This window comes from Triplophysa rosa, linkage group LG4 (assembly GCF_024868665.1).
Source record: "Triplophysa rosa linkage group LG4, Trosa_1v2, whole genome shotgun sequence".
NCBI lineage: Eukaryota > Metazoa > Chordata > Actinopteri > Cypriniformes > Nemacheilidae > Triplophysa > Triplophysa rosa.
In genome coordinates, this window is record NC_079893.1 from 17,476,564 (window position 1) to 17,548,652 (window position 72,089).

At 42.7% G+C, this 72,089-nt stretch overlaps 1 protein-coding gene across 1 annotated transcript; it reads left to right on the top strand.

The window, feature by feature from the left end:
* Positions 1 to 10,370: 10,370 nt before the first annotated feature.
* pudp (pseudouridine 5'-phosphatase) lies at positions 10,371 to 53,108 on the top strand. Its single transcript, XM_057332428.1, has 4 exons — positions 10,371 to 10,473; positions 10,707 to 10,925; positions 11,041 to 11,270; positions 51,687 to 53,108. The coding sequence occupies exons 1-4, from the start codon at positions 10,419 to 10,421 to the stop codon at positions 51,861 to 51,863; spliced, it is 681 nt and encodes a 226-aa protein (XP_057188411.1). The 5' UTR covers positions 10,371 to 10,418; the 3' UTR covers positions 51,864 to 53,108.
* The last annotated feature ends 18,981 nt before the right edge of the window (positions 53,109 to 72,089 follow it).

Below are 72,089 nucleotides of genomic sequence, written 5' to 3' on the forward strand. Positions count from 1 at the left end.
TTTGGAGACAGCCCTCCTGCTGACCTCCGAAACAGACAAAGAGCTGCTCAGAGCTTCTGGGCTCTGCGTGCGGTCCAAGTAGAGGCGCCGTGCGCGTACTGGACACGACACGGATAGGTTGGGTCTTCCTCCCCGGTGGGGAGCGCCTGCAGGTTCACCACCTGGTCTCTCGGGAGAGTGGTGGGAACCTTGGGCACGTAGCCGGGGCGGGGTCTCAAGATAACGTGAGAATCCCGGCCCCGAGTTCTAGGCAATCTGTGGACACGGAGGGTGCTTGTAGATCCCCTACCCTCTTGGAGGTGAGCGCCATGCGGAAAGCCGTCTTTATCAAGACTGAGAAAGAGCGGCAACCCGGAGAGGCTCGAAGGGGGCGGGGCCTCTTGAGGCCCGCCACCTAGGTCGCAAGAGGGTACGGAGCGCGGGTAAGGTGGTCACCCTCTCGCGCCCCTTAGGAACCTAATGACCAGGTCGTGCTGTCCCAGAGGCTACCCAGCACTTGGGTCATGATGAGCGGCCGTAGCGGCTACATACATTCCCAGTGTGGAGGGGGAGAGGTTACTCCCCCGTCTCTCTTGAGGACGGGACAGCTCGTACCCGACCGAGCAACTCCGCGGGTCTTCTCGCCGAGAAGAGCACCAGGACGAGAAGAGGCGCCACCTATGGGCGTATAGCCGCCCAGTGGCCGAAGCCCTAGCCTGAGTGACGTCCCAACCGGACCGGGGGTGGGTCACTCAGGATCTCCTCGTCCCGTCCAGACATGGAGACCAGGTTTTGCCTGGGATGCCGTAACGTGCCCCTTCCCCTGGGGAAGCTGTCCGCCAGGGGGAGCGGCCAGGGGGGAGTTGTTGTCAGAGCCTCAGCTCCGAGAACCAAGTCCTGGTTAGGCCGAAGGGGCGTAACTAGTACCACTTGATGCTCCTCTTCCCTGGCCTTGCACAGGCCCTGTGCAATGAGGCTCACTGGGGGGAAGCGTACTTCCGCTTGTCCCGCGGCCAGCTGTGCGCAAGGGCATCCGTGCCGAGGGTACCTCGGACAGGGAGTACCCAAGCGGACAATGGGAGGAGTCCGGGGAGGCAACAGGACCACCTGTGCCTGGCCAAACTGCCCCCAAATGAGCCGGCTGCGCGGGGAGGGAGTCGCCACTCTCCGCAAGGCGTCAACTGACGAGAGAGCACATCGGCTGTCTGGTTCAGGACGCCTGGGATGTGTGTGGCTCGCAGGGAGCTGATCACCTGCTGACTCCAGAGGAGGAGGCGTCGGGCGAGTCATGTTAGCTGCTGTGAGTGAAGAATACGCCACAGCAGCTGTGCTGTCCGACCGGACCAGCACGTGCTTCCCTGCACGAGAGGAAGTCCCTCAATGCAAGTAGCACAACCCACAACTCTAGGCAGTTGAATGCCAACGCAGGCGGGGGCCCGTCCACCGCCCCGACACTGCTTGCCCGTTGCACACGGCACCCCTTAGGGTGTGTCGGCAGAAAAGCGTGTGACCAACGCCTGCTGCCGGTGTGCCACGCTCTCCAAGGAACTTGACTCTGCCGCCAGTGTTGGAGCGGTCGTATATGCATCGACCCGAGGGGGGGCCACCCCCGCCGAGGATGCCATGAATCCCAGGAGCCTCCTGTTACAGGGGGACCGCTGACTGTCTGATCTCAGGCAGTTCAACACTGACCGGGCGCGCTAGTCCTCGCGCCCCCCCCTGGGGGTGAGCGGGGCCGCTCGTGAGGACAGAGTCGAGTTCCATACCGAGAAAGAGGATGCTCTGCACCGGGGAGAGCTTGCTCTTATCTCAGTTGACCTGTGGCCCCACCGATCTAGGTGCCGGAGCACCAGGTCCCTGTGTGTACACCACAGATCTCGAGAGTGTGCCCAAACTTGAGCCAGTCGTCGAGATAGTTAGTACCCGTACACCTCCTTCCCAACGGGGAAGGAGGGCGGCTTCCACGACCTTCGTAAAGACTCGTGGAGACAGGGACAGACCGAAGGGGAGGACCCTGTACTGATATGCCCGTCCCTCGAACGCGAACCGTCGGAACGGCCGAAGTCGAGGGAGGATCGAGACATGAAAGTACGCGTCCTTCAGGTCGATTGCCATGAACCAGTCCTGACGCCTGACGGACGCCAGGATGCGCTTCTGCGTGACCATCCTGAAAGGCAGCTAGTGTAGGTGCCTGTTCAGAACACACAGACCCAAGATAGGGCGCAACCCTCCGCCTTTCTTAGGGACAATGAAGTACGGGCTGTAAAACCCGCTGAACACCTCGGCCGGTGGGACGGGCTCGATCGCTCCCTTCACCAGAAGGGAGGCGACCTCCGCCCGAAGTACGGGGGCATCCCTGCCTCTGCCTGAGGTAAAAGGACGTCCCGGAACTTGGGCGGACGTGTAGCGACTGAATCGCGTAGCCGAGACGGATCGTCTTCCTCAGCCCGCCTGACAGTCTGGGGGCTCCCAGAACTGTGACAGGGGACTAGAGGTTGATCTGCTTCATCGCCCCCGCGGAGGGTGGTTCGATGGCTAGCAGTACGGATTCCTTGCCGGGGGAGGCCCCCCGGGGAGGAGATCGGCTCTGCCATATTTCCTGCCTGGCGACTGCGCAGCTCAACGCACTGTCTGACTGAGAGTGCTGAGGGCTGGTGTTTATACTCGACATTGCGCTTTGCCATGACGCAACGTCGAGTTTGCCGTTCACCGTCGTGCAGAGGGTGAGAGCGGCTGAGGTAACCCAGAGAGAGAGGAAACTCTCCTTTTTGAGAGTAAGTGGGCGCCAGCCCCCCAGAGGGGGCCAGCAGATGGAGGGACGGGGCAGGAACCGTCCCTATCCGACCTACCAGCGCTGTGGCTGGGGTCGGGCCCAATGGAAGCCTCGATCCCCCTGAGGTGATCCCATGACAGCCGCTGCCCGCGGCTGCTGATGGGGCGATGGTCTCCTCTTCGCTGTCTCCTCCAGGTCACTGGAGGGCGTTGAAGAGGACCAGGGCTGCTGGGAAGCAGACAGTGCACGGGACTCGACGGCCGAGGCGGCCGAGTTGCGGCACGGAGGACTGCTTTTTACTGTCGAGAACCCTCCACAGTAACACCAACCAGCCCCCCCTTGCGAGACGGGTACGTCGAGAAAGCGGACCTTCTCAGCGTTACTCATCTGCGCAAGTATCGGCCAGAGGAGTTCCTCATGGACCACAAGTGTGGACATCGTCCGACCCAGGGCCCCCGTGGTCACCTTGGTCGCCCGTAGAGCGAGGTCGGTGACGGCGCGGAGTTCCTGCATAAGCGCTGGGTCGGTCTTACCCTCGTGGAGCTCTCTCAACGCCCTGGCCTGGCAGGAGCCATAGCGTGGAGAGAGGAGGCAGCCTGGTCCGCCGCAATGTAAGCTCTCGACACCAGAGATGCCGAGACACCACATGCTTTGGACGGGAGTCTAGGTCGAGCCCCCCCAGGTGGCCGCCACCTACGGGCACGAGTGCACCGCGGCGGCAACTCCACCTGGGGACACCGACGCATCCTCCAGCTGTCTCAACCTCGAGGGAAGAGAGGGTGACAGAACTTTGTTTGACGTGAAACGTGCCGGAAAGGGGGCTTCCAGGTCTTACTAAGTTCCTCATGCACTTCCGGTAAACACGGCACTGGGGGCGGGCGCGGCTTGGAGCCGCGCTCAAACCCGAGGCGCCATGTAGCCAGCCGCGAGTGCCGGGAGAGGCAGTGCGGGCACTGCAACCCAACACTCACGGCGGCCCGGGAAAGCATGGCCGACATCTCGACATCCGCTTTTTCCTGGGCTCGACCCCCCGAGGGAGGGAGCCCGAAGAATCGTCGGAGTCGGATGGCAGTACGTCACCCCCCGATGCTGCAAGAGACATCTCATCATCACGCATCGTGTCCGAATACGTGATTGAGGAATAAGACGGCGGACCGTCTTTTTGGGGAACGGTCAGACGAGCGAAACGAGGTGTGAACGGTCCGTGAGCCGTGGCTGGCGGATTATCGCTCACAGTAATCCTCATATCACCCTCGCTGCTTGCCATAGCGGACGGCAGGGCCGTAGTCCTGCCGCCACGGAACGGGGAGCAAACGAGGTGGTGGCTGAGTCCCGTGGGAACACAGCCACCTGTGACGCAACGTCTGAATCGTCACCGCCCGCAGTGCGGGCAGGACGTATCCACAACGTCTGCCCCAGCGTACTGGAAGCAGGCATTGTGTCCGTCCCCCTCCTCGATGAGTGTGTTGCACCCATGAGAACAGCGGGACAAGCCACGCTGGAGAAATTTGCTCTTTTAGAAAAGGAAATTTGCTCGAACACCTCCGGAACTGCCGAGACGCCCAGGGGAGAGTCACTGCAGGAAGGGACCGTCCGCTGTCCACGTCGTAGATTCCAGCAGAAAGAAAGATCATCCAGATCGTAGAGAAGCTCACCAGATGCGTAGGCTCTGAAGAACAAAAGGTGAATGAATGAGCACGCCGGCTTCCCTCTTATACCCGGACATCCGGGGAGGAGCCCGGCATGCAAATTTCATTCGCCAATTTTCATTGGCCTTTTCTAAATACTCAGAAGATGATAGGTTCTCAAGACAACCCCATTCTGTCGGTTCGACACAACGTCGAGAGACCGACAGAAAGGGAACTTTAGGACCTAGCACTTCCGTTGAGTTTTTAGGCATTAATTTAGATTCACTAAACTTCTAAGCTTCCTTACCTAAGGAAAAAATCGATAGGACGATTTTGATCGCTTCCTCCCTGATAGACAACCCTCGCTGTTTTAAACGCGACTTGTTGTCCATTCTCGGCCACCTAAATTTCGCGATGCGCATCATTCCGCAAGGCCGCCCTTTCGTGTTGCACCTCCTCTCCCTTGCATCTTCAGTTGCAATACACCTAACACAATACACCTAACCAGCTCATGCCGCGACGAGCTGAGCCTATGGATCTGATTCCTTAAGCAATGGAACGGAATATCCTTTTTCTACAACGACATGATCTCCCACCCCGACGATATCCGCCTTTTTACAGACACCGCCCCCTCCGTCGGTTTCGGCGGCTTTTACCAAGGCCGCTGGTTCGCCTCCACCTGGCCTGCCCAGCTCACAGTATTACCACAGTCTCTCGCATCCTCTGCATTATTCGAGCTTTACCCAATAGTCGTAGCGGCTTACCTGTGGGGCAAAGAATGGTCTGCCTCCAGTATCATAATTCATTGTGACAATGAAGCAATGGTGCACTGCATCAATAAAGGTTGCTCTCATTCACCCTCCTTAATGCCTCTCCTCAGATGCCTCACATGGATATCGGCTTGCGATCAGTTAATTTTGACAGCCAAACACATACCCGGGTCAAAAAAATCAGATAGCAGACGCTCTCTCTCGATTTTCCTTGCAAAAGTTTAGGCTGTTGGCGCCGGAGGCGGACCCCATGCCAATGCCGGTCCCTCAATATTCGGAGCTGATCTTCGAGTAAATCGGCCTCTTAAAAACACTGCTAGAGGCCTCCCTTATCCTTATCACCCAAAACATTCAGCACCAATATTTCACCAGCCCACGCTCTGACACAGTAGTCACTTCCAAGCTCATGCTTTGCCGCAGCAGACACTTTCCCAAAGCCCATGCTCTGCGACAGCAGACACCAGCCCACGGTCTGCCACTGCAGACACAAGCCCACGCTCTGCCGCTGCTGACACGCCCTGTCCCAAGCCCAGGCACGTGCAGAGGGGGGTGCTTTGGGGCTTGAGCCCAGGCCCATTTTCTTCCTCGAGAGAAAGTGTATGTGTTTCTGTTTGCGCACGGCTTTCCTTGTCAAACAATTCGAAAATGTCAGGTCAGGTCGGGAAATGTTGAGAGTTCCAATGCCTTTCTCACGCAAGCGCGCAGCCGCACATAGTGGGCACGCACAGCACAGCTGTTTGTGTAGCATGTTTGGCACGTCATGCAGAGAGTCACAGAAGTGAAGACCTCCCTCCTTTCCAGTAGCGTTTTTCTTCTTGATGTGGAGGTGAGTGGTGATGAACAGACTAGCTACGTGTGCTTTCGAATTCACACCTAATTATCCAAAAGACAAACTGCAAATATTGTTTTGCTAACATCCATCACTTATGAGCTAATGAGTAAGCTAATAGCTAAAGTTTCGCTAAGGCTGAGGCAGTACATCATTGGCATACATGCTAACTTGATGGAGAAACGACAGCTGAACACAGTCAAATTAATAACATCATCAGAATCGCCTCATTGATATGTAAACCAGGCATTTAATATTAGTAATTAAAAGTAATTAATATGTGCTAACTTGCATAAATTTGTCAGGCAATTAAGATGAATAGGATAAACAAAATAACTAAAGCATACCACCAGTTATTAGTTAATAATAGATAATAGATCAACATCTCAAACTTGAACAGTACATTAAGTGTCCCACCTTAAACAATAACTTGATAAGTTTGATGTCAGACTCCTCATCTAAAAACTATCCATTTTATATGTTGTGTATGCGCTGATAGATCTAAACAGCCCTCCCTCAAATGTGAAACAAAATTCTTGTCACCATCAGTGTGTGTGTGCGTGGTACAGTAAGTGTAATTATAGCAACAATAATAATATTAATAATAATTAGTTAAGCTACTGTATTTTTGTATTTTGTCAATCATTTGCAGTGTGTTTTAATTAATTTTGCAGGTTTTTGTCCTGTAAAATAACAAATTAGCACCTACTGCCTTTTTCAGTTTTGTGTGAAGTTCATTGTTGGTGTCCCAATAACAGCAAAATAATTAAAGGGGTCATATGGCGGAAGTACGTGTTTTTCTGTGTTTTTGGTGTGTTATAAGTTGCCCATGCATGTATTAGACACGTAAAATTGCACAAATGAAAGTGTGGGAACAAAAGATGCATTCTATCTAAAAGCGAATGCTCAACCAGACTTGCCTGAAACGCCTCGTGTAACTACACCCCGGCGAATCTACGTAACTTCGTAACATGATTTGACTAAGACTGCCCAAATCTACACGTAGTTAAGGTGGGCGTAATTGTAAATCTCATTGTATCGTCTGTCAGTACAATTGCTTTGGAACCTGATGTTCCGAATATGGTAAGAGATGTTACATTTCCGTGAAATGCTTGCAGTATTTGACCAATCACTACGCACTGGTGAACTGGCCAATCATAGCACACCTCGCTTTTCAGAGCCACGAGCTTTGTAAAAAATCAGCGCATTTCAGAGAGGCGGGGCAAAGAGGAGATACAAACATGCACAGTATGTGGAAAATACAACGTTTTTTAAACTTTAAATGGTGTATACACATTGTGTTACATATAAAACAAACTATAATATTCCTTTTAACCAGTTTATTGGCTTGTGCAAAATTTTCCGAGTTGAATGAGGGGCAGTCGTGGCCTAATGGTTAGAGAGTCGGACTCGTGACCAGAAGGTTGTCGGTTCGATTCCCAGGGCTGGCGGGTAACAACTGAGGTGCCCTTGAGCAAGGCACCTTACCCCTACTTGCTCCCCAGGTGCTGCCGTGATAGCTGCCCACTGCTCCGGGTGTACGTGTGTTCACTACTCTCTGGATGGGTTAAATGCAGAGGTCACATTTCGGGTATGGGTCACCATATCTGACTAATAGGTCACTTTCACTTTTAATTTCCTTTGTTGTTGCCTGTTCTTATTATAAAATTTGTGAATTCTACAGAAGACCATTGTCGGAACATGAAACAATTGGGTGAGTGTTAGGGATTTATATAAATATTTATTTTAATATATTTAACATTTTGTTTGAAAAAAAATTAAAACAATTATGAGAAGTGCCCTTTTTTCCAATTGAGCCCATGCCCCTCAAAATGTCTGTGCACGTCCCTGCCCAAGCCCTGTCCAAAGCCCATGCCCGCACTCTGTCCCATGCCTGCACTCTGTCCCATGCCCGCACTCTGTCCCAAGCCCCGCACTCTGTCCCAAGCCCACACTCTGTCCTAAGCCCGCACTCTGTCCCAAACCCGCACTCTGTCCCAAACCCACACTCTGTCCCAAGCCTATGCCACAACCTACACCCACTCCCGTTCCCAAGCCATATGCCACATCGGCAGCCTCAAGCCCTGTGCCATTTGGGGGGAATGCGTTACCCGGCTGCTGTCCGGCATCATGCGCCTTTGGGGGGTACACAGGGTTCGGGCCGGTTCCGAGCTCGGCGTACTCCCCTCATCGAGGGGGAGTGATCCGGGTTCAGCATGCCAAACAAGCATACCCTCGCTACTCGTGCTACCATCAATATTATCTGCATAGGCGAACTAGTGAACCACTCAATGTTACCATCAGTCTCACTTCTGGTTATCACCCTCAATCCAACAGCCAGGCTGAAAGGAAAATTCAAGACCATGGGAGATACCTGAGGACATACTGCCATGATCATCAACACACCTGGCACCGCTACCTACCCTGGGCCGAAAGTCATCCCCTGGACTAACCCCCTTTCAATGCATACTCGGCTACCAAACCCCAATGTTCCCCTGTTCGGGAGATCCCTCTGCGGTGCCAGCAGTGAACCACTGGTTTCGGGAGAGTGATAGAGTATGGGACTCCGCTCATCATCTACAACAAGCAGTTCGTAGCCAAAAGGCAAACGCTGAGCACCTGCCCCGCATTATCAACCAGGCCAGAAGGTGTGGTTATCCACCCGAGATCTCCGACTGCGACAGCCCTACAAAAAACTTAGCCCCAAATACATCGGCCCCATTGTAGTTCTTCACCAGATCAATCCAGTAACATTCCGACTTGAATTACCCCCGCACTACAGAATCTCACCCTCCTTCCATGTGTCACTTCTCAAACCTTACCATGAACCTGTTTCTGTTCCCTCCACAGAGCCTGGTGCGGGGCCCGAGCTGCCTCCTCCACCACCCATCGATGAGTTCCAACAAATCTTCCAAGTGGAAGCCATTCTGGACTCCAGGAGGCGGGGTGGCTGCTTAGAATATATCATAGACTGGGAGGGGTAGAACAGTCATGGGTGGCCCGAGAAGACATCCTAGATCCTGAACTGCTCAGACAATTCCACATCTCTCACCCTGACCGACTGGCACCCCGTCCTCATGGCCGTCCAGAAAGGCCCCTGTGAGGGGCTACTGTAACATCTGCTCTGTCTTCGTCGACCACACCGCCCGAACCAGAGCCACACCCCGCTACAGTAGATCACAATCACTGCACTTTTAACCCCAGGACTACATTTGCCATCATGCACTGCATCATTGATCACCCCGCACCTGTTGCTCAATACAGTCCACCTGAACCCCATCCCATGGACTCTATTTTAACCCAGTGTTTAGTCATGTCCAGTGTCCCGTCTTGTTGTATGTTACTCTCTAAACTACTTGTGGACTCTTTTGGTTTCTATACTCCGTGGATGTAGTTTGGATTATTTTCCTTGGATGTTCCAATTTTACTTGAGCACTTGTCAGCCTCTTCTGGACTCAGTAATAAAACTACTTGCTCAATCCTTATTCCAGTGTGGTATCGTTCTTCTTCTCTTACGAGGGTGTTACATATATATTTAGTTTTATGCAAGTTGTAGACATTAATGACTGCCTTTGTGATATGCCTTTGTCCACTGTTCAGAAAAATACAGCCACATTATTATGTTGAAAATGTCATGTAATCAAATGGGTGAAAATTATGTACACTGTGGCAGAAGCAATTAAACAACAGATTTTTAATTCATTAAAAAGGCCTTTTTGTTCTTGGATAACAGCAATAAGTCAATGTAACCCCTGTCCAGCTGACCACTCTCTTCTTCTTTAGTCTGTTGATTGGGGGGATCGTCCTCTCAGCCAATATGGTGCCATAGGATTACTTGTACTGTTCACAATATGCATTCCCTCTTGGCAATTGGTCGTAACATTGCCTCAATAATACTCAGTCATTGGTTCTTTGATGTAAAGTGCACACTGAATATTTTTCATTAGAAAATTAACAAATTAGAAAAATACATAAAAACAACTTTTAGATATATTATTTCCTAACCACTATAGGCCTATATCATTTATATTTACACTTTATATACAATTTATGTATTTGTTCATTAATCTTTCCCCTCTGTCATGACCTTTTTCCAGTACTGACTGCGAGTTATGCATTAGAGCAGTCTATGAAAAACTTCATATCCCACAAGTCTTTGCAACAAAATGGCGAGTTATAAGTTGCCCCGAGTTTCCCAAAAAGGCTGTCTCTGAATTAGCAATATGATAGTTTATTGTATATTTACAACAATAAATATATTTATTTTAACTTACAGTTAGCAACTGGGAATAAAAACAATCGATATTATTTTAAAATGGGTTATTATTATAATTCTGTTTGAACTTCGTTTGTCCAGCAGGATCCGCGTCTGTCTGTTTTCTTTTTCAACGAGTCAATGAGGTTCTGACAAGAAGTCCAACACACGCGTCGCTTCAAACATGTCTTGTAAACAAGTAACACATGTACTTTTTGATATGGACGGCTTGTTATTGGGTGGGTGAAAACATTTTTAAAAGTACGCTTGTAAATCAGCTCCCATAAATAAAATTATTCATTTGCTTACTTTTCTTTCTGTAACTCATAATTCATGGAATCAGAAAGGCTGAGACCTTATTTCACTAGTCTGTTTTGATAGTCGTGAACCGAAAAAGCATAACGCTTAAAACGTTTTTGTTCCGTTAATTTACATTGCAGTATCATGTTTTTCATTTAAATATCTGTTGCAGATACAGAGAGACTGTACACAGTCTCGTTTCAGGAAGTTTGTGACCGGTTCAATAAGAAGTACACATGGGAAGTGAAGTCCTCTGTGATGGGCAAGAAGGCTCTGGATGCTGCCAGAATTATCAGAGACAAACTAGAACTCCCGATGACACCCGAGGAGCTCCTGGAGGAGAGCAGGGAAATTCAGGAGAGATTATTCCCCACTGCCTCTCTGATTCCAGGTAATGACCCTGTAGGATTTAAAGTGGAAGATGTGTTTGAAGCAGAATGTAACAGAGGGATAGACATGAAATCTGATGATTATCTTTGCAATTTAAATAGACTGAATTATTTTAGGTATAGAGAAGCTTGTCAATCATCTCCACAAGCATGGCATTCCTATTGCTGTGGCCACAAGTTCAGCAGGCTTGACTTTTGAAATGAAGACCAGCCGTCATAAAGAGTTCTTCAGGCTCTTTTCTCACATTGTACTTGGAGATGATCCAGAAGTCATGAATGGCAAGCCACAACCGGACATCTTTTTGGTGTGTGCCAAGAGATTCAGTCCCTCAGCAAACCCAGAACAGGTAGTTATGAATTCTATTCTATTCCAGTCCATTCCATTCCATTCTATTGTATTGCATGCCATTCCATTCCATTTCATTTCATTTCATTTCATTCTATTCTACACACTTAACCCTTTAGCAGTGTGGAGATTCCAGTGGTCAGGGAGTTAGCATGCTGGCTGATACTTTTTTATGACAGTATAATCAAATTTACAAACAATAGCGGATTTTGAAAATGTGTTTTCTCAGCAAGAGTAGAATTGTCAATTAAGATTAAGTATTACTGCAAACTGAAGTAATGTTACTGCTGATGATAATTGAAGGGTCAGTTAAACAGCCCTTTAAGGCGGATATTTGAATAGACATTTCACTGCTTCTAGAAATATTGTGGAATATATCACTATACTGCCAGCCAAAAATAATGAAATGAAATGTTGTCACACTCACTCACACCTTTGCTATTACTGTATTTATTTGAATCCTTTGGTTATATTATTCCACTCTTTTTTTCTTCCTTCCAGTTGTTGTGATTTTGAAACTCGGTCAGATATGACTGTTATTTAAGTAGTCATATTCTGTGGGCTTTGTTTGACATCTCCCTAAGCTGTTTAAACATACAGTTGGCTTATTGCTAACAAAAGGGTGATTGCTGCATTGTGTTTACAATTCCAGTTGTCTAATTTCAGTGGATGAAGCTGTTCCTCTAATCTTTTGTAAGTCAGCTACTAATTGCATATAAGACTTTAAACCCGGCTGTGAGATGAGAGAATTAGCAAATCATTGCACCCCTCATTTTTTTCTCAAGCCTACAGCATGAGCACTATGAAAATGAATGATTTCCTGTCTTGCATGCCTCTTAGTTGGCAGTATTAAAATGCAAATGATATTGCCATTATTTCGTTCTGAAATGTTTAACTGTTTAAAGCTGCTTGTCTCTTCGCTAAGTGGCAAGCTGCTCAATTTCTTCTTTAATTGCCTTATATGACGGTCGCTAACAAAGTCTAGCAGGAAATAATGAAAGGCAAATGGGGATCAACTTGATGCATGTTTCGTTTTATACCGCCATAAAACCAGTTTGAGCTTTGAAAGGAGGAAATAAAAGAGATACAGGACTATGAATTGACTTGTTTCTTTTATCCTTGAGGGATTGATATCTGTCCCTTCACTCTGTAAGGAGGTATTTCTTTTGTTCTGTTTTTGGATCAGCTTCCTCCACCACAGTAATACAAGGCAGCAAATGAGGACTAAATTGGAAATATAGAGGGCATGCTTAAATAATAGTTATAACTTACATCTTACATATTCTTGTATATATATTATGTATAGCAAAAGTATTCAGTAATTTGTTCTTTGTGATATTTGAGTTTTACAGCTTTGCAGCACTAAAGCAACTATTATGACAGTGATTTATGTTGGAAATTATATTCTTAGAAAAAATGAGTTTTACATTTACTTTTTGTAGAGCCAACTTTTGCAGCGATTCAGACAGCTTTAAAATGCTTCTCACACCAAGCACCAGGGCCGGATTATCCAATGGGCATTATGGGCACAGGCTCAGGGACCCATGCGCGCTTGGGGCCCAGGCTAGGGAAAACATTTTCACATAACAGCGTTTACGCCATATTCATTCTGCCGTGCGCTTCTCTCTCCCGCGCACATGGAGGTGCACACACAAAACAGTGTTTCTAAATTAGGAAGTCTGTCTTTTGATTTAATCACTTTTACGAGCCCTCCAGCGGCTTTTGTTTAGAAGAAGCGCATAGCGACAAATCTAGCGACTTTTTGGATAAACCTTAGCTTTCATTCAGTGGGAAAATGTCGCAAGTGCTGCCCCGCGAGCGCGAGGTCTCTCTTTCCCGGCAGGAAGCAGCAGCACCGTACGACAGGTAACTTGTGAATAAAATGAGTACAAAACAGCGTTTCCAACAACCTGTCACTAGCCGGGTTTCCATCCAAAGTTGCCAATTTAGCTTATGCGCAAAATTGGAATATCGCATAAAACATTTGCGAATAAGCACCGTTTCCATCCAACTAGTCAACCGTCACTTCCTAATAAACTGGCACTAAATATCAGTAAGAAAAGTAAGAGAAGCCACTGAATATAATAGTTTTCAAATATAATAATACTTGCACAAACAGACGATTAGAAAACTCAATAAATGCGGTGCTTTTGTGGATGCCTGCTGTTCGGGAAACATAGTCGTGACAGTTCTAAGAGGCAATTACAGAAATACTTGACGACTTTGCTCAGGCGTTTAAGAATGACCATCACAACATTTCTGATGCTGTGTCACAAGATCATTACACTGGTTAGTCAGGTTACACCGGCCGTCTCATAGTGCAGTTAGGTGAGTTTTTGGAGGAATTTATTCGGCAAATGCGTTTCCATCTCCCATTATTCGCATAAACCTTTTTCGCAAAAATGAAAAACCACCTCAAGCGAGCATAAAAACTTTTTTTGCGAATTAAGCGTTTTTAATTCGAAATTTGGCGTTTCCATCACTTTTGTGAATTATTTTATATTGATATATTGTTGATCGGTAACTGCCTTAAGTTACCAATATTTAGCCTTCATTATTAGATAATCCACAGTGCTTTTACATACATTGCAAAATGTTTAAAAAATATATATGATGATGTCATAATATATATGCTAAAGAAGTATACTTATAATACTTGTTAATGTCGTTTACTGTAACACATTACACGCTTACATAATAATGCGAGTCGCGAGGTGCTTGTTACACAAATAAAGTTTAACAATTGGACAAATTACTCTTGTAGTATAATCATTGACAAAGACTGCCCTGCCCGTTTAGTCTTTGAAAAAATGAGGATGGAAATACAGTATTTTAGAATTGCATTTAAGAATATTTTTAAGAAGTTTCTGTAATTTATTTGAAGAAAGTTCTTATATTTTCTCTTAAGAACAGTTTTGTGAATCTGGCATGTTTGTGTTGAATTATGGAAGAATCTGATAGAACTGAATTAAAAGGTTGAGGTGTGGTAGTGTGTGCTTGAATATGCCAGTGAGTTACAGTATTCAGGGAAAGGTCTTAATATTGTTGTTGCTGGTCCAGGAAGGCCTTGTTGCAATCATGTGGTGTATATCCTGTATGATGGAGGATGTGTACAGGTGTTGATATTGTCCTTCAGGTTGTGATCATAGTTTGTAACTTGTCAATGTAATCCTGTAATCCTGAAACATAGAGGTGTTTCATACACATAGTACCCTAGGCTAATTTAAAACTTTATTGTGCGCATGTGTGTGTATGGGGGGTCCATAAGACACTTGTGCCCAGGGGCCTCTGAGTTCTTAATCCGGGCCTGCCAAGCACCCCTTTCATCACTCTGCCCCAGCTCATCAACATTCATAAAATAAGTGTCAATAATAACCATGTCAACAATGCTATGTTCTTTTGTGGGTTGCATGCATGTTTTCATTGAATTTGGCTATTTGAACTTGGCTCCAAATGTCCAGGATGGCAGTTTTTCTAACCCCGATTTAGATTTGGCTCCTTATGTACTCCACAGAAGTGTAAACATATTTTTTCTTCCCGATGAATTTCAAAATAATTCATTCAGATGGTGGTCAATATTAAATTTAAATGATTGGTTACAGCAGCTTACAATAATATTAAAAGAAGCGACCTTCCTATATGAAGTCCAGGACAAAAAATATTTTTTTGCAAAAGGAACCAGGAACTCAAAAGTCAGTTGTGGTTTGCAGGTTTTGCTATTGTCTGTACTTTGGTAAATATGACAATAACATTAGCAACAAATTTCCCTATAGCAACCATTTCCAGTATGTTAGGGGTATCCTACCTATTTTTCACTGGCTTCAAGTATTGTCTAAGACCGGTGCAATCAGAAACAATATTTATGAAATCATATAAAAATATTAAACATAACCATAAACTATGGTCATTATTCTAAAATACCATGAATAATTTTATAAGGGTACAGCTACACAGGGTTTTTCCTGGCTCAAAATGAGGCGGAGGTGGTGCCATCCTAATCTTGTACACACACGTAGGCCTACCGTACCTTTAAGTGGCTTAACCAAAGTGACTTTGAGATATTAAAAGTTCTAATAAAATTAGATGAAAATTACAATTATTAAGTTATATAAAACATTAATTTTATTCAACCAAACAGACAAAAAAAATTACTTTTCAGCCCACAATAGCCAACTGAATTAACCAGTGTTACTAAATGAGCAAAACTCATTCACATCTTGCATTATCTGTGGTTCACTTTAAATGATTCAATGATCTCTTATATTCACTAGTAACTGAAAAGTTCAATAGTTTAAATTCAAATGAGTTCAAATGAGTGAAACGGTTCAAATGAGTCTGTAGCGAGGAAGGCGGGCTTACTCGCCCCACGGCTCTCGCCCCGCCTTCCTCGCTACAGAGTCATTCGTGTGCGAGTTGTTCTGAACGCAATGTGCGTTCATACTGGCGAACTCGCTGTGTACAGTATTCGCTGATTCAACGATCCAACTGCAGAGCTAAAGACATTACAATGATGTACGTCATGTTAATTTAAGAAATTTCAAGAAATTAAACGTACTTGGATGCAAAACAAACAGCCGTGAAACACAGCTAGCTCTTGTTCTGCAACATTTTTAGCGCCTCAGTGTGCTGATAACGCCACCATTATTATACTGCAACTATTGTGTTGTTTGAAAAAGAACAACCAGCCGTGACTGTGATCGCGATCGCGTCTTTCCAGGCTAAATTACTAAAACATATGCAGCTGTGCAGATTTGACACGACCATGACAGAAGAAATGAAGTCTATGTTGAAAGTGGACCTCTTATCAGGACATAAACCCACAGTATTCTGCATAAAGGTAAGTTGTACATGTAGCCCCTCCATTCATAAAGTTTAATTTAATATAGGCATATAATATGTTTTCATAAGGCATATTTTGTAAAAACTACTTTAAATTCCCAATTTAAGGCCTATGGCTTATTCTAATCCCTGTCCAGGAAACTGCCTCACAGTGTGGTAGTACTTCATGTTTCTGGCTGGTAAAATACATTGTAATATGTTAGTCCTAAATTGTATTGTAAATATAAATTAAACTGATCAGCATCATGATATACTGTAATAGATTTACTGTAGCACAGTGTTGGAATGCCTTAGTTGAAATTTATCACAGCAAAGATGCTCAGTAATGATGAGTAAAAAATAAATATCACATAAAGCTGTAGTGCCCAAAACATAAAAATAAACATCTCGGTTACGGATGTAACCTCGGTTCCCTGATGGAGGGAACGAGACGTTGTGTCGAACCGACAGATGGGGTTCGTCCCTGAGAACCAATCGCTTCCGACTTCTTAGAAAAGGCCAATGAAAATTGGCGAATGAAATTTGCATGCCAGACTCCTCCCCCGGATATCCGGGTATAAAAGGGAGACGGCGTGCCTCATTCATTCACCTTAGTTCTGAGGAGCCTGAGACCTCTCACGACTGCTGCAGTGGTCAGCACTTGTTTTGGCAAGGAGGACACAATGTCTCGTTCCCTCCATCAGGGAACTGAGGTTACATTCGTAACCGAGACGTTTCCTTTCTGTCGGTCTCTCGACGTTGTGTCGAACTGACAGATGGGGTTCCTATGGAAAACGCCATAACTCTGTGCCCTGTCACAATCTCTAGCGAAGCGACGGTGACTGGCCTGGGTGTGTCAGCCGTGAGCGCTACCGCGAAATTGTAACCTACCAGTGGGTAGGTAGGGGGCCCCAGAGCTTTCTTGAAAGGTGGGAAGGCCCCTGCCTACCCACAGGCGGCGACCTTGTTTCAATTAACAGCGAGAAGCCGCCCGGTACCGTAAGGCCACTGGGTAAGCGCTACTTCCTCAATTGGGGGATGCGCTACAGAGACCACTTCCTACCGCAGGGAGGAGTCTAGTGGAGATAACCACTAGAGTGGCCAGGGCCCTAGCCTGAGTAGTGGTCTTAACCGCCGCAGGTGGTAGGCCACTCAGGATCTCCTCGTTCCGTCCAGGGGCCAGACATGGAGGTTCCAGAGGTCTAGCCCGTGATGCCATAACGTGCCCTTCCCCTGGGAAAACAGGTCCTTCATCAGGGGAATTGGCCAGCGGGGAGCTGTTGTCAAGAGCATTAGCTCCGAGAACCAAGTCCGGTTGGGCCAGTATGGCGCAACTAGTACACTTGATGCTCCTCTTCCCTGACCTTGCACAGGGTCTGTGCAATGAGGCTCACTGGGGGGAAGATGTACTTCCGCTTGTCCCACGGCCAGCTGTGCGCTATAGCATCCATGCCGAGGGGGGCCTCGGGCAGGGAGTACCTTAGCGGGCAATGGGTGGTGTCCAGGGAGGCGAAGGGGTCTACCTGAGCCCGCCTGGACTGTACCCAATGATCTGGCTGCGCGGGGGTGGAGTCGCCACTCTCCGCGAGGCGTCAACTGAGGAGAGAGCACATCGGCTGTCTGGTTCAGGTCGCCGGGGATATGTGTGGCTCGCAAGGATCTGCTCACCTGCGGACTTCACAGGAGGAGGCGTCGTGTTAGCTGCCATAAGCGAACGCCACCCTGGCGGTTAAATACGCTACGGCAGTTGTGCTGTCCGACCGGACCAGCACGTGCTTGTTCTGCACGAGAGGTTGTAACCCCTTCAGTGCGGGTAGCACATCCAACAACTCTAGGCAGTTGATATGCCTGCGCAGGCGGGGGCCCGGCCATCGCCCCGACACTGCGTGCCCGTTGCACACGGCACCCCAACCCTGCAGGGAGGCGTCTGTTGACCATGACGCGTCTCGACCTACCCGAGAGGGACCCCCGTCCGTAGAAAGGTCATTGAAGACCAAGGGGTTAGGGTGCGTCGGCAGAAAAGCGTAATCACCATCCGCCTGCTGCCGGTGTGCCACGCTCTCCAGGGAACTCGACTCTGTAGCCAGTGTTGGAGCGGTCTCATGTGCATCAACCTGAGGGGTATCACCACCGTCGAGGATGCCATGTGCCCAGGAGCCTCTTCTCGCTGACTGCTTGAAATATTCCAGACAGTTCAACACTGACTGAGCGCAGTCGCGCTGTAATGGAGACAGAGTTGAGTTCCATACCAAAAAAGAGGATGCTCTGCACAGAAGAGAGCTTGCTCTTTTTCGGTTGACCTGTGGTCCCAATCGATCTAGGTGCCGAAGCACTAGGTCCCTGTGTGTACATAACAGATCTCACGAGTGTGTCAAATGAGCCAGTCATCGAGATAGTTTAGTACCCGCACACCTCTCTCCCTGAGGGGAGTGAGGGCGGCTTCCACGATCTTCGTGAAGACTCGCGGGGACAGGGACAGCCCGAAGGGGAGGACTCTGTACTAATATGCCTGACCCTCGAAAGCGAACCGTAGGAACGGGCGATGACGAGGGAGAATTGAGACATGAGAGTAAGTGTCCTTCAGGTTGATTGCCATGAATCCATCTTGACATCTGATAGATGCCCCGGATAGATGTCCGGGGAGTTGGATCGCATAGCCGAGACGGAACGTATCCCGTAGTCACCGTGACGGTTTGGGAAGCTCTTGTCAGGCTCCCAGGGGCCGAGACAGGGAGGCTAGGGGTACGTTCTGCTCGCCGTGGGGGGGACCCCCGGAGAGGAGATCGGCTCTGCAGTTTTACCTGCCTGGCGATGATGTAGCACAACGCACCATCGAATGAGAGTGCTTAGGCTGATGATTATCCTCGACATTGGGTCTTGCCACAACGTCGAGTTGCCGAACACTATCGTGTAGAGGGTGAGAGCGGCTGTGATAATACCCAGACGATGATGTGGCACAACGCACCGTTGATTGAGAGTGCTTAGGCTGCTGATTATCCTCGACATTGGGTCTCGCCGTGACGCAACGTCGAGTTGCCGAACACCGTCGTTTAGAGGGTGAGAGCGGCTGTGATAAATGCCCAGAGAGGGAGAAAACTTTTAGAAATGGGCTGTTGGGACGGCGCAGGAACCGTCCCGGATCGACCACCAGCAATGGAATGGCTGGGGTCGGGCCCGAAGGTATTCTCGATCTCCCTGGGGTCTTCCCATGAGGGCCGCTTTGGCTTCCGCCGCGGCTGCTGACGGGGTGGTGGTCTCCTCTTCGATGTCTCGTAGAGGACCAGGGCTGCTGGGAAGCAGACGGTGCACGGGATCTCGGCGGCCAGAGGGCGGTCGAGTCGCGGCTGGGGAGGACATATTTGATATCCTCTGTCTGCTCCCTAACTGTCGAACTCGACAGTATCACCAAACAGCCCCCCCTTGCGAGATGGGTGCATCGAGAAAGCGGACTTTCTCAGTGTTACTCACCTGTGCAAGGTTCAGCCAGAGGTGTCTCTCCTGGACCACAAGTGTGGACATCGCCCGACCACCTTGGTCGCCCGAGAGCGAGGTCGGTGAAGCCGCGGAGTTCATGCATAAGCACTGGGTCGGTCTTACCCTCGTGGAGCTCTCTCCGCGCATTGGCCTGCAGGAACGCCATAGCATGGAGAGAAGGGAAAGCTTGGCCCGCAGCAGAGTAAGCTCTCGACACCTCAGATGCCGAAAAGCCTACGTGCTTTGGACGGGAGTCTAGGTTGAGCCCCCGGGGGACATCAACGTATCCTCTAGCTGCCCCACCATCGAGGGAAGAAAGGGTGATGGAACTAGTTGACATGTACGCGCCGAAGGGGGCGTTCCAGGTCGTACTAGGTTCCTCATGCACTTCCGGGGGAACACGGCACTGGGGGCGAGTGCGACTTGGAGCCGCTCTCAAGCCCGATGTACCGTGTATCCAGCCGCGAGTGTTGGGAGAGGCAATGCGCAACCCAATGCCGGCGGCCCGGGAAAGCATGGCTGACATTTCAAAGTCCGCTTCTTCCTGATCTCGACCCCCTGAGGGAGGGAGCTTCAAGGAATCGTCGGAGTCTGATGCCAGTAAGTCACCCTCCGATGCTGCAACAGACATCTCATCATCACGTACAGTGTCCGATATGTGATTGAGGAATAAGACGGTGGGCCGTCTCATGGGGAATGGTCAGACGAGCAAGACGAGGTGCGAACGGTCCGCGAGCCAGTGGCTGACGGATTAGCGCTCACAGTAATCCTCATATCACCCTCGCTGCTTGCCGTAGCGGGCGGCAGGGCCGTAGTCCTGCCATCACGGAATGGGAAGCAGACGAGGTGGTGGCTGACTCCCGTGGAAACACAGCCACCCGTGATGCAACGTCTGAATCGTCAACTGCCCGCAGTGCGGGCAGGACGTATCGGCAACATCTGCCCCAGCGTACTAGAAGTAGACATCGTTTCCGTCCCCCTCCTCGATGAGTGTGTTGCACCCACGAGAACAGCGGGACAAATTTGTCTGGAGAAATTTGCTCTTTTAGAGAAAAAACTCGAACACTTCTGGAACCGCCGAGATGCTCAGGGGAAGTTGCTGCAGGAAGGGACAGTCCGCTGCACCACGTCGTAGAGCCGGCAGTCTTGTAGCGAAGTCTGTTGATCATGAGCGAAGGCTCTGAAGAACAAAAGGTGAATGAATGAGGCATGCCGTCTCCCTTTTATACCCGGATATCCGGGGGCGGAGTCTGGCATGCAAATTTCATTCGCCAATTTTCATTGACCTTTTCTAAGAAGTCGGAAGCGATTGGTTCTCAGGGACGAACCCCATCTGTCGTTTCGACACAACGTCGAGAGACCGACAGAAAGGGAACTTCTGTTTATGTCCAAAGCTTACTATTTATTTATTTTTTCCAGGTGAAACATGTCCTTCCAGCAAAATGAAATCCATAGATTTGCTTCTCGGCAGTCACTTTGAGCAGGTGCCAGAGTCCACCTAAATCTGGTCACCAGAGACGTTATGCTGAAATACAGATCCAAGGCTCCTCTGCCATTGACTAAAAGTGCGATTGACTGGTTGGGATCTCATGAGACAGAACTACAAATTCTCTTTAAATCCAGCAAAGGTTTTTTTTGCATTACTTTTGCCAGTGAAGCCTTAGAACGATTTTTCACAATTTTCAATAAACAACAAATGTCTTGTAATGATTCATCTTTTACATCTCTCACGCCTTGTACTCTTTGTTATAGTCTACAGTATATGTTGAGAAAAGAGCAGCTGATGCTATGGTGCAATAAACAGTGTGAAGAAGTGCAGACCTGCCAACCTGTACTCATTTTGCGTAGCCGGTACGCATTTTTACCTCAAAGTACGCTGGTACAATTTGTCACTCTAAACTACGCAAAAACCTGATGACGCCTCTGCTGCGTGTAGTACTCAAAACAAGAAAACAGAAAAAAGAAGAATATGTCCAATCATAGCACTGAGTTCTTCCCCCAAATGGAAAGCTGCGATGATTGACACGTCCTATGGCCTATCAATCAATAACAAGAGTCAGCAAATCGGCAGAACCACAAAATCCCGCGTGATCCCCTTCCACACACACGTTCTGACGCATTGTTTTAAACGAAGAGTCAAGACGTCCTCTGAGCTCTAAGGTAAACGGATCGGGTGGATGTGGAAAGTTTAAATATTGAATTATCTTAATCTTATGCAGTCGATGATCTCGCGGGCTTTGATAACGTGCACTTGCCCGCAAGATGTGCTAACATTATTTCTGATTTATAAATGAGCGCTCACGAAAAGTTACCATGATTTTACCAAGTACCATAGGCGCCGATTGCGCTGGTGGATTCTCACACTCAATAACGTGCACTTACTGTATATCTGCGAGAGAGCATCAAGTTTTGGTCACATAAAAACGGCGTGCCGGCGCCGTTCTCTTTCAGTAAAGTGAATCCGCGTGACAGTGGAGCGGATTGAATGCGCTCTGCAAAATCGAGCTCTCGATAATTGTCAATAAAATAAAACGTCATATGCAAACTTTTGAGATTAATAATTATAAACGTGAATAAATAAGTAAAGTAGATTATGGCAGGCTGGCAAAAAATGTAAGTGCATGTGTGCAGCATAGAAAGTTACCAAGAGGTGTTTGTGTGTGCGTGTGCGTGCGCGTGGCTGGAATGGGGACTAACTGCCACATGGAAAACTTGCTGATGCTCTGCTCAGAAAGGCCAAATTAGCGACCTATGAAACAAAGCAGTCAAGAGCAAGTGCCACTGCAAGTAAATGTGATTGATATACATCAAGGGTATCTCACTGAAGATTATTTACACACAATATACACAAATGTTTCCTAAATTTAAATACATGTGTTCAATAAGAAAAGTTATTTTCAAAAATGTGACTGATGCATTTTTCACAACCAATATGTTATATGTTAAAAACCTGTGTTCTGTCTCTTCGGCTGATGGTACTCAAAAAAATATTCCAAGGTTGGCAGGTCTGGAAGTGTGTCTCTTTTTCTTGTCAAAGATCGGGAAGTCTTTTAAGTGTCGTAGTGTGTTTTGGCACATCATTTACTGACTGACACCACTGATTATTGTATGGAATCCAATCGAGTCCTTCTGAATTTGTGAAATTCACATTTATATTGAAAAAATGAACCAGTGAATCAAGTACTAAATTAATTCTCTGTCAAACCAAAGATTCACACCCGTTCTATTACATTTACATTACATTACATTTATACTATTCAGGAAACACTAATAGAGCTCACCAGGGGCCGGTTGCACCAGCTGGACGTACACCCGGTCGTAAAACTAGTCTGAACGTAAAATGCACCTTAAGTCCTGCGTAGAATTTATACCTGTTGCACCACCAAGGCGTAGCATACATGTGAGAGTAAATCTTATGCCTTGTCAGAGGTAGGCGTGAGTAAAAATTCTTGACCTTTATCCGTGGAGAAAAAAATAATACAGTATAAAATTGGGATAATTTTGCCTCTAATACAGACTGAATGCGCAATGCGGAATCCCTTATCTACAGAATTTGTTTTATTTTAAAGTGTATTTTAGCGCTCTTCATTGATAAGTGAACATGCACCACATGAGCGAGATTTGTGAGCAGTAGTGGAAAAAATTGAAGAAAGCACGACAATCAGATATTTGAGAAGTCTACGGAGGAACGGGAAAAATAATTCATCCGTCAAATACCCGGATTATTTCAAATCAATTCACAAGGACGAATGAAAGGCTAATGCTCTTATAAAAAAAAATATTTATATTTACATTACAGAACAGAACCAAATCTGCTGTCAACCTCATTTCACGAAGACAGACATAATTTTAAGGGGCGTTAATTAGGGTAAAATATAATAGAATGGGAAATAATGGAGAATAAGATGCAGTTAAAGTTAACAAAAATGTCTCTTTACATAAAATATCTTATTTCATGATGTGTACACCTTAAAGAAAAGTTTGGAAGTGATGTTTTAGAATTTATTTGTAATGTTTTTGGTTACAATACACTCTGTCCTATTTAACAAATTTAAAACCATTCCGCCCTACCGATAACTTATAGTAAGGTTTCATTTTAGCAGCGCTGAATTTTTTTAATTAATCAACGAATTAGCACTGCAGTTATACATGAAAAAGGATGGGAATTGGGCGATAATCCGCACCTTTCTTTTCTTTTATCTAATTATTTTTCCTCTTTAACATTTTCACTCATTGGAGGCAGTAAGAATGTCAATGTAAACACAAGAGACACAAGAGGAGACCAGTGTCCCACTGAGCAGGGGGGAACTGCCGGCCATAAGACCGGACTGGACAAGGTCTGTGAGACCGGCTGTAAGGCCGGCGGTACAAGGCTGGGGACCGGCTGAAAGGCCGGCTGAACAAGGCTGGGGACCGGCTGAAAGGCCAGCTGGATCGCCGGCTGAACCACCCGCTGGGCAGCGTGCTCTTCTGCTTCTTAGACCGGCCCACTTGACGTGTGGCCGGCTGCAGTGAAGCGACGGGGGGTGTGGCCAGCTCTGTGCCGGAGGAGTCGGACGGCATTCACAACTCAATTACATTTCCCATTGGTTTATGGAACTGCCAATCTGCTGTAAACAGCAGCTCATCACAGCTATTGCTAAACACTCTGGTCTTTCTCTTTTAGCACTTACTGAAACCTGGATCAAGCCAGAGGACAGTGCCACACCGGCTGCCCTCTCCAATAACTACACTTTCTCCCACAGCCCACGCATATCAGGGAGGGGTGGAGGAACCAGTCTACTTATCCCCAACGACTGGAAATTCAAACAGCTGGCACCCTCATGTGACAACATCTCATTCGAGTCACATGCTGTTACTGTAATCCACCCTGTTAAAACTCATGTTGTAGTTATCTATCGTCCCCCAGGTCAGCTTGGACATTTCTTGGAGGAGTTGAATACACTTCTGTATTCCTTGCCCGTGGATGGTACTCCTCTGGTGGTACTTGGAGACTTCAACATCCACCTTGAAAAACCGCAGGCTGCCGACTTCAACAACCTGACTGCATAATTTGACCTCAAGCGAGTTCCCACTTCAGAAACTCATAAGTCTGGTAATCAACTAGATCTTATCTACACACGCTACTGCTCCAATCATCACTCCCAGGTCACCCCGCTGCACACATCGGATCATTTCCTCATCACTCTTGATCTCGACCTTACTTCCCCAGACACTACACATGCCTCCCCACTGGTCACATTCCGACGCAACCTACGTACACTCTCTCCCTCCCACTTATCCTCTGCTGTCTCCACCACGCTCCCTCCCTCTGAACAGCTCTCTATCTTGGATACTAACAGTGCCACCGACACTCTTTGCTCCACACTAACCTCCTGCTTAGACAACTTATGCCCCCTTTCATCTAGGCCATCTCGTGCATCCCCTTCTGCCCCTTGGTTATCTGATGTTCTTCGCGAGCATCGCGCCACGCTCAGGTCTGCTGAGAGAAAGTGGCGCAAATCTAAAGAACCCACTGACCTCTCTGTCATTGAAGCCCTGAGACTGGCAAGAGCTGCCTCGAACTCATCTGTACTCATCCTACTGGATCTATCTGCCGCCTTTGACACCGTTAACCACCACATCCTCCTGTCGACCCTCAAGGCTATGGGTGTCTCCGGATTGGTGCTATAATGGTTCAGGTCTTACCTCTCAGGTAGGTCATTTAGAGTATCCTGGAGAGGTGAGGTCTCTGAGTCCCAACATCTCGATACAGGGGTGCCTCAGGGCTCAGTGCTTGGGCCGTTGCTCTTTTCTGTATACATGACATCCCTTGGCTCTGTCATTCAGAAACATGGCTTATCCTATCACTGCTATGCGGATGATACACAATTCCACCTGTCATTTCAGCCTGACGATCCGACTTTTTCTGCACACATTTCAGCATGCCTGAGCGACATTTTGCTCTGGATGAAGGACCATCACTTGCAGCTGAACCTTGCAAAAACAGAACTGCTTGTAATCCCGTCCCACCCTAGGATCCATCACAACTTCTTCATTCAACTGGGCTCATCAACCATCACATCTTCCTGAACGGCCAGAAACCTGGGAGTGGTGATCGATGATCAGCTAAACTTCACAGATCAGGTTGCCAGCACCACTCGGTCCTGTAGATTCATCCTCTACAACATCAGGAAAATTAGACCTTTCCTATCCGAGCATGGTACACAAGTCCTAGTCCAGGCTCTTGTTCTGTCCAGACTGGACTATTGCAATGCGTTACTAGCTGGACTGCTTCCACAACAAAACCTCTGCAGATGATCCAGAATGCAGCAGCAAGAGTGGTCTTCAATGAACTGAAGAGAGCACACGTCAACCCTCTCTTCATTAAGTTACATTGGCTCCCTATAGTCGCTCGCATCAGATTCAAGACTCTGCTCCTGGCCTACAAGACCACCACTGGTTTGGCACCCCCGTATCTTCATTCACTAATGCAGACTTATGTACCCGCCAGATCCTTACGCTCTGCAAACGAACAACGTCTTGTGGTGCCATCCCAAAAAGGTAAAAAGAACCTTCTCTCAAGAACCTTCTCTGGATCGGTTCCACATTTGTGGAATGTTCTGCCTGCTGCTACAAGATCAGCAGATTCTGTGGCCATCTGTGGCAATCGGCTGAAAACACATCTCTTCCGTCAGCACCTGACCGAACATTTCTGACTTCTATATATTTTCTACTCTATCTATATATATATATATATACTGTATATATATATATATATATATATAAACTTAGCTCTGTACACTGCAGTAGGCTTTGCGAGACATGTTTTATTGCACTTATGCTTTTTGTTGTCCTAATGTTGACCCAATTGCTCCCATTGTTTACCCAACTTGTAAGTCGCTTTGGATAAAAGCGTCTGCTAAATGAATAAATGTAAATGTAATGTAAATAGACAAGACTGGAGAGAGCGCATATTAAGTCATGACGACAATAATATGTCTTTCCCCGCACAAAACATGAGGCTTTGTCATGATTCTGCCACTAGGTCAAGAAAAGCAAGACAAGATGGGACAGAACCATGACAGGAAACATTGTTTACCATAATGGTGACTTAGTTATATTATGAAAATAAAGTAAAAGTGGTATGTAAAAAGTAAGATGGCTCATCAGTAATGACTCTGTCATCACTTCATCCATTACTTGATTATCTCATGAACTCTCATGAGCACTTCTTCACTGTCGCTTTATACACTCCGCAGCCTTGTGCATTCATGTAGACATGTAGCATTGTAATAACCTTGGCATTTTATGTTGAAACAATGTCAGTCAAAGTAACAAAATGACTTGACTTAAAGGGATGGTTCACCTTTAACATGAAAATTCTGTCATTATTTACATGCCCTCTTGCCTCATTTCAAGCCTGTATGACTTTCTGTCTTCAACAGAACACAAAAGAAGATATTTTGAAAATCTTTGGGAACACTGACTTACATTGGTTTTGGGTTCATGCAGTAGAAATCTATAGGGACCAATGATTTACACACACACACACACACACACACACACACACACACACAAATATTTAGGTGCACTGGTGGAGAATGTTTCTCAGCCATGTTTGTCAGAATTACAATAACCCATTAGTAGGCATATAATAGCCTATAAGCTTAGTTTTTTTCCATACTGTGTGCATGTTATAAGGTGCCACATTCAAGTGTTCACTCAATCATTCACAATTCAGAATGATTTCAGTCAGAAAGGTCTACAATATGCATTTGAGGGATACATTCAGGATTTGAGATAACTGTAACAATCATTATACCTTTATTTGCGTCCATACCAGCAGACGATAATGTTACGTTAATTCTAAAATCGCATGATGCAGTAGGCTACAACTGTCACACAAGTATAGCTAACCTAAATATTGTGTATTAAAGGGATCATATGACATGGCTAAAACTAATATTTTCGTTTGTTTTAGATGTAATGCAATGTGTATACACGATTTAAGGTTCAAAAACGCTGTATTTTCCACATACCTTGCTGTCACGAGTGTGGGTGGTGGGTGAGACAACAGACAAGGATACACAGACAGAGGACCCAGATGCAGACAGCGGGTAAGGGGTTAACATGGACGTTTAATAAAATAAAATACAAAATACAAAACAAAGACCCACGTGGGGGTAAACAGAGGGAACAAGAACAAGACTAACTAAACTGACAAGACAAGACTAATAACATATCACATAAATACAAAATAAACCAGACTAATTAAAAGACAGGAACTCAGCAACTCACCCACACGACAAACGCAACACAGTGTAATGACCCGACACAAGACAGAGAACACAGGGGCATTAAATAAAGGGACAAATCAAAGGAGATGAGGGCATGAACTAATAAACAACCAATAACGAGAGATACAAAAGGGCGGAAACAGAGACGCCACACCGGAGAGAGGGAGTATATGGAATGCCAAAACTGTCTCTCTCCACATAAAACAAGAGGTCCTGTCATGGCTCTGCCACAAGATCAAGAAAAGCAAGACAAGATGGGGCAGAACCACGACAGAAGCCCCTCCTTAAGGAGCAGCATCCTGATGGCCGGCTGGACAGGACATGGCGCCGGCTGGATGGCCGGCTGGACAGGACATGGCGTCGGCTGGACACGACATGGCGTCGGCTGGATGGCCGGCTGGACAGGACATGGCGTCGGCTGGATGGCCGGCTGGACACGACATGGCGTCGGCTGGATGGCCGGCTGGACAGGACATGGCGTTGGCTGGATGGCCGGCTGGGAGACCGGCTATCACCGGCTGGGCAGGCCTGGATGTCGACAAGACAGGGGGGGAAGTCGGAGGCTGGGCAGCGCTCTCTGGCAGCTGGGCAGCAAACGAGGACAGAAACAACAAACACGACAAGGTGTCGACCTCGACAGGCCTGGGTACCAGCTGGGATGCCGGCAGGGATCTGTAGCGGGAACAGGACACCGGCTATCTTGACCCTGGAGGGGAACCCGACGACCACGACCCTGGAAGGGAGCCCGGCGGTCTCGATCCCGGACGGGATTCCGGCAGTCTCGATCCCGGACTTGAGCCCGGCAGCCTCAACCCTGGAAGGGAGTCCGGCGGCTTCTACCCTGGAGGGGAGTCCGGCAGTATCAACCCCTCCCGCTGCGATCCCTCTTTCTGCTGGGTCCTATTCAGGTCGGGTCATTCTGTCACGAGTGTGGGTGGTGGGTGAGACAACAGACAAGGATACACAGACAGAGGACCCAGATGCAGACAGCGGGTTAACATGGACGTTTAATAAAATAAAACACAAAATACAAAACAAAGACCCACGTGGGGGTAAACAGAGGGAACAAGAACAAGACTAACTAAACTGACAAGACTAGACTAATAACATATCACATAACTACAAAATAAACCAGACTAACTAAAAGACAGGAACTCAGCAACTCACCCACACGACAAACGCAACGCAGTGTAATGACCCGACACAAGACAGAGAACACATGGGCATTAAATAAAGGGACAAATCAAAGGGAAACAGGTGTGGGGCATGAACTAATAAACAACCAATAACGAGAGATACAAAAGGGCGGGAACAGAGACGCCACACCGGAGAGAGGGAGTATATGGAATGCCAAAACTGTCTCTCTCCACATAAAACAAGAGGTTCTGTAGTGGCTCTGCCACAAGATCAAGAAAAGCAAGACAAGATGGGGCAGAACCATGACACCTTGCATGTTTGTATCTCCTCTTTGCCGCTCCTCTCTGAAATACGCATATTTTTTACAAAGCTCATCACTCTGAGAAGCGAGGTGTGCTATGATTGGCCAGTTAACCAGTGCGTAGTGATTGTTACTGCAAGCGTGTGACGGAAAAATAACGCCTCTTACCATATTTGAAAGATCAGGTTCCAAAGCAATTGTACTGACAGGTATGCCCACCTTACTTGCGTATACATTTGGGCGGTCTTAGTCAAATCATACCACGAACTGATGTAGATTTGTGGGGGTGTGGTTACACGAGGCATTTCAGGCAGGTCTAGGTGAGCATTCGCTTTTAGATAGAATGCATCTTTTGTTCCTACACTTTAATTTTTGCAATTTTACGTGTCTAATACATGCATGGGCAACTTATAACACACCAAAGACACAGAAAAACACGTATTCGCGCTAGGGTTGGGTGGAATGACGGAATATTCCCTTACTGCGGAATAAAATGTCAACCGTAAGAGATTTTTCTATTCCGTGTATTCCGCGGAATGTAAATAAGTAGGCGTGGTTTAATCGGCGCTCTGCAAGTTGGGCGTCATGATGAAAAAAACATTTGAATTTATTCACCCATAACAAATTAACAAATCAAACATTCGTTTGACCTTCTTTCAGTCTGTAGTTTTGTGATCCGCTCCAGTCCGGTGCTTTCTCTCTCACCCGCAGTGCTCGTGCAGGGATGCAGTGATCTGCGTGCGCATATAGTAAAGCATATAATAAGCTATTTCAGAAGTCAGGTCGCTTTGTAAAGCTATTAATAGTTTTAATAAAGTTTACCTTTAGGCGAGCCAAGGCGAAACTTGCGTTGTTAAGCGCGATGAAGCTCGCAATGTGAGCGCTGCTACTGGGAGACGCTTGTGGAGTCACCAAAGACTCGCAGTGCAAAGACAAGCGCGAGAATAGACAAACCTTAATCTTTATTTGTGTTAAGTACAACAAACACAGTACAGCTGTTGCTTTACGATTTCATTGCTGAAAACGACTTTCTTTTAAAATGTCACTGCAAATGATGTTCTCTGAAGTCTGAAGGTGCGCTCATCACATCATAGGGACGCAAAGCATATCTTGCCAGCCACTTCTCGTATGCTTCCATCTGTAATTTGTATATTAATGATTCCAACAATATCATATCTCGTAGCTGTATTGGTATAGTTGTGATGTGATTTAGAATGATTTTTAAAAGTTATAACTTAGTTATCGTTTATCATTATAGTGTGAACGTCCATTAAAGCTGGGTATATATCTCTCTGTTTACTATTACAATAATTAAAAAGCAAATTTTTCATATTAATCACCAAAGCTCTACTACGCCAGGTTTGTCGGACTGGTTTGTTTGTCGGACAAAATGGCGGTCAGTCACAGTGGCACATAATATCGGCGTTAAGATTGGTCCGATCGCCTGTCAGTCAAACTGCTTGCGAAGGGTCAATTGCAGTAGCTTACTGTAAGAAGACTTGGAGTAACCAGCTAACAACAGTGTTTCCAGTAAGTTACTGTAAAAAGCCTGGAAGTTCTACCAATGTACAGTATGATTCTTGCTCATTTTTATGGTGGAGTTCCAGGTTGTTCGGAATACTTTTTCATTTGATTCTCAATTAAATTAATCAGAAGGGCAGTGACATTTTTGTTTTTGGTGTTCTCCAATGTGTTTGGACTCATTGTGTTGCTGTAAGATGAATATTCAAAGCGTAAGTTAAGTTGCAGATATGTTGCAGTTTATTATTTTCTTGAACTTGTTAACATGCAACTCTCTCTCTTTAACAAGAAGATCAATCTCTGCTGATAAAAAGTAGTTTCATAGCACAAGCTTCCATATAACACTGTAGGAATAGTGTTTACTGAGATGTGGCCAGTGTCAGGTTCTTGCCACACATATAGCTTTGAATTTTTGGCTAACAATATCTGTCTTTGCTGCTGGATCACTCCAGCCGTGTTTTTTTTTTTTTTAGTAAAACGGAGTGTGTCAGTGTAATGTCCAGAGCTCTCATTATATTTGACCGGTCCACCTTTATTCTATTCCTAACAAGAATGCTCCTCTTTTGGCAAAGAGAGTAAAGATTTTTTAGGCAGTGTGAGGGAGATGTGATACAACTTCCTATTTTCCACATGCAGCAACTGACTTATATTTTGTACTATTTCTAATTTATCCTTGGTTTTACTTAGTCTTTGACTTTTAGATTTGTCTTTGAAACAGAAAAACTGTGTGCATTTACAGGCCAACTGTAAGAAAGCTGTGTCCTTGTTAGAGCAGTTGTTTTTCATCTAGTCTTAGAGCTCCTGGTGCAAAGGGTCTAGATGGGGAGAGAGAGAACATTTTCTATTTTATACATTTGGATTTGCTTTCTTGGATAAGTATTAGAATCAATTGTCAATTCATAAATCAATTAAAGATTTGAATACCTTTGCATGAAAGCATACAGATATATACACAGCAATCCTTATTATTGATATTTTGTGAGTAAGGTATGTTCTGTATGAATAACTTTGTGCTCTGGATTATTAGTTTTTATATATTACATGCAGGGTGTTACTAACTGATTGGAAATGTTGTCTGTTTCAACTGCGATATTATACCTCCCTCCTGTGCACTGATGAGAACTAAATCACAATTCCTCAAGGGTTCTTGAGAAATCAGAGTCAATTGGGTACTTAAGATCTTAGAATCATCAAACATCCCATTCTTTGTGTCTCTGTTAGAAGAGCATCATCAGTGCCAGATAATCTTAGCTGCAGGATTTATATCAACAGCTATAGCCTATAGGTCATTGTGCGATTTCTTGAATATGGGAAGATGAAAAGCTCACGCAATGTTTGTTGAGGAATATCTTTTGCGTCATGCCTTCTTTGGGATGTTTTACGAAAGGTCCACAGAACAGTCGGCTTGGTCTTAAACGGCGCAATTATAACCTGCATCTCCCTTTATAAGATATGAAAGCAGCGCTGAGAGGGAATCTCCAGTGATCAAGGGAATAACAAATGTTGCCGCGTCACACGCCTGCCTCAAAGTGATCCATGTGCTTCACCATTGGGCCTGTGTGTGTGTATGAAAGAGCATCAGGAGATGAAACGACAGAGGCACAGTGGCATTCAGACTGAGGGGAAATCCAGCAGACACACAGCGGAGAAATGGAGGGAGGATTGTGAGAAGAAGCTTGATCGTTTCCAAACCGGCATAAACCAGTTTACACCAGCATGGGAATTGGTCTATGTCAGTCATCCTCAATTGACGGACCGCGGTCCAGATGGAGCGAAGCAAAGGTCTGGATCCGGCTCTGGGTCTGCCAATTGAGGATGACTGACATAGACCAATTCCCATGCTGGTGTAAACTGGTTTATGCATAGCCTAATAATCCATTAAAAACATTTAACTATTTTGGTTGTTTAACCCGCGCTCTCAGGAACATTTATGTAATTGATCTTTTGCCACTATATCCTCTAATTATCTTTATCTAGCGCCAAACGTGCTTTGTTTTAACCCTTTCTGCTCCACGCGCATTGCTTCTCGCCCGCCAAAGACGCGCCGCATGAAGAGCAGCAGACACATGCTTATTTTAACAACATTATTGCAGACACGCAGAGCATGTAAATGGACACACAACAGTAAACAAAATGCAGCAATATTAAAGCATTTGTATATGTCAGTCTGTTTACAAATGTATGGATACTGATCCTTTTAGTTGTTGTGGTGACAATTAAACAGGTTACTACCAAATATCACACATCAATCGAGTCTGTATTAGTTAAAAATTCATTCATTTTGTTCTGTTTGTTTTCACGCATGTTCTGTAGGCCTAAGTGAAAATTTGCCACAGTGGCACTTAGCAGGTGCAAATGTAGCTGTTGCTTTAGAAGGTCTGAAGTCGAGGGGCTGTGAAACGATATAAAAAAATCATCATTACTTGTGCTATCATATCACGTGGAAACTTTCAAAGGTGAAAAATATATGTGAAATATTGCATCGATTATATCTGATCAAAGCAAAAGGGCATAGGAGGTAAAGAAAGTTGGATATTATGTTTTTTTACAGTGCTAGACCAGAACCAAATCAATGTATTTCATGTCATTTCAAAACACTGACATCTAAGAAAATATTCTAAGCATGAATGTCTGTCTGTGAAATCAGACTGTTCATCAGCCTGCACCAGAATACTCTCAATAATATATGTGGGTTCTTGCTCTTCAAAGGAAACCTCAGATCAAAAATTAATCCATCTCCACTGTGCATGCGTCGGCCTTGGACATGGTCAATACATAGTTTCCCTTTGAAAAAAAAAAACATTTGTTTTGCTATTGTGTTTAGATCTTTTTCAGGATTGCTAAATCTCAAGCACGTATCGAGAAAATTGGACCAAACGATCACCACGTTGAAAAGCCATTAATTGGAATTCGATCGGAAACGAAACCTTTTAGTTCATACTAGCTAGCAGTAGACCGGCATTAAAGGGTGACTTTAAAGAGGATTTTGTGGTCTCCCTTCATCGCATGCACGTGGTGATGTGAGGAGGGTAGCATGACGTGAATACTGAGTAGTCACTCCAGAGGCATGGAAGCCCTCTCATGCATGTGAGTAATGTATGTATGCCCAGTCATCTGTCTCTATTTTGACCAGAGGCAAGGAAGTGGTCCACCTCTTTTAGAGGAGGCAGACATTTCATATCCTTCAATGCTGAGCAGTGGCCTGAAGGGAGTGGAGGTTTACAAAAGGTGGGTTCAGTCCTGTGGCATAGACTAGTGAAACATAGAGGAACAGAAGTTCACGTTCTTGTGTGAACATAGTGGAAGTCGCATTAGGGCCTTGTCTATCATAACGTCAAATTAAAAGTGGATTTATCTGGCACATTTAAAAAAGACTAGGGCCGCGTTTCCTGAAACCTTCTTATCACTTCATCGTTCTTAAGTTATCCCTTCAACTGTACCTTATCGTTAATATGAGTTTCCGGAAACATTCTTAGTTAACTATACCTTCTGCAAGTCACACGTTCGGAAGGTTGGTCTGGAGCGCTCTTAGCTATACCTCATCACTGTTAAGAGTTCACCCCACTAGTGGCTAGTAGGCTACTGTGAAAAAAAAGCTTCTTTAGAATTTTATTTGTACAGACTGCGAAGTTAAATACACTAGTATATTGATGTGTTTTCATGCAAAGAATATAATTGTCTTTACACTGATGGTTTTTAGCTCTTTAGTGATATTATATAAATGTGCATCAGCTGGCAAACCAAAGAATTTAGAGTATATTTAAAGAGAAAAATTGTGGTAGGAAGTTTAGTCAAACTGCAGCGATACAGCATTTTTTTTTTACTAAATCAAAGACGGTGCCATCCTCGGAGCATTTTAGTGCATTTAATCCATGAAACCTTGGCTACAATTATAGAATTGTAGATTATTATAGAAAATTTAACCTGCCACGACAGCAAATTCAGCACCTTTTAGATCTTTTGTTGGTCTGACTTTGTCAAGACAAACTCAACGGAGCAGCCCCTAAATTTAGCTCTAGGTGTTTTCTTTTTGCTATACTTGTTGATTATATGTTCCGTGTTCTGTGCTTTTATTGAGTAAATATAGCAACATATATTATGAAAATATAAATTAGGGGTTCCCCAAACACGGGTATAATCAAAGGTAGGCTATCTCATGACACACCTTTTAAATAGAAAATATGGGAAAAACACACAAATACACTCCCATTACTTTTTTATTTTTCTTGTCATGAATGAATAAGTTTAATTGCAATATCAAAATACCTTATTTTAGGGCTGCACAGTTATGGCATACTTGTTTATATTATTTCCCTTCATATTGTAAGTGTGATTAATAATGTTGATCATATTTTAATGTTTTAATAAAAGCGACCATAAGCTACATGCTTCTAGCTGTAAATGTGGCGCTTGCGCATTGAGTGTCCTAGTACAATAAACGTGTGAACTATACTGTACAAGTCTAATTGTTAGTTGCTGGAATAAAGTTTTTTAATGCACCAAAACATCAAGTGGCTTTGCCTGACCCTCCTTATGACCCAAAGTTTGAGAACCTTTGATATAAATTACCATACTGGCAGTTAGTTTAGCGGGTTGATACATTTGGGCATGAGATTGCGGGTTCGCACACTCATTTCACAATTAAATAATATCCATGGTTGGATTTAGTTTGCAATTTGGTTTATTTTTATCCTACGAGTCCTAATAAATGCAACTTAAACAATTTATTAAGTGCTTATTTTATAAAGAATGCTGCTATTGCGGGTTCGCACACTCATTTCACATTTAAATAATATCCATGGTTGGATTTAGTTTGCAATTTGGTTTATTTTTATCCTACGAGTCCTAATAAATGCAACTTAAACAATTTATTAAGTGCTTATTTTATAAAGAATGCTGCTATCACACATAACGCAGTGAAGCAGTCTCTGTATGAATAATTGATTGTGGAATGATGGATATCCATTAATTCAGCACCACAGCCATGGACAGCACCTGGTAACGTGGGATGTAAGAAAGTAACCTCCTAAGGTATAGTTCAAGAAACACGCCTAGAAAAGGTATAACTGTAGTTAAGGTGCACCTTTAGAGTCTTCGTAGTGTGCTAAGATACAACGTTATCGGGAAACGCAGCCCAGGACAGAAGATAAGCGAATGTGGTTTTAAAGGGTAATGAAATCTTCCCCTTTTAGCTCTAGTGTACTTCAGAATCATTAAGAAATGCTGATTTAAATTGATCTGACCAAAAGATTGTAGTGAACTAAAGCTCTCCTTTCTAAGAAATGAAAACAAAGTAAACTTGTAACATTTGGTGTCTGGATGACACTCATTGTGAAATATTGGTAGAAAGATAAGGCTTGTGCTTTACTTGTCTTTCTAAATCAGAAATTGCATAAATACAATTCTGTATCTCATGAATGTCATCATAAAAATGTGATATGTACAGTTGGTGGCTAATTTCTTGGTGTGTAAAGATATTAGCTGTATACATGTTGTTCTCGTGCCTATTTATAAAAAAGTTAGTAATATCAGCATTGAAAAGACAACGGTGTTTAATTTTTTTTAGTTTGCAACATGTTTCAAATGTAGTGTTCTATTACAGTGTGTAAATTTGTTAGCGTTTGTTGGGGGCACTTTGAACATGACAGTTATGAGCTACAAAATGGGATTTATGTAATTTCTGTTTGAGGGAGATGAGTAATGCAAAACCTGCTGTGCAGTGCCTTCGTACTAATGTTCTTAAATGTATTTCACGAGTGTCATCCACACAAACTGTTGAACAGAACACACTACCATTTTTTTCAATGTTTTATAAAGGTACTGTAACTGAATACTTTGCTTTAATATTGTAAATTGAGTATTTAATACACAATCAGACATACACTATATTAGATCATTTATCAATGCCAAGAAACGCCATCAGTGGTTTCACGCTCATCTGACAAATGAGTTTGATGCCGTTTGTTGCTGTTGGTTAACCCATGTGATTTAGACTTTGTGCATGGACAACTGCGAGACAGGGAGTGGGTGGATGACCAATTGTTATCTGTCTGTGACCCATGCCAGCACCAACTAAATATCAGCCATAAAGTGTGAAAGAATTGTATGATTTTTGTTATAGGAAAAGTTTAATGAGTACCCACCCACAAGTACACCCAATTGTGTCTGTTGCTCGATTACTTCATTGAACATGCAGTCTCATAAATATTTATGAGACACCAATACATCAACTTGTATGTACAAGGAATTGATTCACAAACTTTGACGTTGACACAAAGTAGATTTTAAACCTGGAAGTGGTAAACAGCACAGTTTTCTCCTACAATTATAATGAATGAATTCTAGTGTCCTCTATGATGTGCAACAAATACACCTCTGTTACAGTCTTAAAAAATGCAGCTCAGTTTTTCATGATGTTGTTAAGGTCCAATGTATAAAATTTTGCAAATTGCGAATTCCACCCCACCCCACACTCCACCCCTCCCTTTCGAAGCACTACGGTGGCTGACACAGGGCTAAGATGTTGTCACGTTTTTCTTCTTTGCAGAAGAAAATAATGTATTTATGAAATGCGCTCTGAAGAGCAGTTTGTCCATTTAGGGCATCTGTAGAAACAACATGGCGAATGGCATGTAAGGGGACCCACGGTGTATGTAGCTAGAAATAGCTCATTCTAAGGTAATAAAAACATAACGCAGCATTATGTAAGGTCTTTATACACCCTAAACACATATTTCATTTCTGTCAATAGATAAAAAATAAACACTGGACCTTTAAGAACAAAGAAAGCCAAATTGTTCCCATGCGATTGAATATGCAAGGGTGGGAGATAAAAACATTGCAGTGGTTGTACCAACTTTTTCCTCTTGTTTTTATTTAATTTAACAAATTTAAATGAAAATTGTCCTTTAATTATCATTTAACATTGAAATAAATAATCAATAATATTCTTATTAGAATTACACACAGATTGTTTTTACTAAACAAATTTCCATCTTCATGTTAACTTGCTTTCACAGCATTTCAGTTTGTGTGTGGTTGTACATGTCAGTGTGCTGGGCTGATACTGGGATCTGTCTAGACAGTTCTTCACAATCCCCCTTAGCACTTTATCAACCCACAGCTTTGCGCAGACTGTGCCGAGTTCAAGACCTCATGAAGAGTGTGAGTGGGCTAAAGAAGTGAAGTATGTGTGAGTTTATTGAGGATCTTTGCTGTATCGATCACCCACCAAAGTCTCTCTGAAGAACATCCTAACTTAGTGTTAGGAAATGTAATTTAGGATTAGGCAAAATATATCATCACACGATTGCCCCAGCTTGATCCCTTGAAATATGAAGATATGTCTATTGATGAGTAAATTAAACTAGTTTAGAAGACTTTATCATCAATCACAAAACTTGTGAAAAACCTTTTAAGTGTATTAAAACAAAATATTCTGACCAAGTTGCCTTTAAACATTTGAAGCCTCCCTTTAAACAGATTTTTACATTTCATTGAACAGGCCAAGGTGAGGTTGGGTGAAGAATGCATTCATCCATTGAATGATGTGCAAGTGTTATAACACAATGGTCCTTAGGGTGTTATGTCGCTAAAATGCTCTGTGTGTGGGCTGACCTGTTATCTTTCTCTCTATCTTTTTTAACTCTTACACAGATGATAAACTATTACCCATCATCACTGTTTACCCAGCATCTGTTATTTGTCAGCATAATTTTCAACAGAACGGTTTTAACAGCCTTCTTCTTGCACATAATACCCATACACAGACACATGCATATAGTCTTGTGACATACGTACGGTCACTTGCTCAGTCTTTTGATGAGCGCCCACGCCTCTCACTTCTTGTTGTTGTCATCTCTGTTTTGTCATGTCTGCGTTCTGGCTGCTTATTGGAGCAGATGGACTTTGGCAAAGAAATGTCTGCAGCCTTATGAAACCAATGCGCGGTCATTGATTTGTGGTTGCATGTCACAGGATTTTTCAGCATGACTGTCAGCTCTCATGAATTAACTATTGACACTTTTCTGTGTAGTTACATTATTAAGTTGCTTATTGCTTATAGCTGGATCAAGTCTCTGTCTCAGCTATATAGCTAAGATGTTTTATAAGGCTCCAGAGGAACAGCAAAGGGTTCCCCAGTCGATTAAAAACTGACTTGCAGGGACTTGTAGAGAAATAAGATATTCCTTCAGGGCTGCATCATGTACATTCTAAAACTAAGGATGCACCGATACCATTTTTTTAAAGACTGAGTACGAGTACAGATCTTTTTTTCTGTTACTCGCCGATACCGATGTCTGTCCCGATGCCTGTACCTTTTCACAACACAGTGAGACTAATAAAAATAGAATAGCTTCATAATTACAAACAACTCCACCTTAAACACATTATGAAAAGATAAATAATTTTAAAATAAATAATTTTATGTGCTTGTCACAAACTTTCCAAGCAAAGTTCACAACAAATTTCAGTCAGTTCTGTCAGTTTTGTCACATGAGGTATCGGTCTTTGGTATCGATGCATTTTTACTAGTACAAGTACGAGTACATGAGCTTAGTATCGGGCCCGATACCGATATTGGTATCTGTATCTGTGCATCCCTAACTAAAACCTGTGCTGGGTAGACAAACTACTTTCTTTAAGATCTCAAAATAATTGATAATTGAATAATATTTTTGGAGCTGTTTGTGTTAGCTTCGGTGAGGTGTCTTCCCTGTATAACACGTGATGTTAGTTATTCTGATGTAGCCTAGTAGAGATGGTCATCTGGCCCCTGACATTTCCCAGAGCGCTGGACTCCACTGTGTCAGGTCATCTCTGCATCATCTTAAAATTCACATTGTTAAGTGTGGCACGTTTGTGTTTGCATGCCAGAGAATATTGGATTAATATATAAGTTAACATATAATATATAATACATATCGTCGCTGTCGGGCGGAAACCTCCTATGTCCAAATTTGGTCAATTTCATATTTTTTCACAAATCGATGCTATTGGTCAGTCCCCATGTGGGTCTGTTATTTTTACAAATTATTAACCAATCTAAAGTGTTGAAAATAGCTTGAGAGCAAATTACTTCAACTGTCTTCTTCACTCCGCGGGAGCTTCTTGGCATTACGTTACGTTACATATTAGATACATTTGAGTAGGTCTGTTTTGTTAAACATCGATAGCTGTAATGCTTCGGTGTAGAAGGAAGCCCGTGAGCCACGAAGGTAAATTTGCGAGCAGATTCGGCTAATTTCTGCCTATTAGACAGCCTAGTCAGCTCATCGTTTTTTGTATTACATCTCTTATAGTTCTTAAACCTTTAAAATAGAGTTTAGGAAGATGTATGAAACTACAGTCGTTAGCTTTGGTTAACTATTGAAGCCTTTTCTCTTGTCAAGAGGCTCAACGCGACCGCCGACTTTATTTGTGTGCAGATTAATTTCCGCCTATATTAGACAACCTGTTTAACGTTTTATTTTGGTATTGCATCACTCATAGCTCTAACATTTAAAATAGAGTTTAGGAAGATGTATGTAACCACAATCATTAGCTTTCATTAGCTCTTAAAGCCTTGTCTCTTGTCAAAAGGCTCAACGCGACCGCAGACTTTGATGAACACTGCTGGCAGCAGCGACGTCTGTGTCCGTACCATTCTTATCATTGACAGCATAATCTCGTATCTCCCTGCTCCCAAGTTATGAACCTTGTATCTCCGATTAAACATGGCTTTCGGGAAATGTTGTGTTCATGTTGGTACACAACAGTATATGATAGCAATATAAGGTATAATACCAACTTTAACGATACAATGTTTAATAACTCAAAAAATATGCAGTTTTTTTAACTTCCTGAAAAATAATGGTTTTGGAGATACGAGGATTCCGCCCGACAGCGACAATATGTTAACATATTTTTTTGTTTGTTTTGTTTTCTGTTTTTTTAGTAATATATTTTCCAACATGAAAAACTAAATATACCGTACTAGCTTTAATTTAATTTAATACAATTAATGTACAATAAAATATTAATATAAATAAAATGTAAAATAATTAACAAAAAATATATTTACACTTTGTGTTTCAAATGCAATTTCATATTTAAAAGCCTACATAATCAATAGATACAGAATACATATCAGATAGTCTATGCGGAAGTTTAATATGGCGGAATTAATTATTTTAAAATGTTTATGATTTAGAATGGATGTAAAACGTCTTGGTTACGGATGTAACCTCGGTTCCCTGATGGAGGGAACGAGACGTTGTGTCGAACCGACAGAATGGGGTTTGTCTTGAGAACCTATCATCTTCTGAGTATTTAGAAAAGGCCAATGAAAATTGGCGAATGAAATTTGCATGCCGGGCTCCTCCCCGGATGTCCGGGTATAAGAGGGAAGCCGGCGTGCTCATTCATTCACCTTTGGTCTGAGGAGCCTAAGCATCCTCCCCCGACCGCTGGGGTGGGCGGCCAGTGTTGTGGCATGAGGGACACAACGTCTCGTTCCCTCCATCAGGGAACCGAGGTTACATCCGTAACCAAGACGTTCCCTTTCTGTCGGTCTCTCGACGTTGTGTCGAACCGACAGAATGGGGTTCCTATGGAAAACGCCACAGCACTGAGCCGCGTCACAATCTCTGCGGAGCGACGTTGACTGGCCTGGGCGAGTCAGACGAACACGCTAGCGCAAAATTATGACCTTCCAGTGGAGAGGAAGGGGGACCCAGAGCTTTCCACAAAAAGTTGGGAAGCCCCCTAACGCCGGCCGTCACGGGCGGAGGCCTGATTCTCTAAATGGCGAGAAGCCGCCCGGCACCGTATGGGCCACTGGGTAAGCATTATTCCCCCCTGGGGGGGGGAACGCTGCAGAGGCCACTACCTACCTTAGGGAGGAATTAGTGGAGACACCACATGGTCTCACCATCAGGGGAGAACTCATGGGAGGAATGTGCGGACTGCAGGAGTTAACCGCAAGGTGGGAGTCCACCTGGGGAGGTCATGGGTTGCCAAGGTGGGAACCATTCATGAGGATACATCAGACGGCACAGCCCACGGAGGGGGGGTTACCACGTCTGGAGCACTAGGTCCGGTTAGAGCTATGTGGGAGATAACTCAACTGTTCCCCGGCCTAAGGGGGCAGGGCTGCTCTGCCCAGCCTGTCCCCTGGAAGGGTGCTTAGTGATGGATGGAATGCCTATTCTTTACCCGAGGGGAAAGAAGTGAGGCTGGATCGCCACTGCTCCCCCCGAAGGGGGAAGGGCTTCCGCAGGCGTACCCCCAACGGCTGCCGGTCCTACCTTTTGCCCTGCAGGACACGGGCTGACATCGGTTCAACGCGGAGGTTGTAGAACCTCGCGAAGGTATTGGGCATAGCCCAACCCGCAGCTCTGCAGATGTCTGCCAGAGAGGCGCCCTGAGCCAGTGCCCACGAGGAGGCGACACCCCGAGTGGAGTGCGCCTTAACTCCTAAGGGGCAGGGGCGATCTTGCGACCGGTATGCCAAGGATATGGCATCCACAATCCAGTGCGCCAGTCTCTGTTTGGAGACAGCTCTCCCATTCTGCTGACCTCCAAAACAGACAAAGAGCTGCTCAGAGCTTCTGAAGCCCTGCGTGCGGTCCAAGTAGAGGCGCAGTGCGCGTACTGGACACAACACGGAAGGGGTTGGGTCTTCCTCCCCGGTGGGGAGCGCCTGCAAGTTCACCACCTGGTCCCGGAAGGGAGTGGTGGGAACCTTGGGCACTTAGCCGGGCCGTGGTCTCAGGATAACGTGAGAGTCTCCAGGCCCGAATTCTAGGCAACCCGAGGACACAGAGAATGTTTGTAGGTCCCCTACCCTCTTGAAGGAGGCGAGCGCTACCAGGAGGGCCGTCTTTATCGACAGGCGAGAAAGATCGGCCTCTCCTAGGGGCTCGAAGGGGGGCCTCTGGAGGCCCTCCAGGACCACTTCAAGGTCCCAAGAGGGTACGGGGCGCGGGCGAGGCGGATTCAACCGCCTCGCGCCCCTCAGGAACCTGGTGACCAGGTCGTGCTGCCCTAGAGACTTACCAGCAACTGGGTCGTGATGTGCGGCTATAGCGGCAACATACACTTTCAGTGTGGAAGGGGAGAGGTTCTTCTCAAGTCTCTCCTGGAGAAAGGACAGTACGTACCTGATCGAGCATCTCTGCGGGTCTTCTCCGTGAGAAGAGCACCAAGACGAGAAGATGCGCCACTTGAAGGCATACAGTCTGCTAGTGGCCGGAGCCCTAGCCTGTATGAGGGTCTCTACCACCGCCGGGAATAGGTCGCTCAGGATCTCCTCGTCCCGTCCAGGGGCCAGACATGGAGGCTCCAGAGGTCTGGCCTGGGATGCCAAAACGTGCCCTTCCCCTGTGAAAGGAGGTCCTTCCTCAAGGGAATCGGCCAGGGGGGAGTTGTTGTCAGGCTCACCAGCTCTGAGAACCAAGTCCGGTTGGGCCAATAGGGCGCAACTAGTAGCACTTGATGCTCCTCTTCCCTGACCTTGCACAGGGTCTGTGCAATGAGGCTCACTGGGGGGAAGGCGTACTTCCTCTTGTCCCGCGGCCAGCTGTGCGCAAGGGCATCCGTACCGAGGGGACCGTCGGATAGGGAGTACCAAAGCGGACAATGGGTGGAGTCCGGGGAGGCAAACAGGTCCACCTGTGCCCGACCGAACTGCTCCCATATGAGCTTTACCTCTGACTGAGGTAAAGAGGACGCCCCGGAACTTGGGCGGACGTTTCGCAAACTGAATCGCGTAGCTGAGACGGATCGTCTTCCTCAGCCAACCTGACAGTCTGGGAAGCTGAGACCAGGCACCCAGAAACTGTGACAGGGGGACTAGAGGTTTGATCTGCTTCATCGTCCCCCCCGGAGGGTGGTTCGGAGGAGATCGGCTCTGCTGTTTTTCCTGCCTGACGATTGCCTGGCTCGACGCACTGTCTGTCTGAGAGTGCTGAAGGCCAGTGTTTATACTCGACATTGCGCTTCGCCATGACGCAATGTCGAGTTGCCGTCCACCGTCGACCAGAGGGTGGGAATGGCTGTGACAACCCAGAGAGAGAGGAAACTCTTTTCGTGAGGAAGTGGGCGCTGGCCCCCCGGGGGGACCAGCTGATGGTAGGACGGGGCAGGAACCGTCCCTATCCGATCCATCGATGTGGTGGCTGGAATCGGGCCCGATGGTAATCTCAATCTCCCTGGGGTCTCTCCGTCAGGGCCGCTTCTGCTTCCGCGACGGCTGCTGACGGGGAGGCGGTTTCCTCTTCGACGTCCTTCTCCGGGAGGCAGCCTGAGAAGGGGGCACTGGAGCCGGATCCGGAGTCGAAGAGGTCCGGGGCTGCCGGGAAGCAGACGCCGCTCGGGATCTCGGAGGCCTGACGACGGCCGAGTCACGGCGGGGCAAGATGTGCTTGATAGCCTCCGTCTGCTTCTTCACCGTTGAGAACTGCTGAGAGAAATCCTCAACGGTGTCACCAAACAGCCCTCCCTGCGAGATGGGGGCGTCGAGAAAGCGAACCTTCTCAGCGTCCCGCATCTGCGCAAGGTTGAGCCAGAGGTGCCTCTCTTGGACCACCATGGTGGACATCGCCCGACCCAAGGCCCGTGCCGTCACCTTAGTCGCCCGTAGAGCGAGATCGGTGGCGGTACGGAGTTCCTGCATAACCGTTGGGTCGGTCTTACCCTCGTGGAGCTCCTTCAACGCCTTGGCCTGGTGGACCTGCAGGATGGCCATGGCGTGGAGGGAGGAGGCGGCCTGACCCGCAGCCATGTAAGCCTTCGACACCAGCGATGCCGAAAACTTACACGCCTTGGATGGGAGTCTAGGCCGAGCCCTCCAGGTGGCCGCTGTCTGCGGGCATAGGTGCACCGCGACAGCACGCTCCACCTGGGGGATCTCGACATAGCCCCTGGCCGCCCCACCATCGAGGGAAGTAAGGGCGACTGAGCCTTTCTGACTGGAACGAGCCGTGAGGGGCGCGTTCCAAGTCTTACTCAGCTCCTCATGTACCTCCGGGAAATACGGGACCGGCGCTGGGCGCGGCTTGGAGCCGCGCTCAGACCCCAGGTACCACGTATCCAACCGCGAGCGCTGGGGTAAAGGCGGTGCTGTGCACTGCAGCCCAATGCTCGCGGCGGCCCGGAAGAGCATGGTTGACATCTCAACGTCCGCCTCTTCCTGGGCTCGTCCCCCCGGGGGAGGGAGCTCCGAGGAATCGTCGGGGTCGGATGCCAAGAGGTCGCCCTCCGATGCTGTGATCGACATCTCATCTTCGTCACGCACTCCCGAGTACGTGACGGAGGAACAAGACGGGGTAGGACCGTCTCTTAAGGGATGGTCAGACAAGCGTGACGGGGCGTGAACGGTCCGTGAGCCTGTGGCTGGCGGTCTAACGTTCACGGTGATCCCCATATCACCCCCGGTGTTAACGGAAACGGGCGGCAGGGCCGTAGTCACTGCCGTCACGGATCGGGTAACAGACGAGGTGGTGGCTTTACCCATAAAGAATACAGCCACCCGTGACCGCAACGTCTGGATAGGCATCTTCCCGCAGTGCGGGCAAGATGTATCCACGAAGGCTGCCTCAGCGTGCTGGAGACCCAAACACGTGAGACAGACATCGTGTCCATCCCCTTCCTCAATGAGCGCGTCGCACCCAAGAGAACAGCGGGACATGCCACGCTGGAGAAATTTGCTCTTTTAGAAAAAAAGTGCTCAGACACTTCTGGAACTGCCGAGACGCCCAGGGGAAAGTCGCTGCAGGAAGGGACCGTCCGCTGCACCACGTCGTAGATTCCAGCAGGATACCAGCGAAGAACTGGAAGATCAGCGAAGATCTGGAAGATCAGCGAAGATCTGGAGCTGCTCATCAGATGTGTAGGCTCTGAAGAACAAAAGGTGAATGAATGAGCATGCAAATTTCATTCGCCAATTTTCATTGGCCTTTTCTAAATACTCAGAAGATGATAGGTTCTCAAGACAAACCCCATTCTGTCGGTTCGACACAACGTCGAGAGACCGACAGAAAGGGAACTGCTCTTTCTAAGATGTTTAGCAGATTTTTAGCAGTTTTTAAACAGCAGATGTTTTCAAGATCTCCAGATCTTTAGAAGACGTCTTTATATACAATATTTAGATCCAATACAATAATCTAGAGCAGTGGTTCCTAATCCTGGTCCTACACTGTAAAAATTAAAGGTTCTTTGAGGAACCATTTGGGGTTCTTCACATTGCCACGCTGGCGGAACACTCAGGGGAAACTCAAGGCACCGCTTAATGAAGGGCGTTTCTCTGAGGAACCCTCAAGGCTTCTTGGGGATCCCTTTTATTAAAATGGTCTGGAACCATCTTGGGTGCTTCAAGGCACCATTTCACAGTTTATATTTGCTATTCACAATATTTTAATAAGTATAAATTCTAAAACCAAATACAAAGCAAGGTTTATTGATAAACAATAACAATTTACATTGAATAAATATTCACAGAATAGTCAATATTGTACAATTCTAAATTCATGAAATCAAATGTATAATTAATATTTTGTTGGTGATATTGTTATAAATTCACCCTAACAAAACGAACCAAATAATTTTCCTTAACTTTAAATATAAATACAGAAATATTTCAGGTACTTTGTACAAAAGTACAATAGTAAAAAAGTCAAGCAAAAACGTAGTCTCATAGTAAAGCTTACACCAATGGTAAAGTTGTATTTGCCAAAAAGCAAATCCTTGCGAGCAAGAAAAAAACAATGCTGTTCTATCCAAATGGGTTTCCTGATATTACCAGGTGGTGTGAGGATCCATGTAGGCAGCGTTAAAATTATTTCTATAGTGCATTTCACAATTTTGTATTGCTAAAGTAGATATGTATTTATGGCAAAAGAGAACAGGAGCTGCGGCTGTTGGCCTTAGGTGTCCCAGGCAGTGCAAGGATGAGCATCAGGGTGGGCTGGAGCTGGGTCTGTTGGCCTTGGGTGTCCCTGGGAATAAGACATGGAGACAAAAAGAGGGATTTAGATAAAGTCTCATAAAATGTTACATTTAGTCATTTAGCACATCACAAATTTGTCTACAAATGTAACAATAAACAAAATATTAAAATACCTGGAAGTCACTGCTTTGGTCTATGGTTAAGGAGTACAATAGGCTATTTATAGCAACAACTGTAATAATCCACTTTATTCAGATTTGTTCGTTATCAGTGAGTATTTTTACATGTGCAAATATAACAAATAACATCATAATATCATAATAAATATAATACTTACTTTTTTTGTCTGCTCAACTGGAAAATACAGAAAAATTCTGAGGAAAAAGGATAAAAATATAACTGAATATGATAAAAATATTTAATTACAGACAATTTATTTAACATGGGTGGGGAAACCATTCAACACAAACAATATGTAAAAAAAGAGCTATACATTCACTAAAAGTGGCTAAAAGTCATTGTTTGTCATTTAACACTAGCGTTACCCATCTAACATTAGCCCCACAAGCTTCATAATTAACTTATATTCGTTAGCATCTCGGTAGTTTATTTACTAAAACAAGCGCTGCCTTCACTGTGTAAATAAACTGTTTACTTTAAACAGCCAAAAACGGCCATACAATTAGACGTGTCAGAGTATCAGTATACATTTATATAGTTAAGTATTTTTAAGTTATTTATATATCTTGACTTTACCTCCAATGGGTCAGTCGAGAGGTTGTCACGATCCGTTATTTTGAATTCCCGCCTGTGACGGGATGTTTGATCGCAGACGGATCGGCGTATGACATCAAAGCACAGTGAGAGCTATTTGTGAACTGACTGCTCTGTATGCTTTAGAGATGCTATTCTAATGCCGTATGCGTTTTGTCATAAGGTGATCGGTCTGCGCAGTGCTGGAAAAAGTTAAACACACATACTAACGAAAGCGCCACATGGCACATGCATTGACGCTGCGACATTGGGCCAACAGCGCCACAGTACTGTGGAGGGCTAGACTGCTCAATAAACACACAGAGCAGCTGCAGTTTGTTTGAATGGAAAGCACAACAACGTTTACATTTTCAAAAGATTTCAGTGACTTAGGATCCGCTTATAGAATAAAAATGTTTAGTCTCCAATTAATTTAATATCAATTGTAATAAATATAAAATAATTAAAAGCTTGATATATTTTTTAGCCTTTTCTAATCATGTGCATGATTTTAAAATGTGTGTTCACTTAGCAGGGGCCAAAAACCAAACGTTGGACTATTCTTATTCTCATAAAACATCAAAATGATCAGACACTAAAAATTTCATGCAGAATTTTTGGGGGTTCCTCTAGATACTGTCTTGTACAAGAGAAATTCTCCAGGAACCACTTACAAGTTTACAGATCTTACAAGAACCATTTTTTTTTTAATTTGAGTTCCTTCAATAACCCGCAAAGCACTTTGAGGTCCCAGTGTAGTGAAAATGTGACTCCAGAACTGAATATGGGGTTATTCAAGAATCGTATAAGTTCCTGGAAGGACCACAAAGACTATAGATGGTTCCACCAATAACCCTATTATGAGAAAATGAGCATTGAAGCACTTAAATTACAGTTTAAGGTTCTTTGAGTAAACAACAGGATATTTGAGGCACCTTTGTTTTTACAGTGTAGCGACCCACCTCTCTGCAAATTTTGTATGTTCTCTTATTCTGTTCAGAGGTTAGTTCAATACGACTGTAAGTGCCATGCGAAGGAACATCATTGAATATTCTGCCATGATTCCACTTTGAAAGGAGCGTATGTAAGATTCAAGAGGACCAGGGTTAAGAACCGCTGATTTAGAACTTGATATTTCTAGAAATATGTACTTTTGTTTTAGAAATAACCAGACATTTAGATTGCAGTTCTTTAATTTTAATACATATTTATATTTAAATAATTTACTGCCATAATATGAACACATTGAACATTGAAAACTCATCAAAAACATTGAAAAATAATCAAATACATTGCAACACGTGCAGCAAACAAAACCTATATACCTTTAAAGGGATAGTTCACCCAAAAATGAAAATTCTGTCATCATTTACTCACCTTTGAGTGGTTTCAAATCTGTATAAAATTAGCTGTTCTGATGAACACAGAGAAAGATATTTGGAAGAATTACTTATAACCTAACAGTTCTTAGACCCCATTGACTACCATAGTAGGAAAATTACTTTATTTTTTTTTTGTTCTGTTGAACACAAAATAATATATTTTGAAGAATGTAGGCCAAGATGGGTTTTTAATAAATTGTGTCCTTACGAACAAAAAACAATGTCTACCGTTTAACTTTTGCATGTTCTGAAGTGTGAAGCAAATCGGGCTGTAAAACGCTGATTCACTGTCTTAATTGGAGGTGTTTGAGACTGTTGTCACACCCTCTCATCCCCAGCTGTCTGTGCAAGTGACGTGTTGATCTTAAGCCTTCTCATACGCCAGCTATGACTAATTACTGAATACTGAAATTAGATGTCCTGGACCGTTTCTAATCCAACAAGATGCTCCACTTCAAATTGCTGACAGTGAAAAAGCAATTGGCTGCTGCGCTGAGCTTTTGTCCTCTAGCTTTTTTACTTCCTTTCTTTTCACAAAAAATGCGTGCTTTAGTAATTATGGGTAATTTGCCGGCCTTTATGCGAAGTTGTAATTGTGCCGCCGGCATAAGGGAATTAGCTTAGCTTTACTCTCCAAAGGGAGCTCAGTGCTTCCGCTGGCCTTTGTGAGGTTCTTCCACTTATGGCAAAACTGGTTAGTGACTTTAGTCAATTAGGGCCATTCATGGAAACTCAAGTGCCTTTTTTGTTTTGTTCCTGTATGTGATGAGAGGAACGGAATGTTGAGACTGTTCTTGTTTCCTAATAAAACATGTTGACTCTCTGATGGCTTTTGTCCTAACTAAAATATCGTCTAGGCTCATTATTCCATATTTGGCTAATTTGTGATTAATTAAGTGAAATTTCTCCCTGGAGACAGCTATGTGTTAAGGTTTGGTCGGGTCATCACCTGGCACGGGGATTGTTTTGTTTTTTGTCGAGCACATGGCTGTCACCGTGCTTCGGCCGGCCTCGTGCTTGTGTCTGCGTCATTTGCCCCACCCTCGTGTTTTCGTATGACTTCTCTTGCACTGGTGTTTTTCCACTCCGTGCTCACACGCCTGTTGGCTCTTCACTCGTTAGACTTCATCGTTCCCTTAATTACTCTCCTCGTTACGTTCTCTTTATAATTCCCTCTGTGTTTGTTGTCCAGTGTCTGTTCGTTGTAGATTTTGTCTGCCCAGACTGCCCCAGGGGTTGCTGCGGCTCTCCTGAAGAAGTGTTCCTCGTTTTGTGTTTTCTCACTGGAGAGATTCCACCTTAGTCAAAGTCAAGTCTTGCTTCTTGGTATTTATATTCACCTTCCTTGTTCTTTTCGCTTCTCCTTCTGATCTGTCTTCCCCAGCAGTTTGCATTAGCGCTCCGGTCAGTGGTCATCACAGTCAGCGGTCTTCTTGAGAGAACTAACCGACTACATCTCCAGGCGCAGCTTCTCACCTCTCAGGCTACGTGGACTCTGAGTCGAGTGAGGCCACCAGTCGCTTCCGCCCATCTCAGCACCGGCAGCCCATCCTCGACTCTCCGTTCGGTCTCTCTGCTTCCCTGGAGGGAGAAGCTCGCGACCTGTATTTATATTTTCCCTTGCCTTCACCTGTGACAAATAAAGACTCTGTTTCCCCCCCCCGCACTTGGGTCTCCCGTGGTTCTGTCATGACACTATGTCAATGGATTTTCTGATTTATAGTATTTTTGTTGATTGTAAGTAAATGCCTCTTATTTAATTGCTTATTAAATTAAATTTAAAATTTGTCTTTCAATTTTACAGTTTGTATTGTGTCATCCTTAAATTGTATATTGGCATTGAACTGGCCATCAGTTATCGTGATCTCTAGATATCAGTGTCAGCATAGAAAAGCTATGTCCAGCATATGCAACCAAGTCTCATGACAGACATTCATATGAACATATGAATATGAATATGAATGAACATATGAACTTGAGTTGAATGAATATGAATGAACATATGAACATATGAATTCACATAGTCATGAATTCATAATTTATTGATTTGTGTTTATGGACATGAATTTCCCCCTTTTTGTGTCACCCAGCACAACCTTTTTCATATCTCTCAGCATGACTTTCAAAACACCAAAATACCATATTCAAAATACCGCTTGTTTATATACAATACTGTGCAAAAGTCTTGGGCATGTTAGTAGTTTCACCCCCTATATATCCTATGCTGTAGTCTATTCGTAGGAAATATCGGTTTACATTTTCAAACTTTTCTTTTGACATTTTTTATTAGTCTAGTGAGGGTTTAGAATGCACAAGGAGTTTGACAACAGCTGGTGCTTTACATGGATATTTGGTCTCACTATCAATTCCATCTATTTTTACATGAAGAAAGAAAAAAAAGAGTCAGACCACAAGAGCTGTTGAAATGTCTCCAAGATGCTATAAGAAACCTACCTGAAAAGCTACAGTACTGTGAAATGTTTTAGGTACTTGTGTAAAAATTCTGTGAAATGGAAATGCTTTATAAATGTATTTATTTATTCATTAACTTCTATTAACAACATCAGATTAATATTTGGTGTGACAACGCTTTGTGTTAAAAGCAGCTACACTTGTACAGTTTTTATAGCTTTGCAGGAAAGTTTCTTCTTGTTCAGTAATATCCTCTGTCTACTATCAAAGAGTACTTATACAAATGCATTAGATTTACCACCTCCTGCTTCTATTCCCAGACAGAAATGTGCAGAATTTCTCTAAATATGGTGAAAATCTTGAGTATTCAGATGCATTAATTTAATAGTCGGTTCTGGTTCTCCCTCCACAGTGTCTGGTGTTTGAAGATGCTCCAAATGGGGTAAAGGCAGGCCTGGCAGCCGGGATGCAGGTGGTGATGATCCCAGATGATAACCTGGACCGCAGCCTTACCCAGGAGGCCACCTTGGTACTCAGAAGCATGGAAGATTTTAGACCAGAGCTCTTTGGACTCCCAGCCTACCAATGACAGTAATAACCAGAGTGATTAGAATATTGCTATACTATATCTCGTGAGTTTATGAAATATAAAATCAAGCTGCAGCAAGGCTCATGCAGTAAAAAAAAAAACAGAAGAAACTAGCTCTATCTCTGTTATCTGTGGATTTCTCATCCAGGTGCAAAAAATAATGTTTTTCTTGTCCTGGCATCATTGTTTCGGACAGTTACAATGCTGAATCTCATTTCTGTCCGAATGATCACCCGAGTGACACCCAAACTAAATTTGACTATTCGGCTCAATTAGGCTTAGTTAAACCAAAAAGCTGTATTGACATTTTGCATTTGAACCAATTACAGTGTGTATTGTTTAATTTTATCCAATTTATATTTGTGCCATCTCATGCATTTGTGTTCTTTCTACATGTGTCTAGGTGTATACATCTTTTATTCGGTACAGCTTTCAACATGTTCACAACTTTGCTGTCATGGTTCGTATTTACAGTATGTGATGGTTTAACAATCCCGCTCAACCGTATGTGAGTTCTATTACCGTTACCTTTACTCCTAGGAGAGCTTTAATAAATTCCCAATGAGATTTTTGAGTTCCAACCACGTGGCATAATCCAATAACGCGGATCCGAGAACACAGTTTTCTTTCATTTTATGACCGTTTCCGCCTTCACAGAGCTGGAGTTAGCATGTTCACTCTCCCCTCTTCAGTGCTCTCCAACTCCTCAGAGAACTCAAGCCCATCTCCTTCAACCTTCCCCTCCGGTAGCAAGAAAAGTTTTTTTTCTGGCATCCACTTCCTCTGTATATGCCATGTCCTTTCATCCTCAAAGATGGGGTATTCTGGGAAGCTTTTCTTTCTGTAGGAGTTTCCGTTCCAAGAAGGCCTTTTACATGTCATTTAATTTATTAATTTACCATGAACTAATAATTGTATTGACATTAACTAGCATTAACAAAAATTGTGAATCACTAATTTGTTGATTTGATTGTTTTGAAAAAATAATTAATGAGACCCATTAAGCATCATGATTTTGACAAAGAACTTGAGTGCACTTGTGAGAACATGTGTACGTGCTGTATGTGAATAGACTGTACCTCCATTGAGAAACATACTTGAATGAAGAGTGAAGAAAACCTTTGTGATTTTTCTATTGTGTAAATGTCTGGATGAACAAAGTCTTGTTTTTATCATTGACCTCTCTGATGTTATACCAAATGACTCAGGAGTGTTGGAGTATGACATTTACACTAATAAATATGAGATTTCTAAAAAAAAAACTTTACTGTAATGCTCTCTTTAACACACCATTTGTACAAATACTTTTCATTTAAAGAGACATAATCTTGAAAACGGTTATATAAAAAAAATATTACTGGAATACTTGATTTTAATTGGTCAGTCATGGCACAGTAAGGACAGTTATTCCCCCATAACAACCAGTAAAACTGCAGGGGCCTCATTTATCAAAAGTGCGTAGAAAAGGTTCAATATTTTGTCGTACGAATGAAATTTAGAATGTGTGTAAGTACAAAATCTGTATTTATCAAACGTGCGCACGCACTTCTTAGGCACATGAGTAAGCGATCATTGTTGATAAATCCCACATGTGCAAGTACCATGCTCGGCCATTAGCATTCAGAAACGCCTCCAATTTACCATGGTTACAACACCTCCCTTTATAAATCATGTGAATGTATTCTGTGCTGTCATTAAACAGATCACTGCAGTCTTTTAACTTAATGCATCAAGTCGAACAAGCCTTGTCTTGTCTTTTATACTGTTTCACACACAAATGTGTACTTCGAACTATGAAATTACTAATCGAGTATTTGCAAAAAAGATCACATGAAACACACGGTGGCGCTTTCTTTTTTGTAGTATCACCATTCTACCACTAAATTCTCTGCATAAGCATGCTCAGAGGTGTGCTTATATTTCTACGTATTAGTACAATTTGGTAAATCCCACACTTTGCGTGAATCTGTTCTTACGCACTCACTACGCACATATCTGTGCATACGCACTGTTGATAAATGAGGCCCCTGGTCATCTTGAATGGTACTTTTATACTGTAATACCAGATTTTATGCCATATGTGTGATATAATGGGGTGTATTGAGTTTCTTGCTCTTGTTGCAAGTATTATTGTCATCATCATTGGTTTTGACCACTGCAACGTTACGCAAACTGTAGACCTCAATCCTGCACTGGCCTAAGCCCAACCAAATTTGCTTGAAACGCCAGGTGTGTGACCTCTCTCTGAGCGTTTCAATGCAGACACATAGGGCTGTCACGATAATCGTCTCATCGCGATTGTTTGACCTCATCGCGATGGTTTCAGATCATCGCAATTATTGCACCTCTATAGAAGACACTAGGGCGAGCTGTAGTGCATCTGCATATTGCATATTTTAGTGTATATATTGTTACTAATACATGGTAATACTTGTAAAATGTACCACCACAACACAATCACTTAAAAAAACAAAAAACATATACAGATTACATGCAGTACAATTTAATATTATTTAAGCAAATCTCAGTGTGAAAACCAGTCTTCCAAAATGTCATTAACACACAAGTAAAATGTTATTGTAGTCTTGCAAGTGAGGAAAAAAAACAGACTAGAAGCTTTTCTATGACTGATAGTATTTTAATGGTGGCTTCAATTCACACCTGATCAATTTACTTAATTTACAAGTATTTGGCTGTTGTATTATTGACAGGTAAAAGCCTAAACCTTAAATATATGATGACCCAATTTTTTCCGATGTATTTCCAAGAAAAAAACATAGTTTTGTATTCGGAACAATATGGTCGTTTCAATCGCTGAATCAAAAATGTATGAGAATTAAATGTCAAAGCTCAAAAACAGACAATTAATCGTCATAATCGTCAAAGCCCCAAAACAGACAATTAATCGTCATAATCGCAATGATTTATTAGACAATTAATCGTCAGTCAAATTTCATAATCGTGATAGCCCTACTGACACATGCAAACACCTTGTAAGGACTGATTCCCAAGTCATTTTGCATCACACATAAATTACAGGCAGAACCTAATAAGTGTTTTCCCCCAGTCAAATGGTAATCATTATATTGTACTGGCAAGGCCAGTTTCTTTAGCATGTCTGGAATATGCATGATTTAAATAAACTGTAAAAACTCAAACATTATATAACAGTAAAATAGATTGTATGTGTGCACCGGTAACTGTCTGTTGCTTTTGCTTATTCACGGCGAGACAGACGGGGAGGAAATGCCTAAGGTTGCCCACCGGCCATGTCCACAGTTTACGTAAAAATGAGTCACCCCTGCATGACCAGAGCGCAGAAAGCCCATCCTGGGAACAATTTGATTGGTCAGATACAGGACTGTCACCTGACTGCCAGCAGGGAGTGTATAATATGCAGGTCTGTAGGGAAATGAGCTTGCTTTATTTAAGGTCATTTTAAAAGACTCTGGAGACCAGCAGGGAAATAATGGTTAGTAAAGATATTAAGCTTAAAGAGAGGACAATGATAAGGAAAGAAAACAATGAAGGTTTAGGAAGGAATAATGTGACAGTGATATATATAAAACAGAGGGAGCTGATTCCAGGAGAGATGTCGCTTTTCACACATTCTGTAACTCTATTCACTGCAACGCCGGAGGGGCAGTGTGTGTGGACTACATTTATCCACAATGTCAGTCTTTGTTAGGATTTTATCAACACTCTGGGAACCTACCCTTACCCAGGCCAACAGAACACAGTTGTGGAAGAGACTTTTGGTATGGATGACCTCATTTCAAACATAAAAGCGTTTTTATCATCTTAGAAACTGTCAACCCTTGCTGGACGAGTGATTCTTCTGTTCTGTTAAAAAGACAGTCTTATCAGATGACGCATGCTTGTAAATCACCATTCAGACATATATTATATTATTAAATAAAAGCCTTTTTATTGTGTATATATTTAGGTAGATTTCATATGACATTTCAATATTTAGTTATTTTACTGAAACGTATTTCCTTTATAATTAAGCACCATTATCTACTGAAACAAAAAGCAAATATAGTTAATAGGGATGTAACAATATTATCGATATCGTGTTATCGCAATAGCAAAATTGTCTCAATATTATCGTGGTCACATGACTGTATGAAACGATAGGTCTTCCGGGCTTAACATAGAGAATGTTAGAAAAAATAATAGATTTTTATAAATAATAACCTTTAACAATGTCCATCTGGTGCAATTATTTTAGGTCATTCGACCCATCTCATACTATAACTTATACCTCTAAGCAACAGTTATGCTTATGGCACGTTTCCAAGTCATCATTTGTCACCCAAAATACCGCAATAAAAACCGTACTGTGGACTTTATACCGAGGTATTACCGTACAGTGAGATTTTGATATTGTTACATCCACAATAGTTAACCAGTGTTCTTACCAAGACATAGTTTTGGATCACAATATGTATTTTAAACAGAATATATTTGTACATACAGTATATAGAGGAAGAAATCAGAGCACAGATACAACACTCCTATGATAAACAGACTGTTGTATGAAATATCAAAATGCAACAACAGATCAAATATTTTTATCAAAGAAAAATAAGGATATTGCGCTGCAATTTTCCTGTAAGTAAAAGCAGGGGAAATCAGACATAAGGTTGTAGCATCCTTTATTCACACAGGCTTGATAAGAGAATTAATTATATTAAAGCAATAAGCCCCGCGAAGCAGTGGGTTACAGTGCATTTTATAACAGCTAAGGGCGTTGTGGCACGACACGAAGCGGAGTGCCTAAAACCCCGTAGCTGTTATAAAATGCACTGTAACCCACTGCTTCGCGGGGCTTATTGCTTTTATAAAACTGTTATTCCATATGCTTAGCAAGGTTTCTTTTAATAAAGTAAATAAAATGATATTTAGGCTATGTGGTGCGGTCAGCCGTTATATATTGAGGTATTTTATAACGGCTTAGAACTCCGCTCAGCCAATCACAATCAAGGACCAGAACTGACCGTTTTATAATATACATTCTATTATGGCAGCAGGTGCTTTGGCAGAAATGGAGGAAAAAGAGAAAAACAAATATATAAATAAATACACATCAAAAAACACTTGTATATGCAGGGAGATTTAGACTAACAATCCAGTTGCCAAATATTAAACTACGGTTGTAACATCACTACTAAATATATGCCATGGGAATAAGAAGATCTTCATTGTTTAGTTTAGTTATCAAATGTTTGATATACCTGATTACATTAGTTATTAAACTTTTCAAGTAAATTCTGTGTATTCTGCCATAAAGTGTGGACACCTTTGTTTCTTTGCAACCATTACTTTTCATGTCTGCCAGTTTTTTTTTATCGTGAGTCTGTACCTTGTCAATGTGGCTCTCTGTTATTTTATTTATTTATTTTGTTGTATCTGTCACTGTATATAGTCTACAGTGGTGTGGGTTTTGGAGGACAGATAGCATTGCAGTTTTCAACTTGTAGTATTGCAAGATATGCTATATAAGTGGAGGACACTGTGTTTATATGTTTAGGATTAGTTTATATGTGCATAATCTGCCTGACATTAATTATTTGTGGTGATTTGGTATACTTGTAGGATATTTTATAGAGTAGAGCACAACTCAATTGAATGTTTTCCCATTTGGTTGAGGACGTTTGCAGTGGCAGTCTCTCTTACTCACACATGCATGCACACTTTTATCTCTTTTCCACTATACATGACCACATAAATACTACTACATTTTTATCATCAGAGAGCATGTGACACATTTGCAGCAGTGAAATCCAATGAGATAAAAATGCTTCAGAGGGTTCCTTGAAAAGCTCTTCTCTACTGTACATCAGGGCCACCGAGCCTAACTTTATCATAATGTTTGTGTGAACAGGTCAGAACCCTGCTCTTTTGATTCAACCTTCACACATTAAACTGGCTCAGGAAAGCTGATCCTTTGATGTGCTGATCCAAAGTGATGTGTTTGTTCTGCTTTCTGACTTTCTTTATATATAGCTTGCTTATGGCATACCTGTCTTATTTCGCAGCTCTCCTACTTGATTCTGATTGGTCGGTCACAACAATCAAAGTGATTTTATTCACTGATAATGTTTGTGTTATACTGATGATGGACCTCTCATCTGGGTACTGTGAATCATCTTGACCAGTTCTACAAATATTTAACTTTGTCTTTTTTCACATGTAACGTATACTAAACAACTAAACTAAAACAAGCACCAACATATTTCAAATCAATATTTTGAGTCTAATTCTTTACTCATTGGAAAGTAGTGATGCAATAAGTGGTCAAATGTACATTCATGCTGTTGTTATCACAAAATAAACCCATTCAGGGTGATACAAGCACTGTAAAACCTGAAAAGTTCAGAGAACTCAAACCATTGAAATCGATTGCCTCATACTGTTGAACTTTTATAACATTTACATTTAGTCTTTTAGCAGATGCTTTTATCCAAAGTGACTTACAGAGAGTTCAGGGAGCAATAAACGATATGTCATGCAGGAGCAATAATACAATAGCTGCTAATACAAAGTTACTAGTTTCAACAAAAGCTAGACCAATACCCGTTGAGAGAAAGAGAGAGGGTTAGTGTGTTTTTTTTAAACAGTTATTATAAGTATTATGCTTTTATGCCTTATGAAATTAGCATTATTTGTGCTGCAATGAATGCTGGGTATAGCATCAAAATGTTATCCCATCATGCATTGCATTTGCAGCATAAATCGAATTATATTCGTTCATTCTCACCACTTTTGACTTTCATGTGCTGGTTGTTGATGTCTGTGTGACATAGAACTTTAAATCTTCCTATACAGCTTTTTGTATTCCTTAAGAACATATTATGTGTTTATTATAGTTTGGTGCTGTAAGTACTGTAGTTTGGTACTGTAAGAAAATTGTAAATGTGCTAGTGAAACCGGGTTTGGTACTGTAAGAAAATTGTAAATGTGCTAGTGAAACCACACTCGCTTCAAACTGAACTCAGTAAAACATTAATAATAACAAGCCAAATCTCTGATTATTCTCAATTACAACTTTGTTCATATGTGAAAGAAGTCAAATAAGTTTGTAAGTTTTAAAAATTCAGTTGTTATGAATGTCCCCACTGGAATGTCCCCACTGGTTTACTCACTGAGACTGCTGATTTTATTTTTTAGAATTTATAACTTTAAACTTGTGCATTTAATCTTAACATATACATTCTGTTTGCATGTTATGGTATTATTGCAAATTGTTCTCAGTACTGGTAATGTTTAAAAATATACTTCAATTAAATAATTAAATCAATCAATAGCACGTCTTACAGTTTCAATCCAGCATAGTATTTTTTTCTGTTAAATTTCATCAATGCACATTGCATAGAGAAAATCTTGCAATAATATCACTTATCTTTATTTTATTTATTCATATATTACTATTATTATATTTTAATTATAATGTGTAAAGCTGCTTTGCAACAATGAAAAATGGTGAAAGCGCTATATAAATAAAATTGAATTGAAAATTGAAAGGTATAACTTGCATATAGGCTACACAAGTGTATTTCTTGGAAAATATATCGTAGAAATGATAGAAATCAGCAAACTGACCTACTTAACTCTACAATTTATTATAACTTTTTTTATCAACTGCAAGACATAAGCTACTTCATGAAATGAAATGCCTGAACTTGAATCGATAATAATAACATTTTTTTCTGTGTGGACAAAACTTTAAATGATAATATATATATATATATATCCCTTCATTAGCTCATTTTAAAAGTTTCTACAGCGTGACAGATCTTTTTTTTAAGTGCAGATATACAATGTAGTCTTCCAATTAATTTGAGGTCATAAAATAATGACCAAAATAATACAAAAGAATTATTAAAATGTTTGAAAGAGGTTTAGATCGAATAGCAGGGCACACCACAACTTTCCATATCAGAAATCTTTATCAATTTTACTAATACTTAGATAAGTAATTTGAAAGTTTAAATGTTATATAAAGTATTATGATATATACTGTACACTCTGCAATGTGTGTTCACTCTATTATTACTATTCAAAACATCATTTCTAAGAACGCATTTATAATGACATTTTAGTCTGTGTATTCTCTGACCATATACTCAAAAAAAAAATGGTGCTATATAGCACTAAAAGTGGTTAAAGGGGAACCACTTTAAGTGCTATATAGCACCGTATTGGTGCTTCAGTGGTTCTTCAGGGGTTCTTTGGGGTGACCGAGGTGCTGTATAGCACTGTTTCCGTATAAAGGACTTGTTAAGCCCCTGTATGTTTCTTTAGCGAACCACTGAAGCACCAACATATGGTTCTATATAGCACTAAAAGTGGTTCCCCTATGATTACGAACCAAGAACCAGTTTTAGTGCTATATACAGTAGCACTATTTTTTTAGAGTGTATGATTTATTTACTCTCTTATTTCCCTTCCATAGAATTATATTCAGGAATCTGGCCCATTAGTTCCGTATTTTCCATTGTGACTATTGGAAATAGTCTCCTGTCTGCTCCCTCACTTCAATACCTCCTGGCACAGGAGGGGGTTGGGGAGGTCGATGCCTCTGTTTCTGTTGGGGCTTGTTGCATGCTGAGATATCAATAGATTGTCGACCATGGGAGAGTGTTGTTGAACAGCATCCGCAAACTGTGTTCGCTTTTAAAACAAAAGTGCTTCTCACTGACTCATTTTACATGTGTATGTGTGTGTTACCTGCTGTTATCAAACTGATATTGAACTGACCCTATTCTTATATCAGAATCTTGGTAAAAAATGAATTCATTGCTGTTAACTAAACCACGGTATACATTGTGATACACAGAAACAGTACATGATGTGACTCACATCTCATAATAAGTGTTGCTATTATTTGTGCTTCCTTTGATGACATGTGCATTTTAAATCTGGTTATAAATGCCAGGCTTCATGACTCATGCAAATAAATACAGTATAGAGGGTTGAGGTTTCCTCATGTGATTAAGGGCAATGTCAGGGATAATCAGTAGAGTTGTTTATGGGGTATGGCAAGAAAAAATGTCAACACTTGTGGTTGAGAAATAAATGACACCCAGCATGTGAATCAATGTCATGAAGGCATTTATTATTATGATTATTGTTTTGATTGATTGATTGATTGATTGATTGATTGATTGATTGATTGATTGATTATTTCTTTTATGTCTATTTGATTACCCTGATTGATTATTTTTCTCTCAGTTGTCTTTATTCTTTGTATAAAGAATAGCATCCTTATCTTAAGGAAGGTGCTTTCTAAACTAAACATTTAAACATTATTCACACACAATCAAAAAAATGAATTCATTACATTCATGGATAAGAAAAATACAGCTGTTTTTACATATTTTGTGTTTGTTTTGCTAATCATGGCACTATTTACAAACAAATTCCTGATTAAAGGTCACACCTGTTAAGACGTTTTATGAAAATAGTATTAATGAGTTATTTTGTGACTATTCACAAATACACAGACATCAACAGAACATGGTACTAAAATTATTCTGAATATTCAGAAACGTATATTGCACTATACTCAACTCAACTTTATTACTATAAAGCAGGAGTCTTCAACTAAAATTGCTTGAGGTCCAGTAAACGAACCCTCCTTACCAGCCGAGGTCCGGACAATTAAATACCTCAAAATATGAATAGATGTTTTTTTATATCTATACGATGGCATAACAATGTCTGACAACAATATAATGAAGGAACATGTGCAAAATGCCCTAATCTCTAAACCTGCACTGAACATACATTCATTTCAACATGAACAACTTTAAAAGAAAACTAAAGTGTTGTTTTCTGCTGAACTGAGATTAACAAATAGCAGCATCAAGTTGTGACTGATCATCCTCTGATAACATTTCAGCTCTTCTTGTGTCTGGTGCAGCTGAAAGGGGGGGTTGTTTAATATTTTATTCTAGTTCTTGTCTTTATTTTCCTCCTAAACGTGTTTCACCGAAGCCTCCATGTACTCTTTTTACTTTTATCCCATCAGTAAAGGGCTTGTTATGTTTTCCTAAGATCCACTGTATTCTTAATGAACATTCATATGCTGGTTGTTGGGCGGTAAGTGAGTGAGGGAGGACCCGTGTAGATCGCTCCTACTGGGCTTTGAGCTCATATATTTTCCGTGTCCTCGGACTGCTGCGGGTAAGTGTCCACGTCTAGTTTCATAATGCCGTTTAAAGTTTCCAGTTTTGACAACCGCGACAGACTCCGAGCAAATGAGACAAACCGGTCTCGTGAAGAATAAATGCAAATCTCTCGACCCATTCATCTCGGAAAACATGGTTTTCGGCATCAACTTTTCTAACTTTTGAAAAGGACATTGTTTTTCAGTCACTGACTGTTACATCTGTCTGCGTGCTGTGCAGCGAGTCTGTCTCGACTCTCTTCACTCAACGACGTCTGAACGTAGCGACAGTGCGCATATGTTAACTGCCACATTTAACTGTCCGTGGCGCTGTAGGACCCCAACTGCTACTGAGCGGACCTTGATGTGCCTGCTATAAATTTGATTGCATTAGAAAATAATGTTAGGCGTTCATTTTTTTTATTATGTCAAAAGTCTTTGAGGTCCGGACGGACGCATCTCGCGGTCCGCATTCGGACCGGAGTCCGCTAGTTAGTGACCCCTGCTATAAAGGATTAATGCTGAGCTGAGTTGCTGTCCAAGGTGCTGAAACAGCATGTGCTGAATGATGGTCTTCCAACTCTGTCCAAATGCTGATCAAGCTAACATTACACTTCACCAAATGGTCAATGAAAATTGGGTCAGTATACTGCTAAAGTTTCTTTGTTTACATATCTATCTATCTGTCAATCTGTCTAAATTAAATGTATATATATCATATATAGTCACTGGTTTTGTTATCCTTAAAGAAGTAATGTGAGTTTTCAGTGCCAGGCAAACCTCTAGGAAACCCACAGGGCTGGTCTTCTACAGAATTGCTTTTTCGCTCTTTAATGAATCAGCAAAAAAAATCCATCCTGCCATAATGTTGTATAGTACTCGGTTTTGTTGTGAAGATGGAATAAAATTTACATTAGCGAAAGTGGGAATGCATTTTTTCCAGCCTTGCTATTTCTTTCCAGTTCATTCTTCTGCTAGACCTGCAATACTCATATAATAGCAGCTGTCATTTATCAACCAGCCCAGAAGAGCAGATGAACAAAGGAGAGGAAAAGGGTAAGACAAAAAGATGGAATCATTAGGAGGAACACAAAAGAGGCCACCTCTGTTTTGCTTGTTTTTGATTACACTGTAAGCCCATACACGTTGATTCAACTTAAAAAAGTTATGGAAACTCGTTCCCCTAAAAAAGTTAATTTTGTCTTGTTGAACAAACAAGATATTTTACGTTCAAAGTACTTCACCTTTATATGTATTTATATTGGAAAGTTTTAGTTATTTGAACTAACATAATCTTTTACAATAACTAAAATTTATCAGTGTAGGTAACTCAAAATACTAAATTGCACAAACTTGCTTTAATAGTCAAAATTAGTTGGTATTTTTAAATGTACTCAATGCACAATAAGCCACAACAAAAAATACATCTTACAAGGATTTATTTGAATTCACAATTTCAACATTTCCAACAGTAACATGCATGAAATATTATATGCATCTTTGCTTTGCTCTAAATAGGCACAATATGTACACATTCACTGTATTTACTGGATAAACGTGCCTGGCTCTAAAGGGGAATAATATTAATTATTGCTTTAATATAAGGCATACACATTTTCCAAAATCTGAAAAGGCACAGTATGAACACTTGTATACTGAATTACTATGCCACACAAACACTTGCCAAACTTTTACATATTATAACATCAAGATGTTGCATAAACATTAGCCTAACTCATAAAAGTCACAACATGTACTCTTACATTGTTTAATATAACACGTAAACATTAGCCAAACTGTGAAGAGGCAAAAATATGTACTCTTATGTTATTTTAACATAACACAAATTTGACAAACTCTAAATAGGCACATGTACTCTTATTTTGTATTACTATGCCGGAAAAAAACATTGACGAACTCTGAACAGGCACAGTTTACATAAAATGAAGACGTACAAGACTTACAAGGCAAGCTGATTTGACAGTGCTAAAACTTTGCCTTTCAGCTCCTTCTTACCCAAACATAACATCACCTGCTGAATAAAATGAAATGTCTTGGTCATGCACTTGGGATAGTCAAGATGCAGGGCATAGGTCAATCCAAAAAGAAGACACATGGCCTGAGGCAGGTTCTCCAAATTGTCCATCACAACATTCCCCTCCAATATAATTCACACAGAGGATGGATGGAGGCGGAAGGACTGGGGATGCTGTGCCACAGCTTCAATTTCTTTGGTTAGGATTCCAAGTGGCACGTGTTGAAATGATTCCTCGTCAGCAGAAGACTGGATATAAAAGTGGAAATTATGAAAACAAATTTTAGCTGTCTAATATTCTTTAAGATATCAATGAACTTTTAACAAACAAGTTTCTCTTAAGTTATCTGCGTGTCCTGTATGATTGATTTGTGACAATGTCTATTATGTGCATAAAAATCTGTAAATTAAATATTGAAATGATATGTTTGTCTGCTTTTTAATATAAATTGTGTTCTATTATCAAAATAATCAAAATAGTATCAGTTAATTAAAATGATGAGATCATTCTAGAGTACATTTAAGTTTTAAATACCAGAAAACCAGAAAAAATAATACTTACAAAGCATGATGTGAAGAACTCAGTTGGGTCATCACCAAGAATTACTGGAAGCCCTCTTATAGAAGCACATCTCATGTCAGCGAGGTCTGAGGTACAGTGGAGGCAGAGAGACAATTGTTTCAGAAATGTCTATTAATCATTGTTCTCTGTTTTGCTTAACAGTCTTGAAGAAATCGTAACAGGCTGACTTTAAAATTATGCTGTCATAAACTTACATTTACATACCTTAAGTTGTTGAAGAAGATCACTCAAAATCTGGCCTGTGAGACCTCTCTTTGACCTGAAGATCTGAATCAATTGTGGACAGTGACGATCAAGAGAGCCATAGAACTCCTGTTTAAGGTTCTTCCCAACCACCCGGCTAAATTCTTGGTACACCTAAAATAGCATCAAAAAACATTTAACAACAGGAAATTCTGATTGGTTGCAATCCTTTTGTTACACAATACATAAAAATAGTTATTTCACATTACCTGACTTTCTAAAATTAGTGCTGGCCAACGCTGAAGCAACTGGCTTACAGGAGGTTTGTCGATTACAACTTCTTTTCTTCTGAAAGATAGTGTCAGGTCCATCTTCTGACTGATGAAGACTGCACTCGTTTTTTTTTCTTCATTTCATCCACCAATTCCTGTCTGTATGTTTCAAGGCTGGAGCCATCCTGTCCATCTGGACAATCAGGTAGGTAGTTGACTTCTCCTTTCCTGGGTTTCTTAATGTTCTTGTGGATCACGACTGGCAGAATATTTTCCTCTTTTCCCAGCATTAACCGTAACGTCTGTGTGCCCAAGGCTCCTCATTTTTGACCTGTAATTTCCCATTTTGTCTTTTAAACTGTGTGTCCACCCACAGTATCCAGAAGGTGATCCAGGTTCTCTAAGGCATGGGTGAGCCGCTACTAATGCCTTAGCAACATCACGTGTATCAGAAGAAGTTGGGTAAGCTTTGACGGAGTATATGTTCTCTGCCAGCTTCTGAAGAATGTCGTGTTTCAACTCCTTGGTCAATTTTAAGAAAGTTCCATCCCTTAAGTAAATTAAATTTGCTTGACGCAGCCGGTACTCCACATCAACAGAAAATTTTGGAATCAAAAAGACTTCAGGCCATGGCATTTTCTGTTTCTGGGGTGGTGTGGAGATCAGTGTGGTATCTGCTGAACTTGCAGTATCACTTATAGCTTCATTTGATGCCTGTGTGTCACTTAACGACAGTGGCATCAGTTCAATCAAGGGGATGATTTTTACAGTTGGTTTGTGAGGGAGCTCTGACAAATCAGTCAGATTACAAAGTTCATTATCAAAATCTGGCTCTTGAAATTGCAAAGTAAAGTTATACTCTAGTGCCAGAGTATATAGTGAGGCAACTAATCAAATCTTCAACTGAGCATGGCTTTGTAGTCAGTTTGATTTTCCTGATATCCACTTCTGTCATAATAACTCTCAAAATCATAGTAGAATCCATCTAAGAGGAAAGAACAAAAGAGAGTTAGCAAAGAATAAAATGCTTTAATGTCACCATCAATTTACTTTGTACACTATAGGCTGATAGTGGAAGAATATCATTCAGGTCTTCAAGTTGAAGCACACAGAAAGATGGTGTGTCTGGGCAGCAAAGCTCGTATGACCGAAGGTGTTCAGAATACTATGATGTCATGACTTTGCACACAAACAGTACTTCTGTGTTCACCGCAACAATGTGAGTGATCTGCTTAAAATCAGGTAACCCTGAACACGAGCCAGCTGAAAGTATCATGTCTGTCTTGTAATCAATTCCATTAATGCAGACAGATGATGCAACAAGAAGTGCTTCTGTCTGAGGAACTTTCTGACTAATTGCTTCCTGAATGTTCTCTGGGAATGTGGCAACTAACACTGACATGACATTAGTCATTTCCACAGCAAGCTTAAAAAAATGACTGCAGTCTAGCTGATGGCTAAGAGCCTTCTGATGATTTACTGCAAGTGTCATGGCCACATTCTTGAAGTTCTGGGCATCACGTATAACCTTTTTGAAGAATTTATGTTTTCCTTCAAAACGCATTGTCCAGACTTCAGTAAGTGGACCATGAACCTTTATCAACTGAGGGTAATGTTCAATGTAGTGGTGTTTCGGGCGTAACTTAAAGTCAGGAAACACTGACTGCAGAAGTTCCCTATGCTCTGCCACCTTGTAGTCAAGAATGTATAATGACTCAGCAGTAAAATGAGGTGCAACAACTAATGCAACAATGTCCTTGAGTAGCATAAGTATTTCCCATGTGTTGTCACCACTTGGAATGTAATGGCCAATAAGCAGAGGCAGAAGCCTAATCAGGCACCAGTACTCATGGCCATTTCCCCCAAGTGTGTCCCTGGAGGAGAAGCTCTTTGAAATCACCTGAGGATTATCAGTTTTGTCTGAGAATGTGTAAGGGAATTATTTAATGGTTTGATTTAGCACATCTAAAGTGATGTATTTTTTTGCCACCAGGTCTTTGATGCAAAGAGACAACTCCACTGGGACAATTCCCTCAAAAACATCGTGCAATATGTCAGGGGGATAACCTCCAATGACATGGAAATGCTCCTGATTTGATGTGAGTGGGCACTGTCCTCTCACGCCGGTGTTTCTACACGCATTTGGATTCTGCAATGATTCTTGCACCTGCCTGTTGTGTGCACCTTTTTCTCTGAGTTGAAATGCACCAGTTCGTACCTCTTTAAGCTGTGCGTCAGTCCTGGATGCCATGCAAAATCTGCAGAATATATCCACTCTGAAGCTCTCAAAGAAATCCTGCAAGAGAGTGGGCACCAAGGTTATCTGCTGCCACAAAGAGCACGCTTCCTTTAACACTTTTACCAAGCCGTTCAATGTAGACCCCATGTTGTTCAAGAGAGGCTAAATCACAAAGAAGTGGGTATAGTACTTTGTCATAACCACACTCTTTAACGGTTTCAGTGTTGCATAGCACTGCAAGCTGAATAGTGTTTAGTGCTGATCTGTACTTTCCAGGCAAGTTTGTAATGACCCAATAAACTGCACACATCTTATGTTTTATTTTAGATGTGCCTAAAGGGTTAGCTACCTCAAAATCATCAATGTATAGGCCCAGTGCGATTGTGAATTCATCACAATTAAGAAGAGCATTTTCTCTAAAGCCTGAGCCATCTCGACATGTCCTATGTTCATTTGGATTATGTTCTTGCTGTGACATGACCTTATCCAAAATATCTTTCTTGTTCAACAGTTTCTGTAGCATCTTTAAGAGTGGGACATATGCTACTGTTTTCATTCCTTTCTTAACTACATATTCTATAGGCATTGCCAAAGGAAAGTTGCAGATGACATATGATGCTCTTCTTTTACTGGTTGAAAGACATCCATTTTTTTCACAAGACTTGAACAATATGTTGTTTTCTGCCACAGTCTCAACCACCTCTTTCACAACTGATTCACCTATATGTCCGAAGTGTTTCTGGAGAACAGTCTTAACATTCTTGTGCAAAAGTGGCTGGGACAACTGAACTTTTTGGCAAAGCTGTAGAATTACTTCTTGAACTGAAGTCTCTGGTATGTGAAGGATGGTTTGCATTTTTAAAAAAAGATCTGCTAAGTTATGCTCCAACTGTTGGCCTAAATATTGACCTTCCGTCTCACTGGCTTCTGCACCGACATCATCCTGGTCTAGTTCATCTGATATCATCTACTGGGAACATTCCTGAGCGTCTATAATACTGTCCTCATTTTCATTTTCATTACTCCCTATTCTTACTATCAACTCTGGTTTAAACATGGTCTCATTGTAATCTCTGTGATGCTTAGATTTGTAAGAACTGAAAGTAGAATATACACTACTTTCAAAGCTATAGCCTTGAAATGGACATTGAACACTCTGGTGGTCTTTGAGGTGTCTACGCCGAAGGTGGGCAAAATATTCAGTATCCTGACATGGTTCAAGAAAATCACAAAGCTGGCAGTGAAGCTTAACTTGAAACTGTCTTACAGATTGTTGTTGCTGTCTTACTGTATGAAAACGAGATATGTGTATTTTAAGGCTGTTAAAAGTCTTAAAAGTACATAAACATTCCTGGTACAGGCATGGGAAAGGTTGGCTTCTTGCATAGCTCCCATGTTTAGGTCTGTAATGTTTTAACAAGTGTCCCCTTTTGTCACAAGCAAACACACAGTACTTACATTTCCACATTTTGCTTAATTTTGATTGGATTTTCTTGGAACCTTCAAAATATAAAAAAACACATTAGATTGATTATACCAGGTTAAACACAAGGCGAACTGTATTGAAACCGTATGATCTGTTGTTTTTTATAAACATCTCGTAATGTAAGAATGACATGGCAGATCAGACTTAGTGCTAAAATAAATTAAGTAACTAACTAGCTTGGCTAACACCAAGTTGATGAGCATGAGGTTGCATTTTGTCAATATCTAACTTAACTTGGAATATTATCCATCACGTGCATTAAAAACATCGATTTGTAAACATACACTAGTTAATACTTAACATACAAAAGCAATGTGAAAGGTTGTACAAAAAGCCTTAATGAACGACACCGATCTGGTGTGGTCAAAAATAACATCATGTAAAGTTATCAAGCATGACATGGCAGAACAGACTTAGTGTTAAAATATGAAGTAACGTTAACTATCTTGGCTAACACCACGTTGATGACCACGAGGTTGCACTTTTTCTTATATCTAACTTGTGGCGTCTTTACACAGGCGAGTTAAGGCGGCTCTGAGGCGGATCAAATTTCTGTGTAAAGACGCAATGAAAGCCGATCTAAAATATGCCGGCTCTGAACCGCCTCAGACCCTAGTATCAAAGGCGTCTCTGATGCGGCCCTAGTTCAGTGTAAATGAACGCGCATTAAAGCCGCTCTAAACTACGTCACTGTCATGACAACAAAACCAACGTCTGTCAGCTCAGCCGGCGCGAAAACCAGGTCACGTACAGTACCTCAGTTTGTTTAGGCTAGTTAAAATGTCTTGCAACAGAGGCAATAACTGGTCTGAAAGAGAAATAAAAGAGCTTCTTTTAATCAGAGGAGCGGAAGAGATTAGTCGACAAATTGATGGAACCGTAAGAGACAACAATGTATACTGTAGTATTGCTGAGAAACTTCGACTTTGCGGAGTACAGAGAGATAAGAAGCACGTTACAGCCAAGCTCAAAAATCTGAAAGGTTGTTATCTAAAAACAAAAGATTACAACAACACGAGTGGGGTGACTCCCAAGTCATTTCCGTTTTATGACATGTGTGATAATATTTGGGGACATCGTCCCTGTGCTTCGCCCCTAAAAAATGCCGTTGGATGCTTGACACAGACACAAGAACAAGAAGGAGCGCCATCTCCAAATGACAATATCTCAGCAGACGGAGACGACGACGAAGAGATTTGTCCACCAACAAGAAGTAGCTTTCGCTTTTAGTTTTTTATTACTGTTAAATTGAAACTAATGATTGAAATCGAACGAATGATTACATATACGTGCTATTATTATTTAGACTTTTTATTATGTAAATTATGTCAGTCACTTCAACAAGTTCATTCTACATGTACATACGATATAAAGTTATTATTCTTCAACATTTGTATTTATTTATTATGATGGATGTATGGGTTTTTATTTGCAGCTGGGCAGATAAATATTAGGTTTAATTTTGAATTTCTCAATTGATTCCACAAAATTAGGTGTAAGCATAATACAGTAAAGATGCACAATGGTTATAGTATAATGGTTAAGCCAAACCGATTAAATACTGAATATCCTATCATGGATTCATACAATGAATCTGGATTATTTATGACAAGTGTGCATGAGTTATGCTTGTGCTGCATATGTACTAAACATGTAGGCTAACCTACATCACACAAGGTTTGACAAATAAAAATGCTTGCATAATATGACGTTTAGTCAGATCATTTCCAAGTATTACATTACTTTCTTAAACATTTTTACTCATGCAGGCACAACAGAATCGACGAGCACTCCCCCCAGGAAAAAAAGAAGAATGTCTAAGGCTGACCATGTCCAGGCAATGAATACTGCACTTCTAAAACACCTCAACGAGTCAGAGGAAAAGTTCTTTGCTAGAGAGGAGCAGCTACTGCAAATGCAGAGGGAGTGGGAGAAGGAGGCAGAACTTCGGCAAAGAGAAACAGTCTTGGAAATGACTAGGGAGATTCGTGCGATGCAACAGGAGACTGTTACCCAATTTGGTAACATCTTGGCAAGTGTATTTCCATCAAATGCTGCCCGGTCAACTGTTCATCACCCCTTTACTCACCAATGGAGGTCTGGAACATCAGCAGCACCTCCCACAGTGCCACACAGTTATAGTGAAGAGGAGCCTTATGAACGTGTGATGCCTTACATTTAAAAGCTTGATGTTATATAGTACAAAGCTATATGACATTTTTATTTTTCTACAGCTTTGGATGAACTATGCTTTATGGTATGTTAGTAATGTAGGCATCGGACTTGGTTTATCCAAATTCTCATTTTAATTTTTTATTGAATATGTTATTCACTCTGTTCTGAAACAAAGAAGGTTTAAGGATGAACAAATTAGTACTGTTCATCTACATATTAATATTTGAATTAATACAGTGTATTCACAGCCTATTATACAGTATAAATGATTATTATTATACAGGTTTTCTAGCATTTGTTAAATTGTTCAGATGTTTATCTAGTTGTCTGGAATAGTCTGTTAATGTAAAAAATGTAAAAGAACAAAACTGATCACATTAAATAAACACATTGTCATGTCAACAATTTTGTGAACTTTAAATGTTATATTAATATGGCAACTAATTAAACAACTGTCAGCAATGCATCATGAATGGAAACAGCGGATACATTGTCCTCCCTGTTGTTAGCTACAGGCCTTTCCGCACATTCCTGGGGACAGTCCCAGTTGTCAGGGTATTGCTCACCTTGGAGTTCACAGAAATTATGTAGGACGCAGCACGCCACCACTACATCTGATACAGTGTTAACGTTAATGTCATTTCTCTTAAGTAAACACCTCCATCGTCCTTTGAGGCGCCCAAACGCGTGCTCCACAATGATCCTTGCAGAGCTCAAACGATGGTTGAAGAGTCGCTTTTCTTGACTGAGGGTCACACTGTTAGGGTAAGCTTTCATCAGCCATTTTTTTAAGGGATAGGCCGGATCAGCAATTAAATATAATGGAATCTCCAAGCCATTAATGTTCCCGGTGTCACCATTCTGCCTGTCATGTTTTGTTTTGGCCACTAGGAGTCCCCATTGTGTTCTGGTTTTGATCCCTGTTTAATTTGAGTAGTTGTTTTCACCTGTGCCTTGTATAGCACCCCCTGCTCAAAATACGTTCCCGCGGCTTTGGACAGACAGAGAATCATTCAGAGAGCGACAAAGACGTTACACAACCGCTGCCAGGTGAGATCACGTGAAATTAACTTTGC

What these genes read in the sequence shown, in the direction of transcription:
- pudp (XM_057332428.1), top strand. Translation starts at nt 10,419, where the DNA reads ATGTCTTGTAAACAAGTAACACATGTACTTTTTGATATGGACGGCTTG. An exon ending in TATGGACGGCTTGTTATTGG is followed by an intron (nt 10,474 to 10,706) that starts GTGGGTGAAAAC and finishes TATCTGTTGCAG; the next exon opens with ATACAGAGAGACTGTACACA. An exon ending in CCTCAGCAAACCCAGAACAG is followed by an intron (nt 11,271 to 51,686) that starts GTAGTTATGAAT and finishes CTCCCTCCACAG; the next exon opens with TGTCTGGTGTTTGAAGATGC.